This window comes from Acomys minous (genome assembly GCF_964271855.1).
Source record: "Acomys minous genome assembly, chromosome: 10".
In the NCBI taxonomy this organism is placed as follows: domain Eukaryota; kingdom Metazoa; phylum Chordata; class Mammalia; order Rodentia; family Muridae; genus Acomys; species Acomys minous.
The window spans coordinates 24,736,410-24,808,498 of NC_140491.1; the positions used below are offsets into that span (position 1 = coordinate 24,736,410).

The following is a 72,089-nucleotide window of genomic DNA, read 5'->3' on the forward strand; positions in this document are numbered from 1 at the left end:
GCTCAGGTAGGATCAACACCTAAGCCTGTGTCAAGGATGGCAGCTTATCTGCTGGTCACGTGACCCCCACCTCCTGACAGGCTCTCCTCTGCATTTAGCGTGGGCAGAGACATAAGGGCTCCCAGAAAAAAAAAAAGACTGTCAGTCAGTTACATGGTCTTTCCTGATGCACAGAGAAGGAGGGAGAAGCTCTGAGGCAGTTCCGAAATACGGGAATAGATAACGCACATGCAACAGGCTGGATTCCAGAATGTGACCAGCTGCTCATTTAATTTATCAGCACATTTTAGCTCCTTGCTCCTTCATTTCTCTGTTGCTTCAGGACCATAGAAGGCTTTGTGGACCCATTTCATAGGCTTCTGGAATCTTGGACTGAGACTTAGGGCAAGAGCCTGTAGCCCTTTGTGTGTGGGGCACTGTCCAGGGAGCCAAATCACCAGGGACTCATTTCCTCATATACCCAAAGCTCCACTCAAACTTTCCCCAGGACTGTCAGCCTGCCACCAGACTGCAGAGGGTATTGCACAAAGGCCCTGGACAAAGCTGGCACACTAGTGAGCATCTTGTGGAGGAAGCCTTAATCCACACATACTCTACACCTTACCCTGAACCTGAGGTTCTCCAAATAACATATAGTCTAGTAAGAGTCTCTATCTATCAATACTTAATAAAAAACACAATATCCAATATATAATAAAACCCTACATATACCCTTTACCTAATTAAAGCTTGTAATAATAATCTATAGCCTGTATGTTCTATACAATATAACCTATAATATACTATAATAATAAACCATATCTGGTAAAGGTCAATGTGTTTTATATATAGTGAATCTCTTATTTAATGATACTTTAAAACTATTGGCTCTTAGCCTTCTTTTACAGTCAGATTAATGGTCCTTTCCTACAGTTATAAAAAGGCACAGGAGCCACCACTGCCAAGGGCAAAGACGAGCTAAAAGTAAGGGACTTGAAGAACGTTCTTAAGGCCGCTGCGGACTTTGATATCTATGCATAACTTCATTTAAACAATGGGCTTGTGTTAGTCAAGGTTAAGAACAGAAACCAGAGAATATATACACACACATAGATACATATTAGAAATATATATGTATATATATATAAACAATTATATGTGTGTGTGCATATGGATTTATAGGATTGTCTTACCCAATTGGAACTTGGTTTGACTAAAATCTGTCTGCATGCTGAAGAAGAAGAAGAAGAAGAAGAAGAAGAAGAAGAAGAAGAAGAAGAAGAAGAAGAAGAAGAAGAAAAAGAAAAAAAAGAAGAAGACTCCAGTAATTACCCAGTCTAAGAGCTGGGCTGATGATACAGCTCCACTCTGAGGCTTAAGACCTAAAAGTTCCCTGGAGAGGAAGACTCCATGTTGAAAATGTAATGAAGCTGGAGTCTGATATCCATCGCTGAACAAAGAAGCACCAACATGCACAGTTGCTCAGGAAATATAGCATTTATGAAAGCTAGAAGATCGCTTCTCCCAACCCTTAGCCCATCCAGGCCCCCGGCTTGTGCTGTCCACACACGAATCATTTCTGGAAATGCTCTCACAGATGCATGCAAAAGTATGCTCCATCAAGTCTCCTAGATATCTCTCAATGAAGTCAGGTTGACAGTCAAGATTAACTATCACAGATAAGTATTGCTGATCCAACTGTGCAGAGAAAACTAAATGCGACCAGGATCTAGAAATCCTTAACCCACAGTGCTGCTAAGAATGAAAACAAGCAGTGATGCATCATTCATCAGCTGGTCAGTAGGAAGGTTGGAATATCTCTTGCCAATGTCACCATATGCAAAGGCTGCATAGTCAAGAAGTGTAGCATACCCTAATAGGCAGCCTGTATAAAATATCTTTTTACCCTTCAAATATAATCTCAGAGAATAAATGACAAGGGAAAGTTTAATGTCTCAGATTCCACATTTACTAAACAGAGATAATGCCTCGGAAATAAATGTCCATATAAAATGAAAGGACCTAGCACACTATTTTCCATGCAGAAGACTCACCTTTTAAATTTTCTGTTAGGAAGTGAAACTGACTTTGCTCCATCCTCAATGCCTTTGATTTAACATGGAGCCTTGCTCTTTGTGCACTTTCATTTCTAGAAGGCGAGAATATTCTTTAAGATTACGTGTAAATAAGCTAAGCATGGCACACTGTTGTGGAAAGTTTTGCTTATGATTTCGTGGCACAGCATCAATAATCACAAACTAATCATACAAACAGTGTGCAAAATATCACCAGAGTGACAGAAGGTAACAATTAAGTAAAATAATTCATCATGGAAGCTTATTGAAGATTCTAAAGCTGAAAGCAAAGGGATCATTCCGTTACCGAGATCTTCATTTTTAACTGGTAAAATTATGACAAGCAAATGCCATCATTTCACTATCATTAGGCATAATGAGATCATCCACATTAACTAATAACATGGAGCATCTGTCAGGATGACCTTATGGCATGCTCTCTTTGGTGATGTCACAGAGATTGTTGATTTATGCCTCCTCAAGGGCACCAAATGATCAAACAAAGTGGCCATGAGGCCTACTTCTCAGTGGCTTTGAGGAAAGAATCTCTTTTTTTTTTTGAAGCCTCTTCATTCAAATACATATTCTTAATACCTCTCATCCTTTTGGGAATATTAAAGGGGGAAAATGGATGAAAGGAGGGAAATAGGACAGGAAGAACAATTCCCATGATCCTTCATGTTTGACAGTTAAGCAGTATGTGTTGCAAGACATCCCAAAGCCCTTGAAAAGTCCCTCTGAGTTATGATTTTCCAAGGGCAGGTCTGGGTTGCCAGCATTTAGTGCTCTATTTGCTTAGCACATGAGAAGGACTTACAGGCCATGATGATCACTCAGGGGAGTGCTGGGTAAAATACTGTCTCTCTGCCTACTCTTGTCACCAAGTGTACTTCCTCATCACTTTCTCCTATGGCTTCATAAAAGTCCTCAATTCTTATCTTAGTCAATCTCAGGTGCCACAACAAAATATCAGAGACTAAACAGCTTGAAATAACAGAATATTATTGCTGGCAGTTCTGGAGACTACAGGCCAAGAGCAAGGTGTCTGCTGAGAACATACGTCATGTCTTATTGATTCCATCCCAGTGCTATCTTCATGAGAGCAAGGCAAATGCAGGGGTGTCTTTAGGAAGCTACAAAGCCCATTGGTGAGAGCTCTGTTCCCTGAAGTGATGTATCTTTGGATAAGAGAAATTTCAAGAAATAAAGTTGGTCACTAAAAACTGTTACCATTAATGATGGACTCAGAAGATGCCTACTGTGAGACAAAATATCTTATTTGGAGTCTGGTGCATTCACTTAACAAGACTAGGAGCATAGAAACACTCTATGCTAGGTGTATGGGACCTTGATTAAGAGGGGAAACAAATATTCTGCATTCCCTCTTTGTTTGATGCTTCAAGATTTTACATTTCAAAAGAATGCACTTGAGTGAGAGAAGTTGCAGATCTGATTTTATAGGATGAGGTAATGAGAAAGGGAGAAGGGAAGGAAAGCCACAAGATGCTCTTATATGACACAGGGTTCTGTGCTGAGCAATTTCAGCAAAGGCTAATACTTAAAATTTAAACATTAATGCAGCCTCTGGGGAGAAAGCTCCACGATGTTTTAGGAAATATCCAAGCAATATTCTGCAGACCATGGCCAAATGATGTGTGCTTATTAGAGCAATGGAGTCACAGGATTTGCATATCTTCAACTTTATCAGGTGCTGTTAGATTGTTCTCCAAAGTGACTCACTGCACAATGCACTGAGTGTAAAAGTGTTTCCATGGCTACAGTCATCCTAAGAAAGAGGATGTTGTGGTGGTGCCCCCATAAACTCATATATTTGAATGCTTCATCCTTAGTGCTAATGTATAAGGATTAAGAGGTGTGGCCTTGTTGGAGTGGGTGTGGCCTTGTTGGAGTAGGTGTGGCCTTGTTGGAGAAGTGGGGACTTGGAGGAAATGTGTCACTTGGGGTAGGCTTCAGGGTTTCAAGTGCTCAAGCTAGGCCCTCTCTTCCTGCTACCTACAGATACAAATGTAGAACTTTCATCCACCTGTCCAGTATCATGTCTGCCTTGTGTGCCACTATGCTTCCTGCCATGATAATAATCGACTAAATTTAAGAATATAAGAAAGCCCCAATTAAGTGTTTTCATTTATAAGAGTTGCTCTGGGGTTTGGATCCAAGATGGTGGCACCAATCACACACTGTGTCTGATCAGCAGGACAGCGACTGCACAGTAACTGAAGGTCCAAACTGAGCCCTCCAATATACCAGTACTGGCATTTCCCAAGTGAGAGGGGACCACATGGTATGGAATACAGGTGGGTCTGGCCTCGGGTCATTCAGCTAATCCACAGAAAAGTCCCTGGGTCACAGCAGGCATGCACAGTCTCCAACATCTAACCACATGCTGGCGCTTAGTGTCTCAGACTTACATGTGAGCCACAAAACACCAGTGTCTGGGTCTCCCAACCAAGTGAAGACCCCACAGTGTGGGATACAAGTACACCTGACCCTAGATCACCCCACTAATCCATTTAAAGTTCCCAGATCCATGTAAGCGTGGTCTCTAGCATCTAGCCACATGCTTGCCTGCACTCTGTGTCTCCAACTGAACTGTAGGCCACAAAACTCCAGTGTCTGGGCCTCTTAGCTCATAGGAGACACCATGGTATAGAACACAAGTGGATGTGACCTCATGTCACCTGGCTAATCCATGGAAAGTTCCCAGGTCTATACAGGTACACAGGGCAATCTCCACTGTCTAGCCACACACCTGCCTGCACAAAGCACATGACACTATGTGTCTCAAGACTGAACTGTGGACCACAAAACACTAGTGTCTGAGTCTCCCTGCTGAAAAAAGGCACCATGGTGGGGAACATAGGTAGGTCTGACCTCAGGTCACCTGGTTGGTCCACGGAAAGTTCCCAGGTCTGACCACAGGTCAACCACCTGATCCATAGAGAGGTTCCCTAGTCCTGACAGGTCTGGGGTCTCAGCCTATAGCCACTCACCTAGATCTGTTCTCAACGGCCAGTGAAAGATACCAGAAACTACCACACAATGCCGGAGCCAGTCAGATGGATAAAGATCAGTGTAAAAATACAAACAACAGAATGCAAAGTAATATCCCCAGAACCCAGTTATCCCAAAGCAATCAGCCCTGGACACTCTAACATAACTGAAACACAAGAAAATTACTTCAAAGCTATCCTTATGAAGATGATATGGAGGAAATGAATAAAATCTATAAAATAATACAAGAAGGTACAGTCAAACAGATTGACCCCCCTTAGAAAAAACCCTGACAGAGGCCTAAAGAAAGAAAATGAATAAATCACTGGAAGAAATTCAAGAAAATGTAAACAATCAGATGAAGGAAATCAACAAAATGGTTCAAGATCTGATGATGAAAATGGAAACAATAAAAAAAGCACAAACTGTGAAAATCCTGGAAAGAGAGAACTTAGAAAAGAAAACAGTAACTACAGAGGTAAGCATCTCCAAGAGAATACAAGAGATGAAGGAAAGAATCCCAGGTGTAGAAGATATAATGGAAGAATTTGGTGCAACCATCAAAGAAAATGTTAAATCTAAAAAAAAAAAATAAAAATAAAAAAATAAAAAAGATCATGGTATGAAAAATACCGGGAAAAGAAAAAGATTAACATAAGAATAACAGGACTTGAGGAAAGAGAAGATGACTGGATACAAGGCCCAGAAAATATTTTCAACAAAGTCATAGAATTAATTTTCTCAATTTTAAAGAAAAAGATGCCTATAAACATAAAAAAGTCCTACAGAACACCAAATAGAGTAGACTAAAATAAATAAAACCTTCCACCATATAATAATCAAAACACTAAATGTACAGAACAAGGAAGAGATGTTAAAAGTGGCAAGGGGAAAAAGCCAAGTAACATACAATGGCTAACCTAACAGAATCACACCCAACTTTTCAGCAGATACCATAAAAGCCAAAAGGGCCTGGGCAGATACCTTGCAAACCCTAAGAGACCATAGAGGCTGGTTGCAACTACTATATTATTTAAAGTTGTGACTTTCAATAACCACACACAGAAAAAACAAGATATTCCATGACAAAAACGAATTTCTTTTCTTTCTTTCTTTCTTTCTTTCTTTCTTTTTTTTTTTTTTTTTTTTTTTTTTTTTTTTTTTTTGGTTTTTGAAACAGGGTCTCTCTGTGTTAACCTTGGCTGTCCTGGACTTGCTTTGTAGACCAGGCTGCCTCTGCCTCCCAAGTGCTGGGATTAAAGGCGTGCACCACCAACAGTACCTATCCACTAATCCAGCCCTAAAGATGATACTAGAAGGAAAACTCCAACACAAGGAACCTAACTACAGCCAAGAAAACACAGAAAATAGATAATTTCACTTCAGCAAAACAAAAATTAGACAAGTACAAAGACCCACTACAACAAAGGAAAATCAAAATAAAAAGTTCTAACAGTAACTGGTCATTAATCTTTCTCAATACCAGTGGATTCAACTCTCCAATAAAACAGCAAAGAGTAATAAAATGGATGTGTAAATAGGACACAACATTCTACAAGAAACACACCTCACCCCCAAAGATAGACATTATCTGAAAGTGCTGGAAGAAGGTTTTTCCAAGCAAATTTACACAAGAAGCAAGCTGGAGTAGCTGTCCTATATCTAATAAAATAGACTTTCAACCAAAATTGATCAAAAGACATGAGGAAGAATACATCATTCTCATCAAAGGAAAACTTAACCAAGATGACATCACAATTCTGAACATCTAGTGCCCAAACACAAAGGCAACCACACTTGTAAAAGAAACATTAATAAAGTTTAACTGACACATCAATCCACACACATTAATAGTGGGAGACTTCACCACTCCCCTTTCAGCAAAAGATAGGTGAATGAAACAGAAGCAAAACTGAGAAATAATGACAACAGGTGTCATGAATCAAATGGACCTAACAGATATCTACAAAAAATGTCAAGCAAACACAAAAGATTATGCTTTCTTCTCAGAACCTCATGGAACCTTCCAAATTGGCCATATAATAGGTCACAATGCAAACCTCAACAGGTTCAAGAAGATTGAAATAACACCTTATATCCTAGCAGACCACCATGGAATAAAGCTGTACTGCAACAACAATAGAAATAACAAAAAGCCTACACACACATGGAAACTGAACAAACTCTCTACTCAATGACAACTGGGTCAGGAAAGAAATTAGGTACTTCCTTAAATTCAATGAAAATGAAGGTATAGCATACCCAAACTTATGGAACACATTGAAAGCAGTGTTAAGAGGAAAGTTCATAACACTAAATGTCATCATAAAGAGATTGAAAACTTCTCATACAAGCAACTTAATGACACACCTGAAAGTCCTAGGAAAAAATGAAGCAGACTCACCCAAAAGGAGTACAAGGCTGGGAATAATCAAACTCAGGCCTGAAATCATTAAGTTAGAAACAAAGAGAACAATTCAAACAATCAACAAAACCACCAAACAACCAAACCACCAAAACCAACAAAACCAAAAGAACCAAAACAAGCTGGTTCTTTGAGAAAATCAACAAGATAGACACACTCTTAGCCAAACTAACTAAAAGGCAGAGAGACACTACTTAAATTAACAAAACTAGAAAGTAAAAGAGAGACATAACAGTAGACACTGAGAAAAATTAAGGAATCATTAAATATTACTTCAAAAGCCTGTAAACCATGAAATTTCAAAATGTAAGTGAAATGTGCAATCTTATGGATAGTTTCTGCTTACCAAAATGGAATCAAAATCAGGTAAACATGGTGCCTCACCTTTGACCATGTCCCCTAGACGGGGAGACCTGGCGGCAATCAGAGGAAGGACAGCAGGTTACCAAGAAGGGACTTGATACCCTATGATCATATAGAGGGGGAGGTAATCCCCCTCAGGAACAGTCATAGGGGAGGGGAATAAGGGGAAATTGGGAGGGAGGGAAGAATGGGAGGATACAAGGGATGGGATAACTATTGAGATGTAACAAGAATAAATTAATAAAGGAGGGAAAAAAAGAAAAAAAAACAAAATCAGGTAAACGAATTAAATAGTCCTATATCTCCTGTGGAAATAGAAGTAGTCATCAAAAGACTCTCAACCAAAAGAAGCCTAGGGCCAGATGGTTTCAGCACAGAATTCTACCAGACCTTCAAAGAAGAGCTAAAAGCAATTCTCTTCAAACTATTTCACAAAGTATATATGGAAGAAACAATACTAAACTCATTCTATGAGGCCACAGGCACCTTGACACCTAAACCACACAAAGACCCCACAAAGAAACATAATTTCAAACCAATTTCTCTTATGAACATTGATCCAAAAATACTCAATAAAATGCTCACAAACCAAATATAAGAACACATCAAAAGTATCATTCATTATGATCAAGTAGGCTTCATCCCAGGCATGCAGGGGTGGTTCAATACTCAGAAATCCATCAATAAAATCCACTATATAAACAAACTGAAAGAAAAAACACATGATTATCTCATTATATGCCTAAAAAACATTTGACAAAATCCAACACCAATTCATGTTTAAAGTCTTGGAGCTATCAGGGACACAAGGCACACACCTAAACATAATAAAGGCTATATACAGTAAACAAATAGCCAACGTCAAATTAAATGGAGAGAAATTCAAACAATTCCACTAAATTCAGGGACTAGACGAGCCTGCCCACGCTCTCCACATTTCTTCAATATACTACTTGAAGTTCTAGCTAGAGCAATAAGACAACAAAAGGAGATTAAGGGGATCCACATTAGAAAGGAAGAAGCCAAAGTATCACTACTTGCAGATGATAAGATAGTTTACATAGCAGACACTGGAGAACTCATACAGCTGATAAACACCTTCAGAAAAGTGGCTGGATACAAGATCAATTTTTAAAAAATCAGTATCCCTTCTGTGTACAAATGACAAATGGGTTGAGAAAGAAATTACAGAAACTACACCCTTCACAATACTCACAAATAATATAAAATATCTTGGTGTAACTCTAACAAAGCAAGTGAAAGATTTGTATGAAAAAAACCTTCAAGTCTCTTAAAGAAGAATTGAAGAAGATATCAGAAAATGGAAAGATCTCCCACACTCATAGATTAAAAGAATCACCATAGTAAAAATGGCCATCTTACCAAAAGCAATCTACAGATTCAATGCAATCCCTATCAAAATAATAACACAATTCTTTACAGACCTTGAAAGAACAATTCTAAACTTCATATGGAAAAACAAAAACCCCAGAATAGCCAAAACAATCCTGTTCAATAGAAGAACTTCTGGAGATATCTTCATCCCTGATCTCAAGCTCTTCTATAGAGCAACAGTAATAAAAATGGCACAGTACTAACAAAGAAGTCGAATACTTAATCAATGGAATCAAATTGAAGACCCAGAAATAAACGCACACCCCTACAGACATTTGATTTTTGACAAGAAGCCAAAACCATTCAATGTAAAAAGATAGCGTCTTCAACAAATGGTGCTGGTATAACTGGATGCCTATATGGAGAAAATGCAAATAAATCTATATTTATCATTCTACACAAAACCCAAGTGAAAGTGGACTGAAGACCTCAACATACAACACTAAATCTGTTAGAAGAAAACTTGGGGAAGTGCTTTGAATTCACTGGCACAGGAGACAACATCCTGAACAGAATACCAACAGCCCAGGCTCTAAGTTCAAAAATTGATAAATGGGCCTCCTGAAACTGAAAAGCTTCTGAAAAGCAAAGGACACTGTCAACAGAACAAAATGACAGCCTACAGATTGGGAGAAGATCTTCACCAACCCTACATCTGACAAAGAGCTAATATCCAATATATATAAAGAACTCAAGAAACTAAAGACCAACAAACAAAATAATTCAATTTAAAAATGGGGTACAGAGCTAAACAGAGAATTTCCAACAGAGGAATATCGAATGGCCAAGAAGCACTTAAAGAAAATTTCAATGTCCTTAGTCATCAGGGAAATGCAAATCAAAATGACTCTGAGATTCCATCTTACACCTACCAGAATGGCTAAGATAAAAATTGCAAGTGGCAGCACATGCTGGCAAGGATATGGAGAAAGAGGAACACTCCTCCATTGCTGGTGGGAGTGCAAACTTGTAGAATCACTTTGGAAATCAATCTGACCCTTTTTTAGAAAATTGGGAATAGTGCTACCTCAAGTCCCAGATATACCACTCCTGGGCATATACCCGAAAGATGCTCCACCATATAACAAGGACATTTGCCCAACTATGTTCATAGTAGCTTTATTAGTAATAGCCAATATCTGGAAACAACCTAGATTTCCCTCAACCAAAGAATGGATACAAAAATTGTGGTATACTTACACAATGGAATAGTGCTCAGCCATCAAAGTAAATCTTGAAATTTTCAAGTAAATGGTTGGAACTAGAAAAGATCATGCTGAGTGAAATAACCCATACCCCAAAAGACAAACATGGTATATACTCATAAGTGGACATTAGCCCAACATAGATATCCTCTGAGAGACTCCACCCAGCAGCGCACTGGGAGAGATGCTAGGACTAGCATCCGGACTCTGGAAAGAATGCTGAGAGTTGTATGGAAGAGTGGGAGGATGGAAGGACCCGCAGATATCAGGAGCTCCACAAGGAAACCATCAAGGCCAGCAGATCTGGACCAGGGGTTGCGGGGTACTGAACAAACTGATGTACCAACTAAAGACAATGTACACAGAGGACCTAGCCCCTGTTCAGATGTAGCTCACTTTCCACATGTGTGTGTTGGGGATGGGGTGGGAATCTGCCTCTGACATGAATTCTGGTGCTGGCAATTTGATCACTTCCTCTTGTCAGTTCAGCCTTGCAAGTCCACAGAGGAAGTAGATACAGGCTATCCTGATAAGACCTGATAGGCAGTGGTCAGATGGTGGGCGAGGGGAGGCCCTTCTTTTAGAGGACTAGGGAAGAGGAATAGGGCAGTAGAGGGAGGGAAGGTAGATGCAGGAAAATACAAGCAAGGAAGTAACAATGGAGATGTAATCTCATTAAAAAAAAATAAACTTTTTTTTTTACAAAAGGAGTTGTTGTGGTCATGGGGTCTTTTCACAGCAATAGAACATTGACTAAGACAGATGTGTTGACTGGTTTTTGTTTGTTCATTCTAATTGTTGTAAGATGTTGATCTCCATTTTAATTGGCATTTATTTCATTACTAATGAGTTTGAGATTCTTTCCTGCTCTTTATTAGCCATTTAATGTCTCCCATTTCTGAAATTCCTGTTCTTGTCTTTAGTGTGTATGCTGTTGGCATCATTCCAGCTTTCCCTTGTCAATTAAATGTGGTAGTTTGAATGAAAAAAATGCCTTCCAAGTTTTTTTGATAAAGCCTCACAGAATCATAGTATTTTATATTTACCATGCAACGCTCCCCACAAGAACTATATACACCTAACAACCAGCCCATGACCAGGCATGAGAAACCTCCTTTTGAACTGTTTGGCAGGGTGGTTCAAGTGATTCACAAAATAATATAAGCTCTTGCTTTTCCTCTTGTTGCCTCTCTGAGGCTAAAGGTAAGTCCTTATTGCTGAAAACACCCCACATCTAAGATATGACTGGAGTAAACTGAGCTGGATTTAACCTAAAAACTTTCTTTTTGCAGTCTATCAGCCACAGTGCCAAAATGTACTGTGTAAGATGCCAAGGAAGGAAGCTATCAATAGTCTTATACAGCTGTGATGCCTATCAGCTACAACAATGACCAGGCTGACAAGATTTCCTTTAAAGTGCAATACAGACACCCATATCTTGGCAATAAACAACAGCTTACTAATTGAACTTAAGGCCCACTCAACAGGAAAGAAATCATGTCTAGAATTAGAAATGAAATAAACTATCCAGGGCTAATGAGGTCATGTATCATAAAAGAGACACTACTACTACCATGTTGGGGTAACCTTTTTGTTCACTGTGTGGTTGGGTTTTTTTTTTATATTCAATTGTTGATTGCTGTACTGGAAGAGAGCTGAGTATTGGCCAGGTTTTGGTATTGTTCTTATAGATCATTACCCACACCATATTTTGTAACATACACTTTCCTCACTCACTGAATGGCTTAATAAAGGTCAGATGGCCAGTAGGTAGGCAGGAAAGAGAAGGTGAGACTTTCAGGCTGAGAGAAGATCTTTGAGAGAAACAGATGCAGGAGGATTTGCCAGCAGGACATGGAGGTAGATGGACATGAACATCAATAAAGAGATAGAGCTAGCCATGTGGCAAGGCAAAGGGCCAGTATTAGTCGTAATAATGTAGCTGAGAGTCCACCTGACTAAAGACCTAAGCTACAATAAATATTAATAAGTCTCTGTGTCATTATTTAACCACTGGTGGATCTAGAAAGTCCTGCTATATTACCACTTTACTAGCCTAGCAAAATTCCTAACTCCATTCTAAAATATATACACACAAATAAGTGTAGCTCTCACCCTTCATCAAAGAAATCTATCTTTACAACAAATAGAGACCATTATTTTAAAAAAAAACTATAGCTTGGACATAATGCAGAAATCAATGGATTGTACGGAGCCCAGACCCAGTGGATGCATCAACACAGCTCCTGCTCCTGAACATCACAGAAGAGGGAGAGAAAAGCCTGTAGGAACCAAAGGAGCCTACAACAAGACTGGAACAACATTATCAGTAGATGTGTTAATGCAGAAGGGGGAAATCTCACTGGGTCCCACACCTAGACAAAGAACTACAGGCAACTATAATGGTGGCTGAGAGGGGGATGAAGTGTCTAATTCATTGTCCAATACAAAGTGGTCAGCCCTGAAATCATATTCATCAAACAAAAAGAAATGAACTCAGAACTTAGTGGTTGTATTTACGTATGTGTGCAGCAATATATGTGTAACAATAATAATCAAAGAAAAAGAGACCATCAGTTTGAAGGTGATGGATGGAGCTGGGCAAAGGCAGCAAGGAAAGATTTTGAAGGAAAGAAATGAGATGAAGAAATTATATAATTATATTTCAACTTTAAGTATGTTGAATTATTTTTTTAAGAAAAGGAAAGATGTGTCCCCATTGGATGCTTATTTTCTAGAACCAGAGAGTTGACACACTGAAGAGAAGATACGAGCCCTATATTTTAAGAGTCACAGCATCTTAAAGAGGCTCAAGTAACCATCCTTAGCAAGTATCCACTGGAAAGGTCAAGGACCTGATCCTTAGATTTAGTGTGAAGATGTCTAACAAGCTATTCCTGAGAACAGTGATCCAGGGATTTCTCTGAGCCCACTGTGCCTGAGGAAATGATACACTCAGGTTTTGAAAGACAGAGGATCCCTTGTTTGAAAAGTATATAGATGTCTAAAATATGTTTGAGCTCATAAAAAATTTCTATCCAGTCTGCTGGCCTAAAGACTTACAACTAGAATAAAATCTTAGCTGGAAATGATGAAAATAGTATATATACTACTTTAGTGTACATACTAGTAGAGCAATTGTTCTCAACCTGTAGGTCACAACCCATTTGGGGTCACATGATCCTTTCACGGGGGTCACCTAAGACCATTGGAAAACACAGATATTTATATTATTATTCATAACAGTAGTAAAATTATGATTGGTCACCACACCATGAGGAACTTTATTAAAGAGTCATAGCATTAGGAAGGTTGAGAATCACTGCTGTAGAGCAAAGATGTGGACTTCGTTCCCAACTATTTTCAAGACCATGCTAGCTCCCAATGTCAGGAATGAGAGAATATGACGTGGGTGGATTATGAGGACTCTGGAGCAAGTTCAAGAATATAAAGCGAGATAAAAGATAGCTTGTTGTCATGAATGTTCTGATATTTCCCATCCAACCCAAGCCCCAAGTGATGGTTCTAACTTGTTACTGAGATAACTTCTCAGAGTGTATAAAAAGTAACTGGCTAAGTTATATGAGGAAAGCATGCAGGAGTGGCCTCAGAAGACGATGAAGAAAGGAATCACGAACCTCAGAGAAGTAGAGATGATAGAATACGTATACTATGTGAATCCAGAAAACATATTAACTCAACGTGTTCTTGGAAGAGCTCAAAGAGTTTTTTTTTTCAAAATAACAAAGAATATTGTAGTGAGAGTGACATAAAGTGTAAAACTAAACACTAATTGTCCTCTGGAACTCAATAATCTCAGGAGGTATTATTAAAATTTTCTATTCCCTAATGTTTGTGAGGATAATAAGAACTAAATCTTGTAACAATGCAAGACTGGTTTCCTGAGTCTCCCCCTACCACCAAGAAAAAACTGCAGCAAATACAAATATGAAGAGTTGGTTGTTCAAATAACTGCACACAACAGGATGGGGATACTCAAATCTATCAATGGCTGTAAGACAAAGTTTGACTAGATATTTACCCAGGAACTCAAGAAATCAGCTTCCCTATTATAGTAAGATCCATGGAGGCAAGTAACAGCCCAGCTCAATCTAACAGATCCCTTGAGTCTGCAGACTCACCCGCTGTAATTTCTCTGAGATAATCAAAGTTGTCATTCTTAGTACTTGGTAGACGTGCACAACTGATTTCAGAGCAAGAGCTACAGGATCAGGAAGGCCATGAGGAAGCCCTGAAACTGCTCTCTTTGCAGACAGTACATCAAGGACAAAGTGTCATCCCATAGCATACAGCAGATAAAAATGCCCCCCTCAAGTACATAAGGAACACAGCAGCAACTGACTCTCATATTCCAGGCATTCTTCAAGGTTAAGAACTGAATGGATCATGATAAATGTTGAGGGCGTCTTCACCAACTAAGTCAAATGTAGGCTCACTTGCGGCCACCATGCCAGATAGGGTGCCCTGACTACAGATGGCTAACATATATACTATGTGGTATATAGCATCCTATATACTCAATACATGTACTCTTTTCCACAGTCATCAGAAGCAGTTTGTATTCTCAGAGTTAGTACTACGACAGTTAATACCGACTGTCAACTTGACAGGAAGTGGAATCACACAGGAGACTAACCATTGGGACTGATGGATTGGAAATTTCTGGATTGAGTTACCTAAGATGGGAAGCCTCACTATAAATGTAGGTGACACAATTTTATGGACTGGTCTACCAGGCTGAGTAAAAATGAGAAGGAACCAAGCACTGCCATTCCTCTGTCTCTCTGCTTCCTGACTGGAAGCAATGTGACAACCTGCTGCCACCATGATTGACTTTGCCCTTGAATAAACCCTTTCTTCTTTAAATTGCTTTTCTCATGTATTTTCCACAAACACAAAAAGGAATTAAATGAATGAAGTTCTGTTCCCATTCTCTGCCAGAAAACAGTCCCAATGGTAATAATAGTCTAGCAATCCTGAAGATGCATTAATATATGATCTGTGGTCCTTCCATAGAGCAAATCTCCCACAAGGTTTTTGCTCAAAAAGAGCGATGGAACAACCTTCCTAAGGTGGAATCAGACTGTCACTGTATCCATTGAAGACACAAGGTTATAATTTATGTTGCTATAAACACTTTAAACCCATGACCATTATATAGTGGCATGTATCCTATAGACAGGAAGTAGGGTGAGACAGTTAGCCTGTGTAGACATAAAGACCCTGGTCTCCAGAAAAAAGGATGCTTCCACGAAGGGACAAAGTGATGAGCATCATCTGGTTTCATGGAAAACTAAGAGCAAGCAGACCACCAGCCATAGGAAGCTGACACTGTGCCAGCAGGGATAATAGACCATAGGTCTCAAAGGACAGAGAATGTTGCCTCATAATAAGGACCAGAAAAAAATGAGCTTAGCTTGGATATGTACTTCCGTAGTGTCCATTGCAAGTTCCGTATACTACAAATGAGCAAGTACAGTACAGACCCATGGGACCCCAGCCTCAGCCGGTGGCTGATAGACATAATTCAAAAGCCTATCATTCCTTGGAATGAACTGATGAAAGAACTAAGTCTGTTATTTGTGCTTCACAACTCCCTGTGGGATGAAGCCAGACTCCTGTGAAGCCATTTTCTTGCATAGCTTTTTCCTGCTCCTGCTCTGCTTCCTTTATTTCATCCCCCATGAGCATTTCTGTCATAAGTCACTCAAACAAACATAAGTATTTCAAGCCCTGATTTAGTGACTTTTACATAAAATGAGGGAATTTTTGATATTTTTATTGTACCGATGTTTCTAGAAAATGCATAGCACACGGTCACCATTTGAATAAAATGTAAAGCTTATCAAAAAGATTTGTTACAGTGGTTAACCCACTGTCCCTTCCTTATTTTGTAATGCATTTCATTTATGTAGCTTTTTAATCTGGGATTTCCTTAGGTCCTGGGTTTGATATTGACGATACAGGGTGATGTAAGTCAACATCCCTGTCATGAGGCACTACCGGGTTTATTGTGTAGACCTCTCAATAAGGCATCTCACCTGAGGAGACTGCAAATGATGTTCATAATGGAATTGTGTCCCCTCCAAAGTGCATAAATGTGAGTTCTTGCCACAAATATAATGGTCCTGCCCTTCTCCTCTCCTCTCCTTCTCTCTCTCTCCCTCTTTTCCCCTCTTCTCTTTTCATATACACAAATGTATGAGCTTGTAAGGACTCAATAAGAACTTACTCACCTGAAACCCAAGGAACGAGGGTTCATTAGAAACCAAACCCTTCAGACCCCTGGACCTTGGACTTCCAGACTCCAGAACACTGAAAAAGTTACATTGCTTAAACTAGTCACTTTGGTCCTTGTGGGGTGGCCTGAGAGAACTGAAACAGAAAATTTGGATGCACTTCTTTCTTTCTTTCTTTCTTTCTTTCTTTCTTTGCAAAGAGTGCTTTGACATGTGCCTCACATATAGCTAATGTAGTGACACAAAGAGTGGAGGCATGCGGGATGTCCATGTGGCCAGTGTACAGATGTGCCCAGAGGTGGAGTTGTGAACATGGGCAATTCTCACTACAGCACCAGGCTGCATACTGTTTATTTTTCTCCATGTAGATTTTCCCATGGTGTTTGACTGTGAGAAATTGGGGCACCTGAGTCCACAACGGATACAACTTTAGAAAGTCTTCCACTGGAGAAGAAAAAGAGCGAAAGGAAACAGTTCTGTAAACTCTTTGATGGTTTACTCTTTGAAGCCACAGAGGAAAGTTTGGAAGATGGCTGGCTACAGGCAACGGGGAAAGCTCATAGAGTGTGTAATTATGATGCATCTGACAAGCAAGAGATTGGGAGAATTTGGTTCTGTTAACCCTCCTTTCCATGGCCGACATTGTTGCTACTGAGGACTCAAGGAATAATGGAGCCAGAACATACCATAGAGAGAGATGGAGGAACTTGAGGTCTATGTGACTCTGAAGAAGTTGTTTCTTGGTAAAATTTAAAAAGCTAATGGAGAGGGAAAGATGGCCCTACAGTCAAGAGCGCTTATTGCTGTTGCAGAGGATCCAGGTTCGGGTCGCAGCACTCACATGGTGCCTCCATAACACTAGTTCCTGGGGATCAAATATACTTTTCTGACCTCTGCTGGCATGACACACATATGGGGTGCATACATGCAAGTAAACACTCACACAGATCAAATAAAATAAATCTAAAAACAAATCAAAATAAAATATTGAGAAATACCTTAGAGATTACCTTGAAGAATATCGAAAATCAATAGGCAATCTTGAATGAAAAGAATGGCTTTGCTCTTTTGAAAATCATTATCCTGTGAATAAAACTGTATTGAGAAACTATCACACCATCAATGGCCATAATATAGAAGTAAGAATGCAATGTCTGGACAAGAAATGCAGGATGCCCAACATTCTAGGGAGAAAAAAGAGGAAAGTTTGGTTTGAGGGATATGTGAGTTGTAGTGAAAATTTTGAATCAGATCAGGAAGTGCATTTAGAGGAGGAACTGGGAAATGAAAGTAGACATGAATTTGGAGATGAATATGACAGGTTTATAGGATGGCTTGTGGGTGGGGGCCCTGGAGGTAGCCCTGCTATAGTGATAGAGGACCTAAATATGCAAGCAAGGTCAGGGATACAGAGATGGTTATGACAACTGGAAGGAAGTGGGAGATCATGATTTGGAAAAGTATACCCAGCAGCCTTCTGATACAGGATCTTTGAGGACAACAGAACCTTTCCCATCTCTAGTAGCGAAATACAGAACTGGGACATGGGAGTGATCAAAGTCGAAGTAGACTGAATAAGGACAAGTTAGAAAAACTCTCAAGAAAGGGAGGAGTCACAAAAAGTAGATATCATTTGGCTGCATTATATAGGAGGTTTTGGGGGGGGCAGTAACTGGACAAAGATCAACGTGATCATCATTGAGGTTGGTTATTTCTATATTGTGGGGCAGCCAAATGGGGGTTCACAGTCTGTTTGCATGCCCTTTTGGACCAATCAAGGACTTGATCACATAATGTTCACACACTCAAGGGGAGTGCTCACATGTCCTAGTCACCAGTAAATTCTTCTGTGGCCTTGGCTTACCTTGCTGGTCATGAGCTGGGGCTGGATTACCCAGATGCTGACCTTGGCTGGACTGCTCGTTGTTAAGCCATGTTGTTGGGGATAAGGTTGCGTGATCACTTTATAGCTTTCCATGGACTCAAGCCCTCACTCCAGGGACCTAATGCAGCCTTGCCTCTAACTACTGTCCAGTGAAGAATAAAACTTTGGTGAGGAATGAGAGGGAGCCATAGGACGGAGGAAGTATGGCCCAGAGGGCAGTGGAGGAAATGGGGGACATGGGAAGGTGTCTTGGTACAGGTAATGTGTTAATGAAGGGGTGTCCAACCATAGAAATAAGAAACCCTGTGCCATCTGGAGCTGTATGAAGCAATCTGTGACAAAAGTCAAACGCTTTCTCATAAAGCAAAAAAAAAAAAAAATCTGCTTAGTGCAGATTCTCAGTAACCTAATTACAAAATGAGTGCTGTTTGTAATAACTGACATCAAGTCAGCTAGGAATCATGAATCATGTTTTAAATTGTAATTTTTGAGTAGATGCATTAAAGCTCCATTTTAAGACCACATTTCCACATACATACATATATACATACATACATACATACATACTTGTTATTACATTTATATATAGCAAAAAAACCCCACCTTCATCGTTAAATGGCAATAGCAATGACAAGAGCATCCAACTTCCAGGTGAGCAGTGGTCACAGTACCAGGCACGACCTGAATCCAGCCCCACAGTGGAAACACGTTCAGAGCCCGTTGCCAAGCTTTCTCTCAGCAGTGTGCCATGGCCTCTTTCATGCGAGGTTTTCCTTAGGTGTTTTACTTCCAAGCTGACTCATCCATAGAGCCAGACTTTTTCCTTAAAAGATTCCACAAATGGTCAGAGACATCAGAGAAGCTAATTCTAGGGGAAGATTGCCCAACCTTACTCCTGACATTCTCTTCCTTTTCCTGCCCTTCTCCCAACAGCCAAGAACCTTGAAGGTCAAAGGTTGAAAAACCATGTCATCACCACTTAGGAAGCAGGCATTGCAATGATAAATTCCATGGAGAGAAACACAGGGAAGAAACTCTTTCCTTACAGAGGACCAGCTTGCAAATAGGTCACCTGCAGTAGATGGTCACAAAAGGTTTTGATGGTTCCAGATATATCAAAAAGAAGACTTTGAGACAAAAATGAAAAGAGAAAAAGTTTCTTGCCACCTTGACTGTCAACTGTATTCCCTTTACAGGGTTAGAAGCTCTAACCCTGAACCAAACAGATGCATCTAATAAAGGCTGGATTCTTAAAGGCTCCAGGACATGGGACTGACAGTAGTCATCCACCCATCCCTCTCATGCAAGGACTTGGGAAGGACAAAGTAGCTAAAAGAAAATATGGAGATTGTCCAGAGAATATGCATGAAGCCCCAGGCTGGGAGCTTCTTCCCTTCTCAGCAGAAGCTTTAGGTGCAGAATCTGAGCTTCCAGGACCTGCAGTCAGAGAATGGAGAAGCAAGCATCCACGTCCAGCCTTCAGGTGCATATTGAGTTAGCACTAAGTGGCAGTGTCCCTGCCTGGGATTTGATTCACAGAAGCTGACCACCTCTGATGCTTTCCTGACAATTTGGGTAAATGTGCTGGAAACAATATGTTCAGCCAGGTGCTAAGCAGATTTAGGCCAGCGTGGGAACCAGGCTGCTGCACAAATTGTATCCCTAGATGGAAGTGTACAGTTACAAATCAGTGCAGTTTCAACCGAAGGGGGAGGCCACAGGGAGAACCCCAAAAGATCAAAGGAGTAGCCAAAGGAAAAATCAGAGTCACGTGCCAGTTCATTAGAAAGCAAAGGAGCTTCAGTTATTTTAATCTAGTTTCTCTGTCTTTGTGTCTCTGTGTCTCTGTGTCTGTCTCTCTGTCTCTCTGTCTCTGTCTCTGTCTCTCTCTGTCTCTGTCTCTCTCTCTCTCTCTCTCTCTCTCTCTCTCTCTCTCTCTCTCTCTCTCTCTCTCTCTCTCTCATTACAGCGTTTATTGTTAGAATTTGGCTCTAAACTTCCCCCAAACTACCCAGAAGTTCTGTGCAGGGTGATCTACTAAATGCTCAGGAACAGTGCTCTCTCATTATTTCTGCAAGACAAGGGAGGAAACTCTAAATCAGAACTTTCTTATTACTATTGATTTAATTGGGATTTTTATACAAGGTCATGTTGTGGAACCTAAGTTAGTTTGAAATTCACATTCCTCTTACCTTAGCTTCCTAAATTCTTGTATTAGAGGTATATGCCAATACTCTCAGCTGAGACCTTGTTTTTACTGTGTGTGTGTGTGTGTGTGTGTGTGTGTGTGTGTGTGTGTGTGTGTGGTCATGAACCTATGTGTATATGTGTGGAGAACAGAGGAGGACACTGATGCCTTATTCTATCACTTTCTCTATTATCCTGAGAAGGGGCCTCTCTCTGAATATGGAGCTGGAAAGGTAGTTCAGCTGGTTAAGGTGTTTGCCCTCCAAGTATTAAGGTCTGAATTTGGTCTTTTGCATCCAAGTAAAAAGCCAGACATGGTATCGCACATTTATAATCCCAGAGCTTCATAGGTAGAGATGGGAGGACCCCTTGGGCTAGCTGGCCTGCCGAACTAGCATAAACAGTGAGCCCTAAGACTCAGTGAAAGACTATGTCTCAAAACTAACCTAAAGATTTCCTTGAGAATGACACCGAAGGTTTACCCCTATCTTGTACACACACGACACAAGTACATGTACACCAGCACACATGTGGATATACACAAAATAAATACTTACAGACAAATATAAAAGAAATATATTTTGCAGTATTCATCATCTTTCTGTATCCCATATATTTACTATTCCATTGAAAAAACAAAATGCTTTTACATTGCAATTAACGACTACAGCAACTACTTTTTCTTTATGACCATATTATATCGTTGCATCTTTCCATGTATAATTATGAAAAATCACAATGATTTTGTTGTTTACTGCCCAGGTTAGTGATCTTTCTAAGAAATAGAATGATGCTTTTAAAAAAACAGAAGAATTGGAATCAGGCACATGGTCAATCATGCTGTTGATGATAACTTATGTAGAAAGGATTAAAAAAGACAACAGTACTCAGATACAAGTCCTAAAAACTTAGCTTGTCACCAAATATAATGGCTATAATTTCCCTTGTAGGAGACTTTTAGAACAGGAGGGAAGAACAGCACAAGATCAGATACCACAAAGACTGAGTACAGATCCAGAACAGATGTGGAGAGGATAGATGGATGGATGGATAGATAGATAGATAGATAGATAGATAGATAGATAGATAGATAGATATCCTCTCCACATCTGTAATAGTATGATTATCAGTTGGTAAAGACCATGCCCCCAAAAGAGGCAGTTCCTCTTCTAGTGGACAAACACCACATGCTCTTTCACAAGTCTGTTTCTAGTGGACAAACACTGCACACTCTCATGAAAGTCCATTTCACATCCCACATTTGAGATCAAAACAAAAACATGTTTACAACTGCTACAGATCAATATGATAGATGACTTGGGCAACTGTTCTGGACTGTGTGGTCATAGAATAGTCTTTCTGAAGGGAGGAAATTCAAGCTAAGAAAGTGAAAAGTGATGTCTACATACTGAACAACAATGTGTGATGCCTGTTCTAAGTTCTTACACACCTTAAAGTTGTTGGAACACTTCTATTCTTTTTATGCCAGTTCATAAATAAGGAAAATGAGGCCACGGTAGGTTAAGCAATGTGTTTGAATGTTAACTCTTCCCCAAAAACTCACATGTTTGAAATTTTGGTCCCCCACTGATGATGCTGTTTGGGGAGATTGTGGAAACTTTAAGAGGTGGAGCCATGTTGGGTACAGTGGGTCACTAAGGCAAGCTTTATGACCTTAAAGCCCAGTCTCACTTCCTGTTCATCCTCTGTTTTCTAACTGATGATGGAATGTGACCACTTGGCTGGATTTCTGAAGCACTTGCCATGCCTTCTCTGCTGGGAGCCATGTGTTTTGGCTCCAACTGTGAGCCAAAACAACCCTTTTCCCCTTAGAGTAATTTTTGACAGGGTATTTTTTATCACAGCATCAGAAACAGTATCTTAAATAAGTAAGTTGAGAAATATCAGTTGGAAAAATGTATTAGATTTTAACCCAGGAAGTTCAACTCTCAATCCCTCGTTGCTGTCTACTATGCTCATTAAGGGACAATATTTGAATAAAAATTGATACGAATTTCTAGAAAGAGGCAAATTATGACAAGTAATGGAGGCAGAAAGTTGCAGACAGAGAAAACAGCAAGAAAAATTAAGGAGCTATGGAGATCTGGAAAACCAGGGAAGGGAAGAATGAATACTAAGGCACAAAAGGTGAGCAGAGGGCAAAACATACAGAGCTTTAGGAACCATGTGTGTGGTTCTAATGGCCAGAGAGCATAGCTTCCTTTCTTAAGTGCCCAGGTTCCAAATGGAGGATCACAAGAGCTACATATAGGTAAGTGATGGGCAGTTTGATCTTCATCTGAGTCCCCTAGTAAGCTGAGTGGGTGCTGTCTATGACATGGACCCCGCTGCCTGCTTTCGATCACGTCCCCCTAATGGGGCTGCCTTGGCCAGCCTCAATGGATGAAAGTGAGCTCAGTCCTGATGTGACTTGATATGCTGGAGTGCTCCCCTTTTCTGAGGATAAGGGGAAGGGGAAGAGAGGGAAGAGGGTGCAAGAGAGAGACATGAAAAAGAGAAGGGAGGGGTGACAATTGGCATGTGAAGTGAATATATAAATTAAAAATAAATTTTTAAAAAGAGCTTCATTCATGTCTGATTTAGATGACAGAACCTAAATTTGCTTAAGTAGATAACATTTGGATGAGTGTGTGTGTGTGTGTGTGTGTGTGTGTGTGTGTGTGTGTGTGTACTCTATGGATTAGGAGATGTTAAAATGAGATTACCATATTTTTTATATGAGGTTGATATTAATCTTTGAGGCCAAACAGTATACTGTAACAGGCAGAATTCCTCCCACCCCAAAATATTCATGTTCTGACCTCCAAACCCTGTGAATATGAATATTTATGCTATATGAAAAGGACATTAAAGCTAAAGGTGTAATGAAAATTGCTAATTAAATTTGGAGCCCAACCTCACACCATTCATAAATCCATCACAGCTTAAATAAAGACTTTTATGTCAAATAGTAACTATGAAATATTATAAAGACCGGAAAGAATATCTTATGACTTCGATAATTTTTTTTCTAAGACAGTATTTCTCTGTGTAGCCCTGACTGTACTGGAACTCACTCTGTAGACCAGGCTGGCCTCAAACTCAAAGATTCACCTGATGCTGCCTCCATATGCTGAGATTAAAGAAAAGTGCCCCACTGCCCAGCACAACTTTGACAAAGTCTTAAACATGAAATGAAATACCCAAACCCTACTGAAAGAAACTAATGAATCCAACTACAGAGAATCATTGATGCATGATTTTTTTCCAGATTTAACCCCATCACAAGTTGAGAAATATCTGGTTTTACAATTACCTTTCTTTTAAACTTTATGAGTCTGGGTACTAAATGTACTTCAATATTTTTTACTTAATATGTGCTTGCTGAGGCATAACTCATCATAAAATGGGAACATTTATACACTAAAATTAGAATTCTTATTTGTTTAAAAGCAGAAATAAGAATAAAAAGATAAGGATGAAAAACATTTCCCATATACACTGGCAAAGAATTAATATCCAGACTATATAAAGAAACAGAAGAAATCAATAAAGCACTGTAAAATGGGCACAATACATCAAAGGATGTGGAGGAAACACAAATACCCAGTAAATGTGAAACTATATTCAGCTTCATTGAAAATCAGGGAAACACAAGTGGTAAGTCTTTTTTGCCCTAGCCACAAGGCTGAGCTTGACCAGAAGGGCAAAGGTCAGGCCCCTCTTAGAACTAACGCTAAATGTACTTCATGTCTCTCAGATCAGAGAGGATCTTTGAGCTTCTTTATTTGTTTCTCCCTGTCTTGCTCTGTTCCCTTTACTTCTAAGACCATCACCAATAGCTGCTTGAACAAGGATCCCTATCATGATGGTATTTCTAGGGAACTAAGTCTTGCAAAAATATTAATAATATAACTAACAAGAAAATAGAGAGGAAACTAAAATATAGCAAAAGCAACAATAATAATTTAATAGAAAGCAGGAACGTAGATTGGATACATGAAAATGAAACAAATAAAATCAAGATGGTAGCCCTTGACCCAAACATATCAGCAATAACATAAAACTACAAGTTAGATACTCTGACAACTAGACACAGGTTGCTGGATTCCTTTAAAAAGAAAAGCCTATGCTACTTCTATGACATACTGGTTGAATATTAGACTGTTGAAAGATAAAAGAATAAAGATATAAAATATGCAACCAATATGAAGCAATGTAGACCTTAACACAAGGAATATTACTAGAGACAAAACAAATATTTAGTAATAATGAAAGACTCAATCCACCAGAAAAATATTTTAATATAATTTACATATACAAAATGATAGAGCCTTGCAACATATAGAGAAAGGATAAATATGTGAAACCATAACCTTAGTGAGCAATTTTTTAAAAAATTTTAGTGGGGAATTTTAATATATTTCACTCAGCAACTGATGGAATACACTATCAGGAATACACTAAGGAAATGTAAGGTTTGAATACACATGGAATAAATCTAAAAGTTTATTCTTGGAACATTAATGGAATAATTTAAACTTAGTGAAAAATGCAAGATGCATACACACACACACACACACACACACACACACACACACTTTAAAAACAAATATAAAATAAACAATTTTTAAAGCCATAGAAGACAATTTCCTGAACAGAACACCAATAGCTCGGGCTCTAAGATCAACAATTAATAAACAAGACCTCACAAAACTGAAAAGCTTCAGTAAGGCAAAGGACAGTGTAAACAGAACAAAATAGCAGCCTGCATACAGACTGGGGAAAGATCTTCACCAACTCTACATCTGACAAAGGGCTAATATCCAAAATATTTAAAGAACTCAGGAAACTAAACACCAACAAACAAAATAATCCAGTTTAAAAATGGAGTACAGAGCTAAACAGAGTTCTCAACAGAAGGATATCAAACAGCTGAAAAACACTTAAAGAAATGCTGAGTGTTCTTAGTCATCAGAGAAATGCAAGTCAAACCAACTCTGAGTTTCCATCTTATACCCATCAGAATGGCTAAGATCAAAAATTCAAGTGACAGCTCATGCTAACAAGGATATGGAGAAAGGGGAACACTCCTCCATTGCTGGTGGGTGTGCAAACGTGTACAACCTTTTGGAAATAAATCTGTCGCTTTCATAGAAAATTGGGAATAGTGCTACTTCAAGACCCAGCTATACCACTCCTAGGCATATACCCAAAAGATGCTCCACCATACAACAAGGACATTTGCCCATCTATGTTCATAGCAGCCTTATTCATAACAGCCAGAACCTGGAAACAACCTAGATGTCTCTCAACCAAAAAATGGATAAAGAAACTGTGGTACATTTACACAGTTGAATACTACTCAGCTATTAAAAACAAGAAAATCTTGATATTTGCAAGCAAATGGATGGAACTAGAAAAGATCATCCTGAGTGAGGTAACTCAGACCCAGAAAGACAAACATGGTATAGACTCACTTATCAGTGTATATTAGCCCAACATAAATGTCCTCTGAGAGACTCCACCAAACCAGGGATTGGGACAAATGCTGGAACTTGCTGCTAGACTCCGGGAAGAGTGCTAAGAGTGGTATGGAAGAATGGGGGAATGAAAGGACCCAGAGGGTTCAGGAGCCCCACAAGGAGACCATCAAGGCCAGTGGATCTGGACGTGCCTGCATAAACTGATGTGCCAACCAAGGACAATGCATGCAGTAAATCTAGGCCTTCTGTTGAGATCTAGCCAATGGACAGCTCATTCTCCACAATTGTGGGGGGAGCAGAGACTGCCTCTGACATGAACTCTGGTGCTCCCCCAATTTTTTCACTTACCCTTGGTAAGGTGGCCCAGTGGCACACAGAGGAAGGGGAAGCAGGCTATCTGGATGAGACCTGATAAGCTTGTTTTATATGGTAGGAGAGGATGTCCCCTTCTGTCAGAGGTCTAGGGGAGGAAAATAAGTTGAAAAGGGGAGAGAGAGTGGGAACAGGAAGATAAAAGCAAGCAGATAAAAATCAGAATTTAATCTGAATAAATTATAATAAATTAAAATTATTTAAATGAAAGACAAAAAAAACAAAACAAACTTGAGAATAAATTAAAAGAATGCATGGCACTGATTATCAAGATGTATCATGAAGCTACAGAAATTAAGAGGAAGCGATATTGACATAAAGACAAATAGGTAAATAGAATAAATAGAAATGGACACTTGATATGAGCATGTCCTTCTACAGAAGTAGATAGAGAAAAGATGGACTCTCAATAAATGGGTCTGGATCAATTGGACATCCAGGAGACTCTGGAGCACTACTTCAGGAGACATAGAAAATCAATTCCAGGCAAACTGTATATCTAAATGTATAGAAGAGAATAATAATGTTTTCAGGGATATATAGGGGAAATATTTTTATTACTTATAGGCAGACAAAGTTTTTTTTTAACCACACATAAACATCATCATTGGTCATCCAGAGGAAGGCTGATTTGTCTGGCTACATTTGAATTAAAAAAATGCACACTCTTCCAAAGGCACAAATCAAGAGGATGGAAAGGTAAAGGTGGGAAGTGATGTCACCACCAAGGGATGCATGCTCAGAATCTACCCTAGGAAGCAATCAAGAGACGACTGACAAATGATTTTCATGGGTAAAAATCTTGGGTGAGCAACCAAAAAAGCTGAGTAAGTATATGAAATATATTAAAAGATGTTCAACCTCATTAATCATTACAGATATGCAAATTAAACTCATGGCATTGAATGAGTACTGTAAAAAGGACAGAAGGAGTGCTGGGAAGGCACAATTACATCAAAAGCAACACAGCCAGTCCATGGGTGGGTGATCGAATTCAGGTTGACTGTGGTGCCTTGCTTATTTTAGTGTGAAGCCTAGAGGCCCAGCACTTACCAAGCACTCTTCTTTGATCCCAAACAAGGATAGAGGGGACATTAAAAATGCCAAAAATTGGGCATGTGAAAGAGTAGCAATTCACAGAAACCACTGTAGCTTCTATGCTGGTACATTCTAGAAAGCTATCGTCTGGCCCGAAAACTATAATTCTGGCCAGATAAATTATTGGTATCAGTTCCTTGTTTCTTTGTATTATGATTATTCACACACTAATAAACATGTCATGGCAGGTAAAAAAAAACATTTTTAGGAGTTATTCTTATTTGTGTGTGTGTGTGTGTGAGAGAGAGAGAGAGAGAGAGAGAGAGAGAGAGAGAGAGAGAGAGAGAGAGAGAGTATGTGTGCCTAGAAAGGCCTTAAGGGGGAGGGAGGGAGGAATGGGAGGATACAAGCTAATTTTAATACATTTTCAATTATGTTATATATCCTCATTAGTAATAAACTTCATCTAAGTGTGTGTACAGCATGGCTCCAGAGACTAGAATCCATGGATGACAATGATCTTGATTGTCAGTTTGACAGGGTTTACAGTTGCCTAAGAAACAAACCTCTACATGTGTCTGTATTGGCTTTTTTTTTTCTCTAACCCATTCAGCCACCGCATCCTGTGCTTAATGTGACCATGTTCTGGATGGAGAAACAAAGTCAGACATCTAAGTAATATTCAAATAAAGCAACAGTCTCAGACAGGTGACACTGTACAGCAGCTGTGAGTTTTCCAAGGTCTGACCATCTGCTGACTGCATTCTGCCCCCTGCCATTAGCATCCTGAAGCAAAGCATGGAATTTGTGTTTAGGTTTTTATGTGACCTGTATGTCTATTTATAGGAAATGTTCTATTGTGTTTTTCTTTATGGATGTCAGAGGTCTTACCAGTCATCACTGTCAACTTCTGTCCCCAATTGTCTAGTACACTATGGGTACATGGGACAACCTACAAATATTTGAAGAAACACATGAGTGAGTGAATTAATGAATGAATGAATGAATGAATGAATGAGTAACATTCTATGCCAACTAAAAAGTTACTCTTTGTTCACACAGAAGTTCTCCCACTCTGAATTTTTATTTAGTCATAAAAAAATAAATCCAATATAAGCCCTCCTTCAGATGCATACTGCACTGGATACAGAACCAAAACATGCATTTAAATCACTTATATCTAACTTTTTATGATACCACGGGGAATAGTGTTCTTTTTACATTTGCAGTTAAAGGGTACAACAGATGGTAGAAGTTTAGTTTCGAGAGATAGGACCATTAAAATAACTTATGCCGTTGAGGGATTGCTCACTCTAAAGGCTCCATTCATTACGTCTGAGTTTGCAAGCTTCAGGATACTGGGGAAGGAAACCGGACTTCAGGAAATGTTTGTTGTGTGGAGACATTTTCCTGAAACGGGACTAAAGACCCACCGACTTTCTCTCTTAGCAACAAAAGGAAGCCCTTGCTGGGGGCTTCACTCAATAGGATGTTTGTTTGACACAGCATCTGTTAGAAAAGACCTTGAATGGGAGGAGGTGATGGAGGAGAGTGAGGGGCTGAGTTCCAGTGAACCACACTCCTTTTCCTCTTTTCTGACTTCTGTGAGAGTGGGTTCAACTAGGGAATTTGGAAATAACAAAAAAAAAACAAATGCAATGACACAGCAAAAGGAAGGACTAAACCATAAATATAAAAACTATAGATTGTCTCAATGACATTATTTGCCTACATGTTTAACTCAGTTTCCCTGTGTACAAATAAGCTGAGTATAAGAACTCATGATTGGTTGTAAGTTAGAGGCCCTGGTTACATACCAGATGTGACAGCTGTCCACAGCAGCCAGCTCACTGGCAGAACACAGCACAGCCATTGTGGTAGAAATGGGAGTCAACAGGGACTTACACAGAATGCTGAGCCAGTGACAAGAAAGGGGAGTTCACCTTGTCCCAAATTGACAAGGGTAAGAGAACGTTATCAGGGTCTGAAGGGAGCAACTGCATTCAGAGACAGGAGCTGAGGCCTTCCTTTAAACATAGCAGCTGAGGAATGCTAGGAGAAAGCCAAAAACCTAGAAAACTAGAGGAAAATTCCATTTTAGGTGTTGCAAATGTTGACCTTAAGAATTATTTTATTTCTGTTCTCATATATTTAAAAAAAAACATCGAGTGTGTCCTTTGTATAAATTTGGCTAGAAAGTTGAGGTTTTTCAAACACAAGCAATTTTGTGGTAGAGTATGAAAAATTCAAGAGGCATGGTTCTAGATTGTGTAAGATGTGTAGCCTGAAAAAAAAAATAAAAGTTTTCCTGGGCAAGATATTAATATATATGCCTTGCATCTTAAATGACAAAGAAGGTAATATGACTTGAGGAAAGAAAAAAAATATATTCAAATCAAGTCAGTAATGTGTACAAAGACTCCAGGTAAAAATCAGTATAGTTCCACAAGGAAAGACATCAAAGTGAGGTACTACGCAAAAAAAACTGCAGCAGAAGATGAAAACAGAGCAGAGAGACTGACACCCAGTGGATGAGAAAGGTCCCAGGGAAATTTCACAAGTTAGAAGGCAGGCCTAGAGAGATATCTCAGTGGGTAAGAGCACTTGCTGCTATTTCAGAGGACCCAGGGCTGGTCCCTAGCACCTACACCCAATGGCTCACAACTAACTGTAAGTACAGATGAAAGAAATTTGCTACCTTCTCCTAGCTTCTGTGGGCACTAGATTAAGTGTTGTACCCATACAGACACACACACACACACACACACACACACACACACACACACACACACACACTTTTTTTGTATTTAAAGAAGGTAACCATGTGTTCTGGATCCTGAGTTACATAAGAAGAAGTAAGCCTCCACAGATGTCCACTGCAGTATCTCTGGGACCTGGGAACACTTTCTCTCATTCAGCTTTTGAATGAGTTAAAAATACTGAGACAGGAGATGATCTTGAGCTATATACGAGGGCCCAGTGTCCTGATAAGGGTTTTAGCTGAAAAAGGAGAAGAAGAAAGACTGGGCTTGGAGAAACACTTAAAGACACTACAGCTATGTCTTGAAGAGAAGTAACATGATCAAAATATGTTGTATGAATTTTTAGAAGTAGTAATTGAATTTTTGAAAGAAGAAAGGGACAATAGTCAAGGAAGTCTAGAAGACTCAGGGCTCTGGAACAAAAGAGGGAGCAGAGTCTCACCTCTGACCTCCAGGTGGAATGTCTTTCTGTCAGTGTCTTGGCTTTAGCCCAGAGAATCCCTCATTGGACATTTGAGTTCTAGAACTGTCAGAGAACATATCTGCGTTGTTCTGATCTACTATATTGGACGTAATTTGTCATAGCGCCAATGAGAGAATATTAGTGTGCGTATACATGTATGGAAAGGTCTAGAAGTATTCCTATCAAGATTCGACAGTAGAGACTTCTTTTGATTGTGATACATACTAAAGAAAATTCTAGTTTAGTCACAATTTTTAAATGTATTATTAATAGAATAAGATAAATCTCTAACTGCCAGCATGACCTGGAAAACTCAAACAGAAATTTTCTTTAGTACATAGGGATATATATATATATTAAGAAAGAATAAGACTCAGTCATGAATCTCACTGGAAATCACCCCAGGCATCTCAGCAAGGTGAACAGTTACCAAGGGCTGTATAAAGTGAGCTTTGGCCTGTAAACACATGTATTCACACATTTGTTGTATGAATAATCACAAGTCAAATATTTGCTAAAACCTTTTTAGTAGAGAAGGCAATAGCCTCAATACAAAACCATGAGTATTATTAATACATTTATGCCCCCAAAATATAAGAGGAATTGGAGGCTTTGAACTTTCTCAAACCTATTTTATTTGGGGTTCTTTAATGCTTATACCTCCCTTCCAACCCTAGATAGGAGAGAAAAGAGGTTAGTGGGAACAGGAGAAGTAGACCTTTTTAGACTCAGTTCCCTGGAGCAATTGCACTGGTGTAGTTGGCAGGTTTCCAGCAAATCCCTTAAACAGCAAACCAGTAATTCAACAAAGATCAGTGAAACTGTAACCGCTGGAATCCAGAGCAGGAGCAGGAATCTTGAAGCACTTGATGGAATGGTTCTAGAAGTGTCTCAAAGGGGAGCTGTGAGAAGCCAAACAGGAAATGATGCCAAGACCAAAAAGCCTAGCCTCTTGTTTTGGGCTGTTTGTTAGTTGGCAAAGACCATGCCCCCACAAAAGGCGGTTCCTCCTCTAGTGGACAAACATCACCTGTTCTCTCATAAGTATGTTTCCAGCAGAAAAACACCACACACCTTCACACAAGTCTGTTTCATATCCCACACTTGGGATCAAATCAAAACATATTTACATCCACTGCGATGTAGGAATAGACAAGGAGGACCATACAAAACAGAGGGGAGAAAAAGAATATGTCTGTTACAGCCTTGTTAACAGCTGCCCCAATGTAGAAACTATGATAAAAAAGCAAATATTTCATTGGGTTTAGTTTAGTATATACATAGCATATAGGAAAAGTCTATAGAGACAAAGAAATAGTAGAAAGCCTGGTTAGATCCTAGGTGAGTGATGACAGGAAAGGGACAGCTATGCTGGACCAGAAAGAACCAAAAGATAGCTCAGCAGTTAAGAGCACTGACTGCTCTTCCAGAGGTCCTGAGTTCAATTCCTAGCAACCACATGGTGGCTCACAATCATCTAGAATGTGATCTGACGCCCTTTTTTGGCATGCCTGTATACATTGTAATACATAAATAAATCTTAAAAAACAAACAAACAAAGGAGGGTGTGTGTGTGTGTCTCATGATGGAAACAGTTTGGACATATTTGGATGCTGAAGGGATGCAGACAGGTAAGAAAGGAAGCAGGAAGGAAAAAAAAAAATAAGTCCAGGCATGGTGGAACACATCTCTAAGCTCAGCACTTGGGAGGCCGAGGCAGAAGAGTCTGACTAGACGACAAGACCTTTTGATGAAATAAATAAGATAAAACACCAGTTTCGGCAAAGAGAATCTGATAGAACCATATGAGGAGGTGGTGGAGGGAGTGTGGACAGGACCTGGTGCACAGAAGGGCCACGGCTGCAATCCAGCGCAGCACGCTCTTCACTACACCTACACGCAACAGCGCTATGGGGGAGACGAGGAGGTAACCAACATCAGTTTATTTGCTTATCCCTAATTGTTCTTAGCAAAATGGGAAACAGATTCATAAAGGGGTGATAATTCAGTAGCAATTTAAGGGATGGTAGAGGGATAGCAAGCACGACAGAGAAGTGTACAGAGATGATTCAGAAATTCCTCAGACAATGAAGACCTGGGTGAAATCAAAAAATATAGACACGAACAACCCAGACGTATATGGATGGTGAGGATCTTTGTATATAGTGGACAGACAGTCATGCAGAGAACAAAGCTGGTCCCATTGCTGTGGGGATGGTGCTTCATGGTTGCTCACTCCAAAAATAAAGCCTCTCCCAGTCCTGTAGACCCCGCCATTCCTAATTCTCACACTCTGTTCAATGCAGTCTCTCTCCACACTTGGTGCCTTCTCCTCATTGATCTAACATCATGTCACACCTGGATTATTGAAATCCCTCTTTGTAGCCCAATATCCTGAGTCAACCTTTTAGAAGTACCTTATTCAAAATACTTGGAGCCAGAAGCCTTTACTTTTCATATTTTGTAATATTTTGACATAGTAAGATATTTGAGTGATAGGACATAAGCCTAAATATTACATTGATTTGTGTTTAATATGCTCATTGTGTTGGTTTGAATGAAAACGGCCCCCATAGGCTCATAGGCAGTGGCTTTATTGGAAAGGATTAGATCATGTGGCCTTTTTAGAGTAGGTGTGGCTTTGGAGGAAGTATCACTGGGCTTTGAGGTTTTCAGGCCAGGCCCAGTGTTTCCCTCTCTCATTCTTCCTTCTTCCTGCCAACCCAGATGTAGAATTCTCAGCTCCTTTTCCAGCACCATTTCTGTCTGTGCACAGCCATGCTTCACACTATGACTATAAAGGGCTAAATCTCTGAACTGATAAGCCACCTAAATTAAGTGGTTTCTTGTATAAGAGTTGCCGTGGTCATGGTGTCTCTTCACAGCAACATTAACTCGAAGATGCTCATAAAGAGAAATACTGTTAGGTGATTTTTTTTTTAGCCTATCTGCTTTTTTATTACAACCTACCATACTCAGCCAGGTGGAGAATTTTGCCTCTTGGCACCATGGAAATACTCAGAAAGCTTCAAAGGTTGTCTGGAGAGCTAGCTCAGTCTATAAAACACTTTCTACACAGGCATGAGAACCTGAGTTTAACCCCTTGATACCCTTATAAAAATATTTTAAAGCCAAGCACAATGGTACCTACCAATATTTCCAGCACTGAAGGGACAGGCACACGAGGATCCGTGGGGTTTGCTAGCCAGTCAGTTAGCTAAACTGGTGAAGTTCTGGTTCAGTGAGAGACCGTGCCTCAAAAAAATGAAATGGACAATAATTAAAGAAAACACTTAATGTCTTCTAGCCCCCATCTCTTTAAGTGTGTGCCTGCACGCACACACACACACACACACACACACACACACACACACACACACACACACACACTAAAACACTCTCGCATCTACAAACTATCACTCCTCAGATTAGTTTTTCACCAAATCCATCCTGCCTCCAAATTTTCATCTAGGGGCTGAAGAGATGGCTCAGTGGGTAAACACACTGGCTGCTCTTCCAGAGGACCGGGCTTCAACTCCCACATGCCCCATCACAGCTGTCTGTAACTCCAGTTCTTGGGGATCCAACCCCCTCTTACAAGCATTCATGCAGGCAAAACACCTATTTACATAAAATAAAAATAAATAAAATTTTCAAAAACATTTTTACCTGTGCCAAGTGATCTGCCGTTTCCTAAAGATGCCTTTTCCGTCCTCTGGTCTTTGCCTGGTCCTTCTCTGAGTTCTTAACTGGATTAGCAGCTGGCTGTCTTTCTGGGTCCATAGGGGACCTCATTGCTCCATGTCATCTCATGCCTCCAAATCAGAGCAGATCCTGTTCTGCATGTCCTTGTTAGCACTGATCTCCCCATCATAACTATTCCATAATACCACAATTTCAAATGCCCTTTCTCGCACCACCACGTTTTGAGCACTATGAAACTGTTGCCATGTCTTATTTGGCACTGGGTCCCCGGAACCTCATGCATGCCTGGAACTCAGTCAATAAATATTGATTGAAAAGGATTGAAAATCGATCCTCCAACTCCTAAGTTTTTCTCATTAGACCCTCATATCTACAACACAGAAAGGTTAAGCCATGCTGTGTGTCTATTTCAGTAGGGGATTTATTCATGACTAGTTAATGAGCAGCCACTAAGCGCCATTGAACAGCATTTTATCTGGATGGCTTGAGAAGACTTGATTTTGATGAAGGCTATGCCAGGTTTCCCAACATCAATACCACATGAGTTCTTAGTTAGCTCACAGGTACTGTTGATAGAAAGCCCAAAGCTGTATACATGAGAGTTAAGGTGGGAGAACAGTTCCTTCCGGGGTTTGAAAGCGTGATGCAGCCTGCATGTATCCATCTTATCTCTGTGCAAGGTTAGTGTAGAGTCTCATCTGCAGGCTATCACATCCGCTGTACTTTTCATCCCAGGCAGCCACAGCCACTGTGCTTTTCATCCATGTATTGCAATACTCATCTCCAGTATGTTGACTCGAGTCTTCAAATTCTCTTTGATGCTCTGTTTAGCACACTCATCCTTTCCTTTAGCTTTTTCGAGATGTGGGATACACATAAAATAACTTAACTTACAAAGCTTTTTCAACCCATCCAATTATCTCAATTTAAGTTGACTGGCAATCCTACTTATTTTCTGGCCTGTTTGCAGGCTTGTTAATATCTGAATGAAGACCAAAGAGAGTTAACAATCCCTACTTCCACATCAATACTTTAATTGTAAATGTCTCATGGCTTATGAGTTCTTTCTTCTTGGATGTTAGGAGCAGATACTGGTCTCATTCCTCAGGAAGGTTCTAGACATTCTCACTCTTGACAAGATTCCTCTGAGGCATGCACTATGACACTGACCTGCGTCAATTCCCACCCATAGTTACATGGACAAAACAACATTGTATCATGGACTACATCTGCAGCTGTTGATAATGGAGAACTGGAAAGTTCCTATTGCTTTATAACAACACTGCAGCCATCATAATAAAAGCATGTTGGTAGGGGCTGGCAAGATGGCTCAACGGTTAGGATCACTACCTGCTCTTCCAGAGGTCCTGATTTTAATTCCCAGAAACCACAACATGGTGGCTCAAAACCATCCACAATGTTATCTGATGCCTTCTTCTGCAGATAAAGCACTCATATACAATACATAAATAAAATAGTATTCGTGGCAATCCTGATATAAACAAACATACTACTTAGCCAATCCACAGGAAAGCATAGCATATACCATTATCCAGGGCACATAAATTTGATGATAATAATAATAAATGACTGTTCCTGGTTTATGAATTTACTATATTATATTTTTGTCATTATTGTGGTACAACTTACTAAAAAACATTTTAAAAAGAGCGCTGTAAAACACTGCATCACATTATGCCTCCATGAGACTCAGCATCCTGGGTTTAGTCATATGACACCGTTGCATCCAAGAGTCCTGGTGAATAACTGACCTATATAGGTTTTATGACACTCACGCAGCAGTGGAATCTCCTACCAGTGATTTCTCAGGGGCAGACATTTCCCTCCGGTAAGTCTGAGGCTGCTCTCAGCACACTTTGCACTTTGATCATGTGCTTTGGCTCTAGTTCTGTCTCCTCACCTCTTAGGATCTACGGGACTCTGCCTTGCTTTGGATTTCCAAAATACACAGTGGGCCTGGAAATGTGAACATACACTGCTGACTGACCAGGGCTGCTCCATCTCTTCACCAGCTCTTGATGGACTTTGTGGTCCTGACTCCCATTTTCTACAGCCTCCGCCATGTCTTACTCTCCTATTTTACTGAGATACACCTTCTAGAAGCATAAAGAGCAGGTATATGAGAGGCAAAATGCACGTCCCTTCAGTTTATGCTCAAGACTGACTACAAGAAGGCGTCTTAAAGACTGATATGTTGACAATCATTTTCCCTCAGAATTTTAAAGGCATTTCTCTGTCTTCTGGCATCAAATGTGTATGCCGTGGCTTCTAATTCCTTTGTATTTCCTCTGAAGTGTATACTCATGATGGGCCTCATTTTCATGAGCAGCCTAAAATTTCTGTATATCAACTTGAGACACTGTGATGGAGATAGAATAATTGGCTCAGCCAAAGAGAAATGTCTCTCTGGAGGAATTCCCCTGTGCTGTTGCTTGGGTAGCTTCCTTTCCATTTTATTTCTCTCAGTGCCCTGTAGAATCCTTGTTTGCAACATTTTAGACCTCTTGGCTGATTCTCTCATTTTCACCTCTTCAGTCATCATAGTCACCTTTTTTATTTTTGTTCTAGGCTCTAAAAGATTTTCACCCATCTCTGCAATTAGGTTTCATTTCGGTCATTAAATTTTTATGTAAATGCTTTCTACCTGTGGGTGTTTTTAACCTTCATGTATGTCTGTGAAACAATGCCTTGGTGCTCTTGGAGGCCAGAAGAAGGCATTGGATCCCCTGGAACCTGAGTGACTGTTGTGAGTCACCCTGTAGGTTCTGGGAATTAAACCCTGAGTCCTGTAAGAGAGCAGCCAGCATTCTTAACCACTGAGCCATCTCTCCAGCTCCACTGATTAATTTTTAATTCAAGGATGATTATTTCTTTTTTCTCTTTACTCCTTTGTTAGATTCACCCTCTTTCATCGATTCATGTTGACTTACATCCCCAACAATATTAGCAACAACATATTAAAGTCATTGCTCCCTCTATTGTGTTTGTTTCTTGCAGGTTCTTTTCTCTGTTGATCTCTTTTTCATGATGGCCGATTTCTCACATTACTTTTCAAGTATCGAGTGATCCTTCAAGCTTAAGGCTGGAACACTGAGTCCTGAGTGGATGCTCTGCCCATGAGTGAAAACTGGGAACCTCACTGGAGGACTGTTTAGACACAGCAGGTTTGTCATTGGGGAAATTTCTACGTGGTCCAGTGTCTATATCTATACTAGCTCTTCCCTGAGCAATTCCTTCTCCAGAAAGACTAATAGTCCAGTTACCTCTGGGTATTAAAAGGCTTGGAAAGCACTAATATTAGAGATTGGCAATTAGTTAGTGCTGGAGGGTTTCACCCTAAGTGAATAGACCTTAACTAACCTCCCACTTTCACACCCATGTCTCCTTCTGCCTCTCCTTACTTTCTGATCTCCAGTCTTTTTTTTTTAATTTTTAAATTTTAATTTATTATAATTTATTTAGACTATATCCTGAATGTTATCCCCTTGCTTGTACCTTCCCATTCCCACCCTCCCTCCCTCTTCTGCCCTTTTCCCCTCCCCTAGATCTCTGACAGAATGGGACCTCCTCCCCCACAGCCTATTAGGTCTCATCTGGATAGCCTGCTTCTCCCTCCTCTGTGTGCCACCAGGCCTCCCCACCAAGGGCAAGTGACCGAATCAGGGGCACCAGAGGTCATGTCAGAGGTAGTCCCCATTCTCCCCACAACTGTGGAGAATGAGCTGTCCATTGGCTAGATCTGAAGATAGGACCTAGATTTACTGCATGCATTGTTCTTGGTTGGTGCAACAGTTTGTGCAGGCCCCCCTGGGTCCAGATCTGCCAAACTTGATGGTTTCCTTGTGGGACTCCTTCTGTTCCGCCCCCATGCATCCATACAACTCTCAGCATTCATCCTGGAGTCCAGCAGCAAGTCTCAGTATCCGTCCTGATCCCTGGCTCGGTGGAGTCTCTCAGAGGAGTTCTATGTTGGGCTAATATCCACTTATAAATGAGCATGTACCATGTGTGTCTTTCTGGGTATGGGTTACCTCACTCAGAATGATCTTTTCTAGTTGCATCTATTTGGATGCAAATTTTATGATTTCCTTGTTTTTAATAGCTGAGTAGTACTCCATTGTGTAAATGCACCACAGTTTCTTTATCCATTCTTTGGTTGAGGGACATCCAGGTTGTTTCCTGATTCTGGCTATTACATATAAAGCTGCTATGAACATAGTTGAGCAAATGTCTTTGTTGTGTGGTGGAGCATCTTTCAGGTATATGCCCAGGAGTGGAACAGCTGGCTCTTGAGGTAGCCTTATTCCCAGTTTTCTGAGAAAGCACCAGATTGATTTCCAAAGTGGTTGTATAAGTTTGCACTCCCTCCAGCAATGGAAGAGTGTTCCTCTTTCTCTACATCCTTGCCAGAATGTTCTGCCACTTGAGTTTTTGATCTCTTAAGACTGAGTGTAGAAACCTGTTGGTCAGGGCCACTGAGGAACAGGCTGGGTCTTGTTCTTCAGACTTTCTAGCAAATCCTATGTTTTTGGTGGGATCACCATCTCATCCTCTGGCAGTTCTGAATGTTTCAGAGCACTTCTCAGCCCAGTATCCCAGTATCCCAGTATCCCAGTATCCCAGTATCCCAGTATCCCACTATCCCACTATCCCACTATCCCACTATCCCACTATCCAACTATCCCAGTATCCCAGTATTCCAGGCTTGCTTCACTCAGTGCTCTCCACTTCTGCCTTCTTCATCTGTTGAATCACTCGGTCCTCCATGATTACTTTGATTTCTGGTGCACGTTGCTGTTTTACCTGTAACCTTTTTTCTCATACACACTTTTTTCCTTTTCCTCTTTTATTCGTTTCTCCTCCTTCCCCACAACCCCATCCTTCCCTTCCTTCCCTTCTTTGTCATTTGAGCATAGACAGAGATAATAGAAATAGATGTAAGTGTTCACCACTATATCTTTTAAAAGTTACACACATTCTCTCATTGGTGTTTACCACAATTCTGAGATAATTGATAACGTGCCCATCTTATAAATATGGAAACTGAGATTCAAAGATGCTGAGAGCCAAGACTTGTGGCTGCTCTGATTCCAAAGACAGTGAGCTATCGGGCTTAGCCTTGTATAATAGCCTACTAGTTGAAAGGGGTAGAGACATTCAGATTAATTTAATTGCTCCTTTTTGTTATTGGCTCCCTCATGCAGATTCATAGGAATTACCAAACCTCTGTGGTCCATGAGCATGTAATTTGTGAAGCTCAACCTCTAACATCTAAGTTTTGTTCCTGGGTCTCAGTTTTCTCTCCGGGACACAAAACTCCTTGAACACACTTCACAAGGCCCTTCAGTCTTCTTTCTGCTGTGTTCTTTCATCTGGTATTTCACCTTGGGTGCCTTCACACATTGATGATCAGGTTAAGACATTCCCGTGTAACAAACAGAAGTAAGTGGCCTGCAGAGTATTCAGTGGTCAGGGAAAGAGATTCTAGACAGCAAGATAGCAGAAGGGACCTACTGGGCTAATAGAAAAACCTCTACCTGAGCTTGACTTTCACTGACAGGATGGTGTTTAAGCTACCACCAGCAGAGCACATATGTTTTTTCCTTCCATGTATATTTAATGAACATTCATTATGTGCTAACAATAATAGCAAGGACATACACACTGGTGCAGGAATTCCCAAGTGCCCTACACTGGTTCAGCTGCTTGATGTACCATAGCACACTTCATTCACCCAGACCCGTGAGGCATGTTGTCTTTGCCTAGTTTTACAGAGACTAAAAAGAAGGCACAGTGAGACGAAACTAGTTAGATAGGAGGAAGCCAGAGGTACTCTACTGTCACTCACTGCACAATATATGAAATGGATTTTGTGGGAGGGGTGGGGGTGGGGAACTCACATGTAGCACAGTGCACCTGATCTCCACTGGTACCCTACAGACCAGGTCAGACTGAACTCACTGGAAAGAGGAGCACATGCCCACTGCCTAGCTGCATTGCTTCTAAAACGGCAAGGGATGGTGTTCCCTGATGCTCTGTTTGCCTCTTTTCATCTTAGTTCAGCAGATGGGGGCGATAGAAGAGGAAGGACAATATTTTGAAGAAAGGTAACCATGCCTGTGGATATTGAAAGGGGGATTGGAGGCCAAAATTGGATAGCCTCACAAATACATGAGCCATAAAAATTTGGGGAGACTAAGTGACATTGGATAAAGGAGCCATGGAATTCATGATGCCCATATATAGTTTATGGGGAAACCCATGTGACTGAAAAATGGACAGTGGTTTAGTGCGCTGGAGAGAGGACTGGGGGAGGCGGGGCAGACTTCAGGGAGAGGGTACCTGGGTAGAATGTGAGCACCATATTTTGCAAGGCTGCCTTCAGCATCTGCACAGGCTTTGTTTCCAAGTCCCCGAAGATCTGACTCCTGTCTTAGGAACTCCTCCAGTTTCTACTAAGAGTTTGCATCTGAAAGGAGCATTAAAGGAAGCAGGCTAGGATATAAACAAGATGTCCTGTCCATGGCTTTGAGTAGAGAAGGGGACACACACTCAGATTAGCAACATTTTGGGGGCATAGGATTGGCAGGACATGCCAACAGGCAGGATGAGGAATTTGAGGGAAAAGCAGGAACACTGGCCGATGCTCAGGCTTCTGTTTGTGCTAGCTAAGGATGTGAGGCTATATTTGATTGCATGAGTCACAGCCAGCTGAGTGGCAGTGGAGGGGACGCAGACCAGGGCTTCAGTACAGGCAGAGCCACTGCACAGCTGGGCCTGAACAAAGCCCCTGCGGAAGCCAATGGAGCCAGCTCAGCCCCACACTTTGTGCCCAGTGAGGCTGTGAAACCGAACCTTCCGTGAACTCTAATGGACTAGAAACTGGAGAAGTTTAAATGAACAGATACTCCAGGCTCCTCCGGTCACAGAGCAATCACCTACCCTAAAGTATGACCATTTTCCTCATTTTTTTTTTAAATGTCGTTTCCAGACTGCCTTATATTTCAGTTCATAGATGCCATTTTATCCAGCCGGATTCTTTTTAGTTCAACCCAATTTTTAACCCCAATGTTCAAGTTATTTTTTTTCCCATTATTCCCATAAATGGAAGCAAATCGTGCCATCGTATATAAATGCAGCTGTTTTTCTCTCTTCTCGTTTTAGATGAAACTCTTCTTCCTTCTCTTTTTTATTAACACCATCTTTCCCCCACCCACCGCCCCCAGCTCTGCAGAGAGCCTCGCCATTAGCTATTTGTGTTCTTGGCATCCCATGATCCTTCCTGCTTCCTTGGGGGACCCCCTGCAGAGATGTTTTCTTATATAATCAAATTATAGGTCAACTTCATCAAAGGAATGGCACACACGTACATTTCTTACACACGTTTAAACTAATGAAATAAGTAATACATTCCATTTTAAGTGGAGCACTGGTACACAATGTTGTTCTTTGGGAGACAGAAATGAAATAAGAAATGTAACTGATAAGGATATCTAAGCTCCTCATTAAACTGTAAACTTGAACAAAACAGATCGGCATTCCCACCACTTGTGGTGGCCATGTATTGGCATATTATATCATAAAAAGTTATATTTTTATTGATTAATATTATATATTACATTTAGGGTTATTTTTTAATTAGCCATTTGTCTACAATGTGAGTTGTAAATGTGTCTTTCTCTCCATGTTCTGTGCTTGCCTGGACTGGATAACTTCTAGATTGCCACAATATATATAAAAAAAAAATTGTATGCTTCCGGTGTTGCTTAGCAACTTCCTATGCACTTTCTTTCTGTACAAAGGGCACAGAGTTAAGTAAGCCATTGCTGACACTGCCAAACTCTGGGCAAATACTGATTAGAGCTCAGAATTTTACCAGGAAAGTCCCTTTATTTCGACACACCATGTAGTACAAATAAAAACCACTTGATTACGTGTTAGATTTTTGTCCATCAAAAATAAAAATTGCCTTCAGAAATGGCATGCTCTCAAGTCAAGAATTACTAGGTTTTCCTAAAGTTGGCACGTGATCTCCATTTCTACTGATGGTTCATTGTGTTTTCCTTTTAAAATGCTAAGAAAAAGATACTAATATCTTTAATCATAATTTTACAAAGTTTATCTATAATGTATGCCATAATGGTCAGATCACATGGCTTACATTTCAGGATCCAACACTTAAAAAGGTTAATAATTTCCTGAGGTGATGATTTGAAAATGAAATGTGTAATGGCGACTCTGTGGTGTTTGCTGAGAACGGCAGACAATTTGGATAAATTCAATACCTGTATATTTTAAATCACCTTCGCTTCGGACTGTAGTACAGCATTCTAAACTCTGTTTATGGTGAACACCCCAGGGTGCTCCGAGGTTACAGGAGGTTGTCACCAGAAACTTTCTTACTGCCCTGCAGGTCACATGGTAACTATGCAGGAAATGCTTGCTGATTGGCCAAGACACTTTGTAGTACAGACTCCTGTACTTTGCAATGCACAGGTAATTTCTAAGAAGAGAAAGTTTTCTGTAAGAGTAAAGAAACTAGCTAATTCCTGACCTAGGGTGCTACTGTGAGGCTTGCCCCTGCGTAATCCTAGCTTCCTCTCCTCACACACTGATGGAATGGACACTGGATCAGCTCAGCTGATTGTTTGCTGTGAGGAGCTCATGATTCTTCATGTGATTGCTCCCTCAGATATGGCCCCTGAGCCTTCCATACCAACTGCTTTCCAACAGCTTGAAGGCAGCAGAGTGAGCTGCCTGCGCTCCATAGGCAGCCCTCTGGATTCTAAGCCTTCCCACCTGGCCTGAGTCCGAAATGCTTATGTCAAAGTAAGAAGAAGCAAGGACCTTCCTATCATCCCATCCATCTCCCACATTTCTGAAGTTTGTGTGATTAAGACACTGAGCCCTATCCCATCCAGCTATGCATGAGCACAGGTTAATTTTGAAAGTAGACACTATTCACTTTTGATGGAGAGACGACTCAGTGCTTAAGAACACCAGTTGCTCTTCCAGTGCATCCTATCTGGTTCCTAGCACCTACATGGTTGCTCACAACTGTCTGTAACTCCAGTCTCGGAGGATCGGATGTCCTCTCTGGCCTCCACAGACAAGCAGTAAAACAAAAATCAAAGCTAAAAATGTTTTTAAGTATTCACTTAGCGTAATGTGCACACTGAAGCAGGGATCTTTCAAGTTTGTGAGCTCTGGCGGCAAATAAAACATGATGGGGAGGTGGGGTGAAGCAACCAGAGCAATCAGGAAGGCAAGGTCACTTAGGCAAGATGGTGCAGAAAAGCCTCTCTGATGAGGTAGCTTTTAAGTAAGGCAGTTTATAGAGTGGAAATAAACCAGACAGTTAAAAAAAATCATAGGGTACAACAATACAGGAGAAAGGACTGTGAGGGAAATCCCTGACATGGATGGATTCAATGAAAGGGTCCAAGAACAAGAGAGAGTTTCAAATTTATAATAAGAAATGTTCCCATCAGTGAGCCGTCCTAACCATCCCCTTGTGCAGATGTGAAGACTGAGGCAAAGAAGAGCTGAAGGCATTTTGCAAGCCCACCGGGCTTTGGTAGCATAAATAACGATGGCTTCCAAAAACACAAATTAACCAGTTCCTCCTGCACCATGGTATCTTTTGCATGTTCCCATGTCTCCAATACGAAATTTTATACATATTTAAAATCTTTGCAATGAATTCAATAAGGAAGTTGATCAAAGGATTTATCTATAGGGTTAAAGGTTATGTAAAAACATTCAAATACACATTAAGCCTTTTCCTTTGGAGACACACTCAGGAAGTCAAAGATCTCAATGCCATAAAAACAGTTCTAAAAACATTGTTTTTAAGTTGTTGCTTTTTAAAGTCCCAAAAGACTGGGGGGGAGAGAATGGTAAGATATATGATGGCTATAAAACGAATGGTTGACTCAACTTTATCAAAAGCAAGTTGGATTTAAAGAGAGGCTGTGTATTTATATCATGGGAAATGTTTGGAAGGTTATTGAAATGTCCAGCACAGTCAAGATGGCCAACTGGTGTGGTCCATTCACAAAAAGCACAGTCTCACTGGCAGCTGGAGAGAAGCCAGTGTGAAGGCAGCTGTGGAGCCATCTGTGAACACAGCTATGGAGCGAGCTGTAAAGGCAGCTGTGAAGGCAGCTGTGTAGGCAGCTGTGGAGCCAGCTGTGTAGGCAGCTATGGAGCCAGCTGTGGGGCCAGCTGTGGCGTGACCTTATTGTTTCCAGTAGATGAGTTTTTCTACCCACTTTAAACGCAAGACTCATGCACACCAATAAATGCCCTTCTACCTTGGGACTTGCTTTGCCAGACTCTCTGATCCTCCTCTGTCTTCTCTCTCCTCCTCAAGTGAATCTATCCATTCTTCAAACACCCAGGCTCACACTGTCTGAGTCAACAGTGGTGAAAGCAAAGCTCTACTGTCCAGAGGGAGTGCCATGATTCCTAGGGTCATCCAGAGCTTTTGGTGCATCTTTTTGGAGATAAACAAGACATATTTGAGTATATTTATATTATAACCCACCATGAAATGTCTATTGTTCTATTAGAAAGCATTCTCCCCTCTCCTTGTATGGTGAAAGCTAAAAGAAGGAATGCTTAGATAAAAATAACCAGTGAACCCTGCCTGCCCCATTTTTACCCTACTCTGAGGTGGCAATGGAAAGCTGTGACCTTAGACCTATATTCTTCTGCTCCACCCACTACTGCAGCTTTAGTTTCTTTCCAGAACTTTCTCTCAGCCTATGTATCTGATGGAGGCCTCATACCCAGGATTCAGCTGCCAATGATCAACTCATCACCTGGATTTGGCAGGAAGATTGAAACTGTGCCAGAATCCAAGATGGTTAACTTTAGGCAATTCTCAGAAACTGGTACCCTCCTTGGTATGGAACCAGGCTTTTTCTCCACCTAGAACAAGTTAAACAGAGAGAGAGAGAGAGAGAGAGAGAGAGAGAGAGAGAGAGAGAGAGAGAGAGAGAGAGAGAGAAACCATAGTCAAAGATGTAAGTTGTAGAGTCTGTTTTCAGCCACAACCTACATTTTGGGAATAAAGCTTCTTATATTTTAGATGCTTAATTATTCTAGCTCTACCCTTGTAGTTTCAATGGTGGCCTTGGGCTCTAAAAGCCTGACCTTGAAATGAAATCATTTACTTAGTAAATGTGCTGCCAGCATGAAGTCTATTCCATGACAGAGCAGCCAACAGAGCCTAGTTCAAAAGCAGCCTTTCCCTTTCTTCTGAGAGGCCTAATCTGCAGGGCTTTTCACAGTGACAAAAATCAGACTCTTACCAGTAATTGTGTGGGGGTCCTTGCATAAAATCTGAGAGTTCACATGAACAGTCCTGTTGTGGGGATTTTTCCTCCGATCCTCCGGAACCAGCTGCCGGAGAAGCTGTGCATACTGCACCAGGCCCTCCAGCAAGCAAACGAGAGAGAAGATGCCTCCCAAGTCGTTTCTCCTGCCTGAGTACACAGCTTCAGGCTGTGGCAGGCACATCCATGCTCCATACCCCACAGCTTCCTATGTGGAGAAAACAGTCCAAATTCATTTTGCATCTGTAAAGTCAACCTCTGCACCCAAGTCCGCTCCACTCTCGTGGGCTCTAGAGTTAAGAGTTGCAATAGGGAAGTGCTGACTGCGGTGCCCTCATGGGCTGTCAGGGAAAAGAAGCACTTGGTTCATTCAGAGCTGCAGATGGAGAGGTTAAGCAGTGGAGGAAAGAAATAAGAGAAGTCTTGCAACTCGTGTTGGGGCATCTTCGCAAGTCCTATATTCTGATGCTAGAAGGAGTGATCCAGGTCCCAGTGGCATGATAGAGTTCTTGCTGTGCATGGCTAAGGAGTGGACTCACTGATGACGTGGGATGAGGGGGAGGTTCTTGTAAGTGCAGATGGGATGTGTGCTGGTCCACCTTGCTGGAATAGTTTGGGAAAAGGGCCACATGAGAGGATGGAGATGGGCGTGCTCATCTCTCTGGAGTCTCTGGCATCTTGGGAATTTCCCTGTGTGCAAGGACTGTTCCAAACGTTTTCATTTTGTTAGCTCACTGAGGCTGCGCCATCAGCCCCACAGTAAAGACATCAGTGTTCTTTTCTCACCCTTACAGATGAGGAAGCTGAAGCACCGAACACACCTAAGTTGCCCTAGAGAGAGGCAGGGGAGGAAGCCTTGGCGGCCCATCACCACTACCCACTATCTTTAATTCTGCAGCACTCCACCTCAGAACACTCTTCTCAGGATGGTAGGTGTCTTTCTTGTGTACCCTCTATGTGACTTCCCTGCCGTCCTTACCAAGAACTACATAATGATAAATAAGTCTCTTCTGCTAGCTAACTTGAACACTCTCTTCCTTTTTCTACTTCGACAATGAAGTTATTTTTGTTGATGATAGGCCTTGGAATTATTTGTCTGTTTTATTTATTTATTTATTTATTTATTTATTTATTTAATAATTTATTTATTTATTATTTGGTTTTTCAAGATGGAGTTCTCTGAATCACTTTGTAGACCAGGCTGGTCTCGAACTCATAGAGATCCACCTGCCTTTGCCTCCCAGAGCGCTAGGATTACAGGCATATGTCACCTTACCCAGCTTTCATTTTACTTTTTAAATATACCTCTCACCATAGTCCCTGTATCCACCATCATTTGGGTGTTCAATGCTGACAAAAATGAGCTGATGACAGAGAGCACAGTGTGATCACAGTGCAATTACAATAGGTATGATATAACCGGAGGGAGATGATTCTAAAGCAAATATGCAGAACGCATAGCTTTGGTCCTTAGGGTTTTGTAAGTAATTCTTGTCACAGTCTGAAGACAAAGAGACTATTACTGAGTCAAGAGCTGCTACTTGCACAGTGTTATATGCCAGGCTCCCTCTTAAACTCTGTCCTCAGAGTAACAAATTTAATCCTAGTGAAAAATCCTATATTGGTGCCTCATTTTATGCCCGTTTAATGAGGACAAAACCAAGGCACAACGAACTTAAGCTTCACTGCCTGCACTAGTAAGTCAACTAGTATTGTGCTGTGAGTGAGGAAGGAACAAAGTAATCTAGAGGAGGCTCAGGGAAGCACAGTAAGGGAAACAAACGCACGCATAAAGCCAAGGCCGCTGCTGGGTATCCAGTTAGTGTATCTTATTAAAAGATGGGAGAAAGAACTTGAGAGATGCCCCCTTTAAGAGCTCTTCCTGCATTTCCAGGGACCCAGTATGTTTCCCAGCACTCACGTGGAGCTGGTTAAGACCAACCGCCTGTGTAGTTCCCATGCCAGGAAAGCTGAAGCCCCATCTAGCTGACCTCACACGTTCCTTCTGGTGCCTATGTTTGGAAAGCTGTCCCATGTCCTTCGGTGATGTCTCAGCCATGGAAGCCTTTCCTTCTTGGCACTTGCCCCATTCTGACACTGTTCCTGGGATTTTGCATGTTGTATAAGGTTCTTGACCCCAGCCATCTTCTTATGGGTAAAGATACAGCAATGATGGAGCACAGACGGCTCCACACTAACTACTTTATCATCATTTTGTGATTCCTATTAAAGCCTTGTCTAAATTTCCCCTCTCTCCTCTATCCCTCTCACTCCCTCTCTCTCTCTCTCTCTCTGTGTGTGTGTGTGTGTGTGTGTGTGTGTGTGTGTGTGTGTGTAAGCTCACACATGTGGATGCACTTACGATGGGTGTGCTTTTGAGCACACATATGTAGAAACCAAAGAACATCTCAGATGTCATTTCTCAGGAGCATCATTCATCCTGTACTTTGAGACAGGGTCTCTCACTTGCCTAGAGCTCCACACATCAGCGAGGCTGACTAAGTGGCCAGCAAACCCAAGGGACCCTCCTGTCTCCACCTCCCAAGTACTGGGATTACAAATGTGCACCACCATCGCCAGCTTTTCATCAATGAATTCTGGAGATCAAGGTCAGATCTTCATGCTTTCAAGGGACGCACTTTGCCAAGTTGTCTCCCTACCTTCATGAATTACTTTTAGCCTAAGCTTCCTGACAGCTTTTTCTAAGAGAGTTAAAGAGGCAGTTGCAGAAAATTTACAAAAATGATACAAAAACTCCCTTTATGCCCCAGACCTAGTTTTCCCCATTACTAACATCTTATATCGGTATGGTATTTTTGTTATAATTAACAAGTCAATGTTGGTATGACATTTTTAATTGAACTTTATAAATTTATTCCATCTTTCTTAATTTGTACCAATATCCTCTTTTATGTTCCATGAACCTAGCTCGGATCTGACAAGGCATCCAGTCTTCTTGTCTCCCTAGGTTCCCATTTGTTGTGATTTTTCAGACTATTTTTTAATAGACTCAACACTTTTAAGGAGTGCTGATAAGATATTCAAAATGCCCTTCAGTTAAGATTTGCTGGCTATCAGAATGAAGCTTCATGGAAGAAAAGGAAAAAATATTGAATCACATCATATCAAGGCCAAATGTTTGTGTCTATTGACACTGACTTCTACGTTATTTACTTCTCTATTGCTGTTATCAATACTGTGACCAGTGAACTCAAGTAAACAGAAGAATGTAAGATGGAGGAAAAGATTGACCAAAGACTACATTCAAACTTTAATAAGGAAAAAAGCTAGCATGACCACAGCATCCAAGAGTACTGGGATAAGAATAAGAATCCAAATCTAAGAATCCGAAGGAGGTAAGATAGGTTCTAAGGACAAGAGAAACTATTCATTGAAAATACATCAAAGACCTCCCCAAATCTAGAGAAAAACATTAACATTCAAATACAAGAGGCATCTAGAAACCTAATAGACATAAACAGAGAAAATCCTCACCATGGCACATTGCTAGCAAAATGTCAGAACCATACAGCATAAAGCCAGTGTTAAAAGTTTTGAGGAAAAACTACCATCGCCCAAAGACAGGAACATCAGAAGAGCATGTGAGCTTTCAGCAGCATCCTCCCAAATCAAGAAGTTAAAAGTTTCTAGAAACTAACAGAAATGACAGTACAACTTTCAAAAACTGTTGGTTGTAGACGAAGCCACTTTAAAACAAAAGTCTTTACCTATGAATGTTTATATTAAATCATAAAAAGGATGAGGGGGTGGCTCAGCATTTCAGAGTACTCACTGCCCTTACAGTGGAACCTCTTACAAAGTTTCAGTCCCAGCACACAGGTTGGGTGGCTCACAACCACTTGTAACTTCAGCTCTACAGGGACTTAATGCCTCTGGGTTTTTGAGCACATGAATGCACAAACACACACACACACACACACACACACACACACACACACACACACACTTAAAAATAATAAAAATAAATCTTATTCAAAAGTCATAAAGATCTCAAATGAAACTAACAACTTATGTGAAGATCCTAGAAAAAAAAAAAACAATTCAAGTCCAGAAAATGGCCAAAAATAACAAAGAGCAGAAATTAATGAAATGGAGACTAAAATAACTGATCAAAGAGTTGGTTCTTTGGAATAATAAATAAGATTGACAAACAGACAGCCAAACTAAATAAAAGAAGGACTCCACATTTTAAAAAATTAGAAAGTAAAATGTTACTGTGGCTTTCAATAAATTACAGAAAACCATTCAGGAGTGCTTTTAGAGCTCACATTTTAAAAAAAAAAAACTGAAAATCTAGAAGAAATTAATAAGTTTTTAGACAAATATAACATGACAGAATTAAGTGTGAAAGATATAAACACTTGTTAGAAAAATGACAATCAATGACATTGCATCAGCAGTAATCGTAATCAGCAGCAGCAGCAGCATCTTTGTTGTCATCATCATCATCATTTCCCAACTAAGAGACCAGGACCAGATGGATTTACTGCTGAATTCTATGAGACCATTAAAGAAAGGCTAACAATATCTCCATTCTGTGAAACCAGCAAATATATGATACCAAAACCAGAGAAGGGCACAACAAAGAAAGAAAAATACAGACCAAAATCCTGGATGGACATAGACACAAAATGCTCCCAATAAAATTCTTGCCAATCCAATTCCAGAATGCCTACACCATGACCAACTGGGTTTTATTCCAGGGATCTAAGGTTGTCTCAACATATGTGAACAAGGAAGTGTAAATCAGTACATAAATCAGAGATAAGGCACTCTGTGCAGTCCTAGCCAATATTGTCCTCAAAGTCTTCGCTACAGCAATAAGGCAAGAAAAATAAAATAAAAGGGCCCACATAAGAAAGGGAAAACTCAAATTAACAATTTTCTGCAGATGATATATGATCCTATGCTTAAAAAAAACAAAAAGTATCTAGAAATAAATCTGACCAATGAAGTGAAAAACTACTAAAATATAAACTTGGAGATGCTAAGAGAGGAAACTGAAGATGACAGTAGAAAATCCAAAGACCTCCCACGCTCATGGATTGCCCAAATTAATAGTGTGAAAAATAACCATCTTACCCAAAGTATCTACAGATTCAATGCAGTTCTCATTTTTAAAAAAAACCCACTATTTACTACACCATTTCACTCTATTCTTTGCACCTTTACATAGTTCTAATGAGAGGAGTCTGGTCCCATTCGTACACTCTTCCTCTTATAGGCTAAGGGTTTTTTATTTAATTGCTAGAAAATACTACCTGTTGATGGGCACCCTCTGACATTCCCATGCCAGCGTGTCTCTCAGGAGTCTTCTCTATACCTTCCTTTCTTGAGTCTGAGAATGGTGTGCTTAGCTATATACTCTTTGGGATCCACCCTACTTGGTAATCTCTGCACTTTCTGGATCTAACTTGGTGTCTGTATTAATTTGGGGAAGTTTTTGGTCCTCATTACTTAAATTTTTTTTCTAGTACATCTTTTCTCTTCCCCTTCATGTTTTTTTCAGTACATGAACTCACACCTTCCTTGTCCTTCAGCGTGGTGTAGCTGTAGATGCTGAAGCTTCACCGCCTCCAGTGCTCCCTGTACTTGCTCACGCCAGGCCACTGTGTTAGACTGTGCTCCTTGTGGGTGTGTTGGCAAGTCAGCATCAATGGGACATGCTGTCATGGTCTGATGAACACTAGGCTTTTTAGAACATACATGATCTTGGTGACGGGATGCCACACATGTTGCTTTTTTTTTCCAGTAGTTTAAACCATCCCCCATCCCTGCACCCCTTCCTTGTCACAGTATCCCCAATAATTCTTGGAATGGTGACTCCACCCAGGTCTAGACTGCCTCTAGGGCCAGCCATGACATGCCCTTCGGCCTGCAAAACTTCTAGTGGCATTGACCCCCTCCCATGTGTCATATTTCTTCTCAAAAATCCCTCCTTCTTGCTTATCCATTAATATTCAACTGAAGAATTACTTCTTGGAAAAGGAGGTGCCACCGCCCTTCAGGATTATTGCAGGTTCTCTTTCCATGCATACACTCACAAATCTGTCTCCTCTGTCATCTCACACTCTCTTAATTGTTTTTGTCTCCATGTCTTTCTTCCTTACTAAACTGTGAACTCAGACAAATGGGAATTATCTGTCTCCTATATCATTTGATTATAGTCCTCAAATCCTGTTCTTAAACGTAATAGATGTGGATAATTACAGAACAAAAGAATGAGCGCTCCCAGTATCGTGGAAAGCATCTAAGGCATAGCTCAGCCACTTCACACTGTGTCTCCCTAGCATGGCCTTTTATCTAAAGCTGTTGCGTTCCCAAGAAATGGATTCTCTGGTTATAAATATTTTTTTAAGCTCACGGGCAATCGTGCCTATATTTTATGGTATGAAACTCTCAAAACCGAGGAAAGGTCTGCGAGATCCATGTTTAAGGCCCTGACATTCTCTTGCCATTATTTCTCCGTGTGGTGACCTTTAAATTTAGCCCGAGTATAAGTGAGGTTGTCAGAACATCGGGTTACATTATGCAGTTCAAGTAGTTGTGCCTTGTAAAGACAATGTATATTCCAACGAGGAGTGCACAGTGGAAAAGGTGCCCTGGTGATATTCTGGAAAGCCCCTGAGCCAGAGAGCATCCAGAAGTGGGTCAGTGCTCAGAAGACTCCAGCTTCTTGGAAGTCAGCTTGCTGGAAACAGGCTTTCATTTGTCCTCCCAGAAGATAAGTAACCTATGGCTGTTGTGTGGCCTTGATGCCCTGGCATGTTGGAGAGACGCAGGGGAGGACTGAACCTGTCTGCAGGGCTGTTTTTTACTTTCGGGGAGGGTGTGTGGAGCTATGTGCTGAGGCCTGTGGGGCATTGAAGAGACTGTGATAACTGAGTCTAAGGCTCCAGAGCTTCCCAAACTGGTACTGAAGGACCTTTCATAGGCACGGGCGTCTCCTGCCTTCTTTCGCAGCTGTTTGATTCGCTGCCCTTGCCTCACTGATAACTAGCTCAGACATGACTGCTGGGTCTTGTAGCCAATTTCTTCGAGGCAGTTTCAGAGGCTGAGCAGCAAGGGCAGGAAGCACAGGAAAGAGTGGGGTAGGACCCGGCCCCACCAATAAAGCAAAGGCATCTCATCTTGCAGGTGCCTCGACATAACACAAAGATTTTGTGATGTGCTTAAGTCCCAAAGAACATGTTCTAAGATGAAGTCTAAGAAGCAAGAAGGGAAAGAAACAGTTCAGGCCCGTGAAAACTAGATTGGTCCTTGGAAAGCTGCAACATAGCACCAGATAAGGGTGCCCTCCTAGACTAAGCCAGCTCAAGGTTAAATGACAACAGAAATAATGGCCTGTACACTCTTACAAATCTTGAGGTGCATGGCAGGAAGGGCATCTCATAATGAGAAGCACACACTGCTGCACATGTGACTAACTTTCAGACACTATTATGTGGAGTCATCTGTAACTTCCGTTTTTCTAGATCCAAAATGCTTCTGTCTGGGATAATGCTCTCGGACTTTTTCTTTTGCAGTGATCCTCCAAGCACTGTTGTCTACTGGTGTTTTGAGCTTGGAAGGAATTTCTGTTCAGCCCTGGCACTCTGGTCCAGCATACTTCAATCACCTGCCTCCTTACCTTAGATGGTGATTCCACTTGTTTCCTAGGCTTGATGGTTTACCTTGATCTTTAATTGCATAGAGAGGTACATGGAAAACATCTGAGATGACAAGGGCATTTCCAAAGATCATTAACCAAGGAAGGATCATCAGCCTTGAGTGTAGGCATCACCATCCATAGGCTGAAGGCCTAGAGGGAACAGAAAGGCCGGAGAGATTACTCAGTGGTAAACTACCTGCCTGGCATCTTGGGTTTGATCCCCAGCACAGACCAAAAAAGATGAGGTAGAAGTTCCCTAGCTACCCCTCATCTGTGTGTGTCCTTTATCGCTGCCATAAGATGAACAGCTCCGCTTCTCCACGCTCCTCTACTGTGGTTCTCTGTACCATCACACCCCAAAACCAATGAAGCCAAATCAAGATGGAATGAACTCTCTGAAACTGTGAGACAAAATCATTCTTCCTTTTAAATTGTTCTCCTAGGTCTTGCTCACAGCGATGATGATGATGAAGTGATGATGATGACGATGTTGATGGTGGTGGTGATGGTGGTGGTGATGATGATAATGAAATAGAAAAAAAGAAAGAGAGAGAGAGAGAGAATAAAAGAAAGAAAAAATGGGAAGAAGGAAGGAAGGATCTAACAAATTACTGTTCTAAGGAGGGTCAAATAAAGAAATGTAACAATGTCTGGCACATAATGTCCAATATACAACCAACAGAGGTTGTTACTATTAGCACAGCCTCAAGTGCTGTTCCTGGCTTCCTTTGTCCTAGGACACTATTTATGAGTGAGCATTTGATGTTTTTTTTAGGGCTGGCAACTTATTTCCACCTCTGAAATAGCATTCCAAAGTCTTCCTCTGATAACTTGATCTTCCCAGACAATGATTACAGCCAAGGATCCCCGTTTTCCCTGGCTGTGTAGTGTACCCCATGGTGGGTCCCTAAGACTCTCCTCATCCAACATTTCCCATGCCATGTTCTGCTTTGCTCTGGTACTGCAGCTATGCTGTTCTCTTCCAGTTGCTTACTTCACAAAGACAATGGACATTTGTTGAAATCAGGAAAGTAATCAGATTACTATTGGTAACATTAAAAATTAACTTCCACTGTTGCAACCAAAGACTCAACAGGTACTTAATTAGAAGAAAGTACTGTAACCCACCTCTACCAAATAATTAGGCTTCCCAGCAACTACTCTGTCTAGAAGTTATCTGTGTGGTAAAGTTAAGCACACCTCTACAGTGGGAGGATGGGGGGGGGGGTCTTGACCTCGTTTTGCAGAGAAGACCTGATCTGCATGCCATTTCACTGGCGGCCTGCTCTGTAGCCTTTAGTACATCTCTGAGCCTGAGTCTTTCTGTCCCGGTGTGCTGTGCAGTTGCTGGCACCACTCATACACAGGAGACTTTAGAAAATCAAAACGGATGAGAGAGGAAGAAAAGTATGTTGGACACTGGCTAAGTATCCTTTAATTACATCTGATGTCCCATGATAAAAATGAGCTTTTTAACCCATCATTTTTGGTGACTACTTTAAACCGTTTGCTGTTCTTCATGCATGACAGCAGTAGATGGTGCAAGTTTATGTGAAAACCTCAGCAAATTCAGACTTCGGGATAACAAGATTTTATACCCAGCAAGCAACCTAGTCCCTACCTGGATATTCCCACTCTTTCTCTTCTGTGCTTTGCCAATCACAGCTATAGCTTGTGTTCTTGCTTTCCTGATCAAACTTAGACCCTTTTCCTCTCCTTCCTGAAATTTCCCCCCCTCCATCTTTCCCCACCTCAAAGTCCACAAGGACCAGCAAATGCCAGCAGTGACTCTCAACAGCTTTATGAGGGCTTTTAGTAAATTAGGAATTAGGTCCAGCTTCCTGTGTTAGAACAGGGATTAAAATGAAGGTTTTTCCAAAGTCTGCTGAGGATTATATAAAAAGCAAGCAGGAATCATGGAGATTGGGAATGTTATTTCCAAATGCCAATGTTTTTAATAGGCAAACACTGCCTATGATCCGGCTGCATTATATTAGCAAAGAATAAAGAAAACCATGGGAAGGTAAACACTGCAGTGGATGAATGTTCTTACTGGCTCACAGCGCCATCTTGTGTACTGTTCTTAAACAGGACTTCTTTTCTTTTTCTTTTTCTTTTTCTTTTTTCTTTTTTCTTTTTTTTTTTTTTCTTTTTCTTTTTTTTTTTTTTTTTTTTTTTTTTTTTTTTTTTTTGGTTTTTCAAGACAGGGCTTCTCTGTGTAGCCTTGGCTGTCCTGGACTTGCTTTGTAGACTAGCCTGGCCTTGAACTCACAACAATCCGCCTGCCTCTGCCTCCCGATTGTTTTCATCTTATAAGTAGAGAGCCTGACTACTCTAACTTAAGTCAAGCCCAGTCCGATCCTGTACAGGTGAGCCTACCTGGAAAAGTGCACCTGCTCATGGATCCTTTATCTTCATCGGGCATAGACGACCATTCGCCCCATGTTGAATAATTTTCTTCTCTTTGCTTTAAGTAGATAACCCTCTTTCCTCTCTTTAAACCCTTTCTTTCTAGTTTCCATCCCCAAATCTGCTTTAGCTGTGTAACTCCTGAGGTGTGTTCTTGGCTTTACCATTCCATGTTTTATATTTTTTCTCCTTTATAATGACAGCATCCCCGCCACAGAACTTTCAACCTACAATTTGTTCTGCCTACGAGGTGTGCAGGAGTAAAGATGGAGCAGAATTTAAGGGAAAGGCCAACCAATGACTGGTCCAGCTTGAGACCCATGCCATGAGGAGGGAGCCCACCCGTGACACTGTTAACAATATTTTCCTATACTTGCAAACAAGAGCTTAGACTAATGAGTCACTGGTCCGGTTTGAGGTCTCTGCCTTCTGTAAGACCATCTATATTGGGTCCTTGCCTGGACTCCTCCAAGTTATCCTGCTGTTGCTCTGGGTCATGAAGATTCTGTAGTTCTGGATCAGCAGGGCTGGCCCTTTTACTTGTCCCAAACATTAACAGATAAAACAGATTTTGGGGTGGGCCAACTCGAGCACTGCATCTGGGTGGTAGCTGAGCTGGTCAGCCCACTGGCCCGACTGGGCTGCCTGCCTGTCTTGCTATTTCATGTCCTGTTTCTAGCAGCTTCTGTGTTTGTGTTTATGTTGATTAGCTAGTTGTTTTTACTGCTCTTAGAACGCACCCCTCTCCTCCTCAGAACTTTTTCTCCTGTGCGCAATTACCTCTTGAGGGATTTCACCTGCAAGTGGCAGGCCTGTTTTGCTGCCTATAAGAAGGCTCTTTGAACACTGAGTAAAGGTTGTTGAAGCTGCTGCCGCTGCTACTCTCTTAGCATGAAGGACCCTCTGTGTTAGTGTGTGTGTGTGTGTGTGTGTGTGTGTGTGTGTGTGTGTGTGCATGTGTGTGTGTGTGTTAAATCCACAGTCCCTCGCCTTTCACTTGGTACTGTGGTGGCACGGGCGCCACACACTGGCTCTCCCTTATCTGCACCACCAGGTCAAGCCAGGTGATCCAATGCTACCATTGACAGGAGACAGGGTCAGCTCTCCTGCTCTCATGTCCTTGGGATGGCTAACCTGTATCTACACCTCCAGAGTCAGCTCCACTGTGCTGTCCAGTCAAGGCACAGGGCCCACTCTTCCAAGTACTGCAGCCTGCAAGGGGCTGGGAAGCTCTCCTGCTCCCACACCCTCAGGGCTGACTCACCCTTGCCTTCCCCATCAGATCCAGCTTCACTGTGTTGTCCAGGCAAGGTGCAGGGCCTGCTCTCCCAAGAGCTATAGCCAGGGAGGGGGCAGGGCTAGTTCTCTTTCTCTCGTGCCCTAGAAGCCAGCTCTTCTAACTGCTGCAGATGGTGTGGCAGTGGAGGGCATCACTCTTGCACCCATGCTACCCCACAGGAGATGAATAGTGGGGACAACTCTCCTGAACTCCCACCCTTAGGGCCAGCTTACCAGCCCTATCCTCACCCCCGCTCCATCAGGGCCAGGTGTACTGTGTTGCCCAGATGAGGTACAGGACCCACTCTCCTAAGTGCTGCAGTTGATGAGGAACAAGGCCAGTTCATCCCTTCTCAGGACCCCAGGGACAGCTCCCTGGACTGCTACAGGAGAGGGCCTCACTCCTGCACCCATGCCACCTCATAGCAGAGAGGTGACAGGACCAGCTATTCCTTTTCTCGGCCTTTCAGTGGCTTACCTGTACCCCTACCAGCAGAGTCAGCCCTGCTGTGCTATCCAGGAGAGGTACGGGGTCCACTTTTCTGAGTGCTGCAGCTGGTGAGGGACAGGATAGTTCCCCTATGCTCATGACCCTGTGGGCAGCTTTCCTGAGGGGCAGAGGGGTAGGCATCACCTCTGTGCCTGTGTCATGCCACAGCAGACAAGTGGTGAGGTCAGCTCACCCACACTCATGCCCTCTTCACCAGGGCCAGCTCCACTATGCTGCCTGGGCAATGTGCATGGCCCACTCTTCAGAGTGCTGCCACCTGTGAGAGGTGGGCTCCGCTCTCCAGAGCACCATAGCCAGTGAGGAGCTGGGCCAGGTCTGCATAGCCCCTGGACATCCACTGTTCTCTAGTGAAATGTCCCCTTGGTCTCTAGTGCTAATATGAGCCACAGACTTCCACAGTCACCTCTGCCACTGTGTAGTCATGGACCCAGACGTGGTTCTCGGTGGTGGCTTGGGCTGGGACCTCACCACGGCCCCAGGTGGCAAGGCTGGGCACTCACAACAGGCTACTCCTCTCCACCCGAGAGTCTCCCAGTTCCACCTCTCTTCATACTCCACTTTTCTTTCTCTCCCCTCTGTCTACCATGTGATCCCACATTATGGTGCCTTCCTCGGCAGGATGGCCAAAAGGCCAGCAGGGTCCAGCTGGGTAACATCCTGCAGTTTATGGTGCAGCAGCAAGAGGGTGTCCATGGCCTGCCTGTACTGTGCCTGTGCTGGAGAGCAGGGCTGTGAGTGGCATGGTGATCCAAAGGTCTCTGTCTTCCTCCTCTCTCACTGCAATCTGCTCTGTGGTGGTAGGCAGGACTCTGTGTAACTATGGTCTACCTGTGTTATCAGGTGGAGGACATGTCTGAGGGAGTCTTTCCTTGCCTACACTGTGTAGCATGGCAGGACACAGGCCTCGGTCTGTCTTCTTCCTTTCACACTGTGCTGCCTGGATTTGATTTGATTTGATTTTTATGTGTTCTAGGCATAAAACAGCAATGGCCACCAAGCCAGGCATCAAGCTAGGATGAACAAAGGACTGCCATCTGCTCTGCCCCTGACTGATATAAGAAAACCACCACCAACAAAGTGTCTCTTTGCTCAGCGAGAGAAGGGAGAGAAGAGGGCTTAGCATTAGCCACTAATTTGAAAATGTGTAACTTGTCACAAAGTCATCTTGAGTTTTTCAAAACTGAGTTGATTTTATTAGGCTGACACTATTATAGTTTTCACATTCTACTCACAATAGCAATATCATATTCACATTATCAAGTTTTTGTCTATTTCCATCCTGAAGCTATAGGTGGCTTTCTGTAAAGCTCTAGTGTAGAGTAGGGATACAGCTTAACATGTGTGAGGACCTGGGTTCCATCCCCAGTACCAGTTACATATGTGCTCTCCGTCCAAGTAGACCTTAAATATGCTGTGGACTTACTATGACTAGTGTCTTTTTTATCTTCCAATTCATGTCCAAGTTTATTATTGCTGATATAAAGAAACACTTCAAATTGTATACAGTTTGTTACCTTACTGGTGGATCATATTATTCTAACAGCTAGTGAGTGCACTTTTGCACAATTATCAAAACATCTGTAATTAATGTCATTTTTTCTTTCCCCTTCAATCTTAAAATCTATATCTTTGTTTGTGGTTTGTTTTTAAAAGACAGACTCTCTTTGCCAATTTCCTGGCTTCCATCAGTACTCAGAGAACATAACACTTAAAAGGCTCTAATAAAAGGGCTCAGTGCATACCTCTCCCCAAAGAAGCACTCAAGTGAGGTGCAAGCAGCCCAAGAGAGACTTGTGAAACCTGCGCCACCACCCAAGAGGAGATAGTAGGTAGCTAGTAACTGAGATTTAAAAACAACAACAACAACAACAACGACATGGTTTTAAAGTGGAAGTTCTGAGATATGATTAGAAAACTGTTTCCCTTGGTGTTTAAGGAAATTACATCTTCACAAATAAAGCTGTTTCTCTTAGTAAAAAAAAAAACACTCTAGGTAGCCCAGGCTGGCCCTGGTCTCAGTCATGGCAGTGCTAAGGCTATGGGACTGTGCCACCACGCCAGGTGCTGCAGCCTATTTCTTCCCATAGAGAAGTACCAAGATCTCCACAAGTACACAACAGTAGCACACATTCTCCAGTACACCTCACTTTTATTGATTGCATCTACAGTGACCCTGTGTCCCAAGAAAATCAGATTCAGAGAGACTGGGATTAAGATTGGAAAACAGGGAACTGCAGATCTTCACCTCTGCCTCCCCTCCTCCAAATCCAGAAACCGAGGAAAAAAACAACAAAAACAAAATCACATATCAACACCTAGGCGTACAATAGTCTCAAACCCAGACTCCTAGACGCCAGAGTAAAAACACAATCAGTAATAGCCAGGACAAGGTCTCCCATAGAGCCCAGCAACACTGAGTATTGCAAAATAGCTAAAGCACATGACAAAGACTTTTAAATGGCCTTTCTGGATGTGACAGAGGTTCTTAAAAGGGAAATGGACAAATCCCTTAAAGAAATTTATTGAAAAACAGAAACAGCAGAAGGAAATTAATAAAACCATTCAAGACCTGAAAGTACGTGAGAAAGTCATATCCCACTCTCCACTCAACTGTGGAAATTGTTCTGCTCATTGGCTAGATCTGGGTAGGAGTTTAAAGTTTACCGCCTGTATTGTCCTTGGTTGGTGCCTTAGTTTGAGCGGGACCCCTGAGCCCAAATCTGCCTATCATAATGTTCTACTTGTAGGTTTCTAGGACCCTCTGGATCCTTCTACTTTGCTATTCTCCCATGGGGAGACCTGGTGGCACTCAGAGGAAGGATAGCAAGTTACCAAGAAGAGACTTGATACCCTATGAGCATATACGGGGAGGAAGTCCCCCTCAGGAACAGTCATAGGGGAGGGGAATAAGGGGAAAATGGGAGGGAAGGAAGAATGGGAGGATACAAGAGATGGGATAACCATTGAGATGTAACAAGAATAAATTAATTTTAAAAACTATTTTTAAAAAAAAGACCTGAAAGTAAAAATGAAATCAATTTAAAAAACCCAAACTGATGAAAACCTGGAACTGAACATTTGAGCCACTCAAACAGGAAGATTGTTGCCTCAGAGGCAAACTTCACCAAGAAAATATATGAGATGGAAAACAGAATATTAGGATTGAATACACAATACAAGGAAATAATCTAAAAGAAAAATCCTAGAACAAAACATCCAGAAACTCTGGGACACTATGAAAAGACAAAATCTAAGAATACTAGTGATGGATGAAGGAAACAAAAGCCAGGCCAAACCTCCCTCATACCATGGCACCAAAACGGCAATCTGCGATCCTACCTCAGCCCAAGAAGTTCAAACAGGCTCCAGCCCCAAAGCTGGAGAAAATGCGTATACCTCTCCCAGCCTGCCAGAAAGAGGAAAAGATCAGCAAGGACCAATTGAACATACTGATGAAGTACAAAATGAAACAAACAGATTTAATGAACAAGTCAGTGAAGAAATTTTGAAAGTAGAACAAAAATATGACAAACCCTGCCAACTGTTTTTGTTTTGTTTTGTTTTGTTTTGTTTCAGAAGAGGTCACAATTGATCGCCAAAATCCCAAATTTTGGGGTAGTAGCATTTGTCAACCATCCGTAAGTGCTTGGGGAGGAGGACAAAGAGGCTCTGTGTTATTAGACCAGAGTGGAAGTGACAGAATTTGAAGACATTAAATCAGGTTAAAGAATAAATTTTTATTTCGATGAAAATCTTTACTTTGAAAGTAAAGTTCTCTCCGAAGAATTTCATCTGAATAAGAGTGGTGGCCCACTCTTCAAAGTCCATCGAAATCAAATGGAAATCTGGAAAGAATTTGACAAACCGCTCAGGTCACATGCAGAATAAGGCCAGCAGGAAGCAGCAGCAGGAAGAGCCAGGGAGCTTTTTCACCTGGTTCACTGACTGCTCCGATGCAGGTGCAGATGAATTGGGAGACGTCATCAAAGATGATACTTGCCAAATCTCTGCAGTACTATTTTGGTTCCTGATATGGATGAGGATGAAGAAGGAGATGAAGAAGAAAAGAAGGAGGAGGAGGAGGAGGAGAAGAAAGAGGAGGAGAAAGAAGGGGAAGGGTTGGAAGATATTGATGAAGAAAGGGATGAATATAAAGGTGAAGAAGAAGATGAAGATGGTGATGAGGGGGAGGAAGGAGTGGACAACGGCAAGGATGAAGAGCACAGAGGACTGATGGATTACAATCTTTTTTTGTTTGTTTGTTTTGTTTTTTTGTTTTCTGGGCTCCGTTGCCCTATTTTGAGGTCTCTCTTAACACCATGGTTCTCAACTTATTTTGGGGAAAATACCTTGGGCAAAAATACAACAGGAAAAGAACCTTCACTTTTCTGATCTAAATTCGTTTTTATCCTTTCTTGTCTTGGAAATTGTGGGTTCTATACCAACACCATGCTCTGCAGGGAAAAAAGGAGAAGCCCTCCAGCTCCTTTGTTTCCGCTGGAGGATGCTAGGCACCTGTGTAGTAGGAAATAGAGTTCTAGCTTTTTTCCTTTCCCTGTATACTGGGCTCAGAGATTACACTGTGTCTCTATGTGAGTACAGCCAGCTAGCATATACCAAAAGGGAGTATAAAAGGACAGCAAAGAGTGGATTTGAGGTGTCTGGAGGGATTAAGTGGGCATTTTGACAGCATGGGTTCTCCTTCGGCTGATTGTGATGTTTAATGGACATCACTGTAGTTGAAGGCGACACTTTTAAAACAAAATTCTCTCCTAATGATGAAAAAAGAAAAGAGAACAAACAAACAAACAAACAAACAAACAAACCCAGGCCAAGGCACAGAAAATATTTTGAACAACACTCATGAGATAACTTCCCTAACCTAAAGAAGAAGATGCTTACTGAACTATAAGAAGCATAACATCAAATAGACTGGGACAGGACAGAAAGTCCTTTTGGCAGACAGTAGTCAAACACTAAACATACAAAACAAAGAAAGACTATTAGAAGCTGCAGGGGAAAAAGACCAACATATAAAGGCAAACCTATTAGAACAATACTGACTTCTCAATGGAGACTCTAAATGTCAAAAGGTCTTAGACAGAAGGTCTACAGACTCAAAGAGACAACAGACGCCAGTCCAGATGACTGTGCCATTGATGGAGAAAATAAGACATCCCATAATAAAAACAAATTTAAGCAATATCTACCAAATGCAGTCCCACAGAAGGTGCTAGAAGGAAATCTCCAACCTAAAGAGGTTAACCACACCCAAAAAGACACAAGAAATAAGTAATTCAGACCAGCAATTCAAGAGGAGACACACACACACACACACACACACACACACACACACACACACACACACACCACAAAAACAAAATAACAGTAATCAACAAAAACTGTTCATTGATATCTTTCAAGATTTCAGTTCCCCAGCTGACAGAAAATAATAAAAAAGCTACAAAAGCAGGATCCATTCTTCTGCTGCCTTCAAGAAACACACCTTAACATTAAGGACAGACACCACCTCAGGGTAAAAGAGCAGAAAGATAGTCCAAGCAAATGTGTCTAAGAAGCAAATTGGTGTAGCCCTTTCAAAATATGACAAAATAGACTTCAAACAAAAACTAATCAAGACAGGAATGTAGACTGCATACTCACAAAAAAAATCCACCAAGAAGACATTGAAATTCTTAACATCTAGGCACCAAGCACAAGGCACCAAAGTTCTTTAAAACAAACAAACACTACTACAGCTTAACCACACATTGGTTCTCACTCACTGAGATACCCTACTCTTAACAACAGACAGGTCATCTAGACAAAAAAAAACAAAAACAAAAACAAAAACCTAAACAGAGAAATGCTAATGCTAACTGACATTATAAACCAAAAGGACCTAACAGATGTTAATAGATAACTGCAGGAAAACACAAAAGAATATACCTTCTTCTCAACACCTCATGGAACTTTTTCCAAAATTAACTGCATACTTGGACACAAAGCAAGCCTCAACAGATACAGGAAAGCTGAAATAACTTCTTGAATCCTAGTTGACCACAAGGGAATAAAACTGGATAGTAACAACAGTATAAAGCTTACAGGTTCATAGAACTCACTACTGAATGAAAACTGGGTCAGGACAGAAATAAAGAAAAAAAAATCAAAGAATTTCCAGAACTGAATAAAAATGAACATACAACATACTCATTTTATGGGATACAACGAAAGCAATTCTAAGAGGCAAGCTCATAGCACAAAGTAGCTACATAAAAAATTGAGGAGGAGGATTCCAAGATGGCGCCGACCAGTAGGCACCATAGCTGATCTTCTCTGAGGAGACCAGGGACTTGAATGGAACCACAGACTGCTGGATTTTGAGAACTGTAGGTGAGTGGGGCCCCAAACTCCGCAGACCACCAGGGGGTCCAACCCCGGGACAAGCGACAGCCCTGAGGGCTAAACGCACTCCCCAAACTCTGAAAAGGAATCCACAATCAAGCTGTAGCCAGCACAAAAAACCCAAATTCGCCATTTGGGGAGGAGATTTTCCGGAGCCCCAAGCCTGAGGAGTCTCAGCGAATAGGGTGAAACTACCATTGATCCTGTACATCCACACCGCGCCGAACTGCGGACGGCACCTGCCTAACCCGGGTGGAAACACAGGTGGCGAGTCTCACCAAAACCAACTAGATCTGGGGACCGCGTCCGCGTCCTGCGCTCAAGCTGAAGCCAGACACAAAGGTTTGACCCTGCAAACTGGGGCAGTTAGCAACCGGCGTGGTCTGCTCCCACAGCCCAGTGGGTCCGCCCACGTTATAGGGAGCCGAGGGTCACGCTTGCAGGGACTAACTACTGCCCTAAAGGGAACTGGCAGTACTCCGGCAGCAGATTCACGCCAGCGGTCTGAACTGCCTTTGGCGCCAGCTGCGTGGCCCGACTGCCGGCAATCCCCAAACAACTGAACTAACTGGGCCCATCTTTGTGGGCCCGCGACAGATCCACCCAGGTTATCGGGAGCTGTGGGTCTTACTGGCAGGGAATAACTGCTGCCCTAAGGCGACGCACTCTGCCTTTCTCTAGCAGAAAGGGAAAATACAGGAGATTTGTCGCCAGCCGAGGGGACGAGCTGCTGGCTCTGACTGGGCTCTACCTGAACAATAGACCTAGCAGGGGACATTCTTGCGCGCCCTCGTTAGGACCGCCCACTTTATCCGGAGCTGTGGGCCTTGCTGGCAGGGAATAACTGCTGCCTTAAAGCGTCTGGGAGCGGTCTAACCTGCTTTTGTCCCCAGCCACGGGGACGAACTGCTGGCTCTGACTGGGCTCTCCCTAGCTGTATCCCACAATATAGGGAGCTGAGGCTCATATGTGCAGGGTATAACCGCTAATTTATAGCAAGCTGGGAGTGGCCTGCCATACAGGGGCGTGGAAACTGCTACCTCCTCAGATACTGCCAGTGGCCTGAAACCATATGGTTACAGGCACAGATCCTGTAATCTCCAACAGGCAGATCCTAGCTGTGTCAGCTCCTGCAGACCCAGCAAGAACTCCCAAATTCATGGGAAAGGCTGAACGCTCCTAAGACAGCTACAACCCAGAAGATCTGATCCACCTGGGGTCTTGGCTACAAAGCAACAGGAAAGACAGACAGCTGGGATCAACCTACACAACCAGAGAGCTTGTGTGCTGACCTTACTCTAGATCCCAATACTGCTGACTTGAGATACAGCAGTAAGGGGAAAAGGCCCAAACAGAAACCTACTTCGCGGGACTCAGCCTGGAGCCTAAGGTGTTGAGAAAAATCTACAGGAGTAGAATCTGAATCACCAGCCTGGTCCAGGGAAGTACTCCCTGTTCCCCACAGGTAAGGGCACCCTACCTATAAGCAGACATCAACTATCCACTCCCAAACAGGGAAGGTCACTACAAACCACCTCCCAACATTAGATTCACCAAAATGACAAGGGGACAACGAAAGAATGCTAACAAAAACCAAAACAGGATGGCATCTCCAGATCCCAGCAATCCTAATGAAAACAACCTGGAGAACCCAACATCAAAGGATATACATGAAAACCACCTCAAATCCTTAGTAAGTAAGATGATATTGGAAGAATCAAATAAATTTTGTAAACAAATGCAGGAGGAAGCAAACAAGAGGGCTGATGACTTAAAAGAGTCATATAAAGAGGCATTTGAAGAATTTCAGAAAAACACAAATAACCAGATGAAGGAAATTATTAAAACAGTTCAAGACCTGAAGATAAAAATGGAAGAAATCATAAAAGAACGCACGGAAGAAAAACGCGATCGAGAAGCATCAGAAAAGAAAGCAAACATCTCAGAGGTGGCCTTATCTAACAGATTGCAAGAAATGGAAGAACGAATATCAGGACTTGAAGATACAATCGCACAATTGGAAACAATCATCCAGGATAATGCTAAATCTGAAAAGTTCCTGACACAAAGCGTTCATGAAATAAAAGACAACATGAAAAGACGAAACTTGAGAATAATAGGGATAGAGGAAAGAGAAGGTAACCGACTCCACAGCCCAGAAAATATCTTTAACCGAATAATAGAAGAAAATTTCCCCAATTTGAAGAAGGAGATGCATACGAACATACAAGAGGCCTACAGAACACCAAATAGAATAGACCCAAAAAGAAAATCTTCCCGCCACATAATAATAACAACACAAAATATACAGAACAAGGAAAAAATATTAAAAGCGGCAAGAGAAAAAGGACGAGTAACATATGAAGGCAAACCTATCAGAATCACTCCTGACTTCTCAGCAGAGACCATGAAAGCCAGAAGGGCCTGGACAGAGGTTCTGCAAACGCTAAGAGAACACAGATACCAGGCAAGACTACTATATCCAGCAAAATTATCAATAACCATTGGAGGTGAAGACAAGATATTCCATGACAAAAACAAATTCACACAATACCTAGCAACAAATCCGGCTTTACAGAAGTTACTAGAAGGAAAACTCCACCCCAACCGGTCAAACTACAACCAAAAATACATAAGAAATAAATAACTACACCATTGCAAAATCACAACTTCACAAAAACTCGATTGTTATAAATACCAAAAATGAAGGGACTTACCAATCACTGGTCATTAATATCTCTCAACATTAATGGTCTCAACTCTCCAATAAAAAGACACAGACTAACAGAGTGGATGCATAAACACGACCCAACATTCTTCTGCATTCAAGAAACACATCTCAACCACAAGGACAGACATTGCCTCAGAGTGAAAGGTTGGGGAAAAATATTCCAAGCAAATGGTCACAAGAAACAAGCTGGGGTAGCTATTCTAATATCTAATAAAATAGACTTTCAACCAAAATTAGTCAAAAGAGACAAGGATGGTCACTTCATACTTGTCAAAGGTAAAGTCAACCAGGAAAACATCACGATTTTGAACATCTATGCTCCGAATACAAGGGCTCCGACATTTGTAAAAGAGTTATTAACAAAGCTTGCCCCATTCATCGATACCCACACATTAATAGTGGGAGACTTCAACACCCCACTTTCACTCAAGGATAGGACTTTGATTTCAAAACTAAGCCGGGAAATAACTTCATTAACCAATGTCATGAATCAAATGGATCTAACAGATATCTACAGAACTTTCCACCCAAACGCAAAGGAGTATACCTTTTTCTCAGCACCCCATGGAACGTTCTCTAAAATTGATCACATAGTTGGTCACGAAGCAAACCTCAACAGATACAAGAAGATTGAAATAATACCTTGTATCTTATCAGATCACCATGGTCTAAGGCTGGACTTCAACAACAATAGAAATAACAAAAAGCATACCAACACGTGGAAACTAAACAACTTTCTACTTAATGACACATGGGTCACGGAAGAAATAAGGGAAGAAATAAAAGACTTCCTGAAATTCAATGAAAATGATGGAACAACATACCCAAATTTGTGGGACACATTGAAAGCAGTGCTAAGAGGAAAATTCATAGCACTAAGTGCCTTTAAAAAGAAAATGGAGTCATCCCACATAAACAACCTAACAACACATCTGGAAGCCCTAGAAAAAAAAGAAGCAGAAACACCCAAGAGGAGTAGACGCCTGGAAATAATCAAACTCAGGGCTGAAATCAATAAATTAGAAACAAAGACAACAATCCAAAGAATCAACAAAACCAAGAGCTGGTTCTTTGAGAAAATTAACAAGATAGACAAACCGTTAGCCAATCTAACTAAAAGACAAAGAAAAGCTATCCAAATTAACAAAATCAGAAATGAAAAGGGAGACATAACAACAGACACCGAAGAAATACAAAGAATCGTAAGGACCTACTTCAAAGACATTTATGCCACAAAATTTGAAAATTTAAGGGAAATGGACAAATTTCTCGACCGATTCCATTTACCAAAATTGAACCAAGACCAGATAAACAAATTAAATAGCCCTATTTCGCCTATAGAAATAGAAGCAACCATTGATAGTCTTCCAACCAAAAAAAGCCCAGGGCCAGATGGTTTCAGTGCAGAATTCTACCAGTCCTTCAAAGAGGAGCTAATACCGATACTATTCAAGCTATTCCGAAAGATAGAAATGGATGGAATATTACCAAACACCTTTTATGAGGCCACAGTCACATTGATACCTAAACCCCACAAAGACCCAACAAAAAAAGAGAATTTCAGACCAATTTCTCTTATGAACATTGATGCAAAAATACTCAACAAAATACTCGCAAAGCGAATACAACAGCATATCAAAGACATCATTCACCATGACCAGGTAGGCTTCATTCCAGGAATGCAGGGATGGTTTAACATACGGAAATCCATCAATGTAATCCACCATATAAACAAACTGAAAGAGAAAAACCATATGATCATCTCTTTAGATGCAGAAAAAGCATTTGACAAAATCCAACACCCATTTATGTTTAAAGTTCTGGAGAGATCGGGAATACAAGGCACTTTTCTAAACACAATAAAGGCTATATATAGCAAACCAATAGCCAACATTAAATTAAATGGAGAGATACTCAAGGAAATCCCTCTAAAATCAGGGACCAGACAAGGCTGCCCACTTTCCCCATACCTCTTTAATATAGTCCTTGAAGTTCTAGCCAGAGCAATAAGACATCAAAAGGAGATCAAGGGGATCCAAATGGGAAAGGAAGAAGTAAAATTATCCCTATTTGCAGATGATATGATAGTGTATATAAGTGACCCCCAAAATTCCACCAGAGAACTCCTACAGCTGATAAACACCTTCAGCAAATTGGCAGGATACAAAATAAACTCAAAAAAGTCAGTAGCTTTCCTATATACAAATGACAAACAGGCAGAGGAAGAAATTAGAAAAATTACTCCCTTCACGATAGCCACAAGCAATATAAAATATTTAGGAATAACCCTAACCAAGCAAGTGAAGGATTTATTTGAAAAAAACTTTAAACCTCTGAAGAAAGAGATTGAAAATGACATCAGAAGATGGCGGGATCTACCATGTTCGTGGATTGGAAGAATCAACATAGTAAAAATGGCCATCTTACCAAAAGCAATTTACAGATTCAATGCAATCCCTATCAGAATACCTACTAAATATTTTGAAGATATTGAAAGAACAATTCTCAACTTCATATGGAGAAACAAAAAGCCCAGAATAGCAAAAACAATCCTTTACAATAAAAGATCCGCTGGAGGAATCTCCATACCTGATCTCAAGTTGTACTATAGAGCAACAGTAATTAAAACAGCATGGTACTGGCACAGCAATAGGCTAGTGGATCAATGGAATCGAACTGAAGACCCAGAGATGAATCCACACACATTTGCTCACCTGATTTTCGACAAAGAAGCCAAATCCATTCAATGGAAAAACGACAGCATCTTCAACAAATGGTGCTGGTCTAACTGGATGTCTACATGTAGAAAAATGCAATTAGACCCCTATTTGTCACCATGCACAAAACTCAAGTCCAAGTGGATTAAAGACCTCAACTTAAAACCACAGACATTAACCCAGTTAGAGGAAAAAGTGGGGAAGAGTCTGGAACTCATAGGCACAGGAGACAACTTCCTGAACAGAACACCAACAGCCCAGGCCTTAACATCAACAATTAATAAATGGGACCTCATGAGGCTGAGAAGCTTCTGTAAGGCTGGTGACACTGTCAAGAGAACAAAGCGACAGCCTACAGACTGGGAAAAGATCATCACCGACTCTTCATCTGACAAAGGTCTAATATCCAAAATATATAAAGAACTTAAGAAATTAAACACCACCAAACCAAATAACCCAATAGAGAAATGGGGCGCAGAGCTAAACAGAGAATTCTCAACAGAGGAATATCAAACGGCTGAGAAACACTTAAAGAAATGCTCGACCTCCTTAGTCATCAGAGAAATGCAAATCAAAACGACACTGAGATTCCATCTTACACCCATCAGAATGGCTAAGATCAATAACTCAACTGACACCTCATGCTGGCGAGGGTGTGGAGAAAGAGGAACACTCCTGCATTGCTGGTGGGAATGCAAACTAGTACAACCACTTTGGAAAGCTATCTGGTGCTTTCTCAGAAAAATGGGAATAGGGCTTCCTCAAGACCCAGCTATTCCACTCCTTGGAATATACCCAGAGGATGTACTACCACACAACAGGGACATATGCTCAACCATGTTCATAGCTGCCTTATTCATAATAGCAGGAACTTGGAAACAACCTACGTGTCCCTCAACAGAAGAATGGATAAAGAAACTGTGGTACATTTACACTATGGAATACTACTCAGCTATTAAAAACAAGGAATTTCCAAAATTTGTGGACAAATGGATTGAACTAGAAATTGTCATAATGAGTGAGTTCACACAGAAGCAAAAAGAGCTAAATGGTATATACTCACTTATATCGAGACACTAGCCCAAGGTGTACGTCCCCATGAAAAACTGTACCTACCAGAATAATGGGTAAGAGGGGAGGACATCCTATTGAAACTTTAGGTGTGAGAAGCCTGGGAGAAAGAGGAAATGGAAGGATCCAGTGGGTCCTGGAAAACTACAGGCGAGTCTGGGCCCTGGGGTCCTCCGCAAACTGTGGCAACAGCCAAGGAAAAAATAGGCAGTAAAAACCTTGAACCCCTACCCGGACTAGCCGATGGACATTCTCCACTGTTGAGTGGAGAAGAAGATCTAACTCTCACACAAACTCTGGTGCCCCATATTTGATCATGTCCCTTGGATGGAGATGCCTGGTGGCACTCAGAGGAAAGATAATAGGTCACCAAGGAGAGACTTGATACCGTATGAGCATATTCAGGGGGAGGAGATCCCCCTCAGACACAGACATAGGGGAGGGGAGTAGGGGGGGGAAGTGGGAGGAAGGGAGGGATGGGAGGATACATGGGATGGGCTAACAACTGAGATGTAATATGTATAAATTAATAAAAATGTATTAAAAAAAATTAAATAAAAGTTACACTCAGGTAAAAAAAAAAATTGAGGAGATCTGATACTAGCAACTTAACAGCACATCTGAAAGCTCTAGAGCAAAAAGAAAAGAAAGTAAAAAGAAAAAGAAAAGAAACCACACTCAAAAGGAGCAGATGACAAGAAATAATCAAACTCAGGGCTGAAATCAATAAAATAGAAACAAAAAATATGATAATCAATAAAGCAAAGAGTTGGTTCTTTGAGAAATCAGTAAGATTGATAATCCCTTATCCAAACGAATTAAAGTCAAAGAGAAAATATCTGAATTAACAAAATCAGAAGTCAAAAGGGAGACATAACAGAAGACACCGAAAACTCCAGAGAATCTTAAGGATATACTTTAAAGCCTGTCCTGCTCTTTTCAATGAGGTAGACCTTTGTGAAGATCCTGACTGGCAAGACCATCACTCTTGAGGCCAAGCTAGTAACACCATGAAGAATGTCAAGATCAACATCCAGGGCAAGGAAGGCATCTCACCTGAACAGCAGAGGCTGATGTTTGTTGGCAAGCAGCTGGAGAGTGCCCACACCGTGTCCAACTACAAGAGCTATGTGCTAGGAAAAAGACAATGGTGGTGGTCAAATTTGGTACATATAGAAAAATCCAAATAGATACATACTCATAACCCTGCACAAAACTCAACTCTAAGTGGGTCAGACCTTAACATAAAACCAGATCTATTGAACCTGATTAAAAAGAAAATGGAGAACACCCTTGTATTGTTGGCAAAGGAAAAGAATT

General features: G+C 41.2%; 1 long non-coding RNA gene and 1 pseudogene across 2 annotated transcripts; one reads left to right on the forward strand and one right to left on the reverse strand.

Moving 5' to 3' along the window:
- Positions 1-19,208: 19,208 nt before the first annotated feature.
- LOC311607477 lies at positions 19,209-36,041 on the reverse strand. The gene is made up of 3 exons (XR_014782606.1): positions 34,577-36,041; positions 34,059-34,162; positions 19,209-19,422 (listed from the first exon to the last, which is right to left on the reverse strand). It is a non-coding gene; the product is annotated as an uncharacterized lncRNA (long non-coding RNA).
- Positions 36,042-61,153: 25,112 nt separating this feature from the next.
- Positions 61,154-62,237, forward strand: LOC311606518 (protein SET-like; annotated as a pseudogene). The gene has a single exon. The product of its transcript is annotated as a protein SET-like (transcript).
- The last annotated feature ends 9,852 nt before the right edge of the window (positions 62,238-72,089 follow it).